Source organism: Callospermophilus lateralis, chromosome 15 (genome assembly GCF_048772815.1).
Source record: "Callospermophilus lateralis isolate mCalLat2 chromosome 15, mCalLat2.hap1, whole genome shotgun sequence".
Taxonomy (NCBI): Eukaryota; Metazoa; Chordata; class Mammalia; order Rodentia; family Sciuridae; genus Callospermophilus; species Callospermophilus lateralis.
In genome coordinates, this window is record NC_135319.1 from 61,284,552 (window position 1) to 61,356,640 (window position 72,089).

Genomic DNA, 72,089 nt, shown 5'->3' on the forward strand with positions numbered 1-72,089 from the left:
CACAGGCTGTTCCTCTCTCGTTGCTTTCATTGGCTCTTCCAGAACTGTCAGCACACACCGCCCCCCTAGGACCCTCTTCCAGTCTTTCTAAAGATGGTCAGGGAACATTGCATACATGCTCCCAAACATCCCACCATGTCCCATATTTTCCTTCTCTTTTGCTCTGGCTGCCTGTTGGGATCATTTGCCAATTCCTCTGATGTCTGAGGGGCTGTCACTGCTTCTTGGGCCTCTAAGGTTGAGCTGCTCCTGGAGATGTCTGAGCCTCAGGCTAGATGAGGACACTTTGTCTCACCTCTCTACAGTGACTACAGGTACCACCACTGTGTTCTGCATAGTCCCCACATGCAACTCAATGGTGCTGCAACCAGAGAGAACCCACCTCTTGTTACAGGGATCCTAAGTTGGTTCCTTTTACTCCCCTCAAACATTATACATGTTCAAGAGCAGTGGGCTGAAAAGAATCTTCATCTTATATTCATAACCACTCTTTCTATCTCCAGTTTTGGACTTTGTCATTGGGCCAAGCATGGGTGCTGTTACTCTCACCTAAAGTGGCAAGTTCTTTCTTTCCCGGGAGGCATCTTGGTTCCTTCATATGGCCAGTCTCTTGATGTTGCCAGTCTGTCATCCTGCCCAGAAGTGCCTACTCCCTAGAGTGAATATAGACACCAGCTAACCTCATTTCTATTTGAGAGTTTTGCTTTCCAAATACCAGGAATCACACGTTCAGAATTCAAGTTGGGCCGGGTGCGGTGGTGCACACCTATAATCCCAGCAGCTCAGGGAGCTGAGGCAGGAGGATCTCGAGTTCAAAGCCAACCTCAGTAAAAGTGAGGTACTAAGCAACTCAATGAGGCCCTGTTTCTAAATAAAATACAAAATAGGGATGGGGATGTTGCTTAGTGGTCAAGTACCCCTGGGTTCAATCTCCAGTACAAAAAAAAAAAAAAGAATTCAAGTTGGAATTGTGAGGATGATCATGGTGGTGATGGTGGTGAACCTCTCCCATGTATCAGACTCCATACTAAGCACTTCAGATATACTATCTTACTTAATTCTTTCAACAACTGTATGTGTAATATACTATTACTATCCTCACTTTGCAGAGGAGAAAATTGTGGCTTAGGAAAATGGAATAGGTCCATGGTCACACGGCTGGCAAAGTGCAGAGCCAGTCCTGGAGCCTGCTCAGCTCCTCCTCTATGGCTTGAACTGGGCATTGAGCCAGCCTAGGCCAGGCCTCCCAACTTCCCTGGGCTTCTTCCAGCGCGGCTTTCATACTGTCTCCACCTCTTTCCCCAGGGCAGCCTCTACAGGTAGGTTGCCAACCTTATCCGAAGGCCTCCAAGTTGATGGAAACCTCTAGGCTTGCACCCTCTGCGCTCTCCCCTGGGCTTCCCGAAGGGGCAGGATGGGAGGTGTTGTCAGCAGTAGATTCTCCTCTAGGAGCCAACCCCAGACCTCCCCAGCCTGTGGTGAAGCAATTGCCGTCCTCACTCTAACCCCTTCCTCACGTTCATTCTGGAGCCTGTTCCCAGGAAGGCCACCAGCATCCTGCCTTACATGGTTAAAATTTTGCCTCATCTTGGTGGGTGTTTTAACTGAATAAAGAATTCAATTCTGGGCTTTAAATGCCATAGAAAAAGAACAAGTTACTGTCTTTTCAGAATGCCCATTGTGATTTGTCCTTAGAGTCCCCCTCCTCCCCAATGATCCTTTTTCCACTTGAACTGACAGACTGAACTGCCAGATAAATACAGCTGCAAAGTGAGTACTGTGGGTATGATTTCTTTTCCTTATTCATTGCCCTCTCAGCTTTACTGAGTCAAAAATGAAAACTGCTTTACTGTGTCTACACCAGCACAAGTCAAGGGCTTCAAATGTATTTGAAAGTGAAACACAAAGAGTGAATGATCCCGTTTGACTCCACCATTTGTATTATTACCAAGCATCTGCCATTGTTTCCTGCAGAATGGTGGATCCGCCATTAAGTATTATGTGCCTCAGTTTCCCCATATGTAATATGCAGGGATTGAATCCAAGGTCTCAGAGGTCCCTGAAAGTTCTTGGGGTCTTTGTTGTATAATTACAAAAACATCATTTTAAATCTGATAATTGAAGGGGTGACAATGTGAATAAAAACACCCCCCCCATAAAATATTCACCATGCAATTACTTTATGGAACAAGTTTCCACTGTGCACTTGCAGCAGGGTTCAATTTACCAAAAAGTCTGATTTGTGGCCAACTTTACACTTTAACTGTTTAAAGTGAGGTTTGCCCATAGGTAATGATGTCTAAAATCACTATCATATATTCTTTCCTCCACAGAACCTTTGACAATGAAAAAGTAGTAGAACCCATTTTTAAATCATGACTTCTTTTGGGATGAGGATTTTCTTCTATTTCTCCATTTAAAAAAAACAAAAAACATGTTTACAACCTCCCACGGGGGGTGGGGGACTGGCTCAGTGATAAAAATCTACTTTTGAAACATATATCAGCTATCAATACCCTTCCTAGAACTCTGCAGAGGCTTCCCATTGCTTGAAGATCATGGGAGGACTTTGCATGTGCCATGTCCACCACCTGAAGTGTTCTCATCACCCCCTTTCATTCCTCCTTAACTGGGAACTTAGTTCAATCATTGCTTCCTTTTTTAAAATTACTTAATTTATTTATTCTAATTGGGTCTATATGACAGCAGAATGCATTTTGAGTCATTGTATACAATTGCAGCACAACTTTTCCTTTCTCTGGTTGTATAATATGTAGCATCGCACCATATGTGCAGTCTTGCATGTTCCTAGGGTAATGATGTCCATCTCATTCCACCATCTTTCCTGCCCTCATGTCTCCTCCTCTTGGCCCAATCACTGTTCCTCCATTTTCCCCATGTCCACCCCCCATTATCCCATTATGGATCAGCATCCACTTATCAGAGAGAACATTTGGGACTGGTTTACTTCACTTAGCATGATATTCTCCAGTCCATCCATTTACCTGCAAATGCCATAATTTCATTCTCTTTTAATACTGAGTAATATTCCATTGTGTATATTTACCACAGTCTCTTTATCCATTCATCTGTTGAGCAAAACAAAAACAAAAACAAAAACAAAAACAAAAAAACAAAAAAACCATCAATGAGGTGAAGAGAGAGCCTACATTTTGGGAGCATATTTTTGCCACATACTCTTCAGATAGAGCACTAATCTCCAAATATATAAAAAACTTAGAAAGTTCAACAAACAAACAAAAAAACAACAACAACCCAATTGATAAATGGGTTAAGGACTGAACAGACACTTCTCAGAAGAAGATATACAATTGATCAACAAATATGTGAAAAAATGTTCAACATCTCTAGTAATTACAGAAATGCTAATCAAAAGTACTCTAAGATTTCATCTCACTCCAGTCAGAATGGCAGTTATCAAGAACACAAACAATAACAAGTGTTGCTGAGGATGTAGGGAGAAGACACACCCATTGCTGGTGGCACTGCAAATTGGTACAACCACTCTGGAAAACAGTATGAAGATTCCTTAGAAAACTTGGAATGGAGCCACCATTTGCCCCAGCTATCCCACTCCTCAGTCTATATCCAAAGGACTTAAAAAACACATACTATAGTAATGCAGCCACATCAATGTTTATAAGCAGCTCAATTTATAAGAGCTAAAGTGTGGATCCAATCATTGCTTCTTTGGGGGATGATCCCCATTTCCTTAACTAGTCAAATCTCTTTATTATAACTCAGAGGTGCAGTTTCAATGGATTTGGAAGAGCAGGTGGTTACCAGGAATAGACTGAGGTGCTATTGTTGCATTCCCAGGCCTGCTGGTCCCCTACTGTCTGTGTGCACAGTTCTCTCCAGGCCCTGGGTTCCCAGCAATGCCTCTACCTTCATGGAGCTTTCAGAACTCTGGGGTAAAGGGATAGTGGTCAGATAGAGAATGAACAGGCCTGCCACTGCCCAGCCCTCAGAGCATATAGAGGGAAAGGAGGGATTGGAAGTGGAGGGGAAGGGTAGAATAGCAAAACTTCATGCTCTGATTAAGGATGAGCTTATTCCATAATCACACATTTTCTAAAACAGTTCTTTTAATATGTTCAGTCTAACAAGCAGGAGGAGAAAGGCAGTGACCTGATGTCTGCCTTCAGCAAGTAAGAGGACCAGGGGACGGTTTTCCTCCTCTTCTAACACCTTAAAGGTCTTCTACCCTCTTAGACTAGACTATCCCACCCTTGGCCAGAGCCTTTTAATTTTTCCTCCTTTAAATGGATTTCCATTTTCAAAGGTGCATCTTTCTTGCCATGATGGACACCAGTAACACAGCCCACCATTTTCATAATAATTATGGGGTGTCTGTCCTACCACCCCCATTTGCAGACAGGGGAATAGATTCAACTGTTTCCTTGTCTGTAAAATCAGCTAAATCCCAGCAGAGCTGGCATCTCTGAGCCAGATCTCCCGGTTCTTAGTCCAGCGTTTCCCCCACGATATCACAGCCTCCTGGGCTGAGCCAGGCCTTTTTCAAGCTCCAGGAAGCCAAAGTTGTCTGCCTCCTGCTGGCAGGGAGTTCCTTCCAGGCCTCTGATGCTCCTGCCAAAGAAGGGAGGGTGCGAGAAGTGAGGAGGGTGGATTATACGCGGAGGCAGGCTATGCTTCTATTTCCCTCTCTCATCGTGGAAAGAGGGAATGGATTACGCCTGGGGGGTGGGGAGGGATTATGAAAATCAATAATTCATGACAGTTGATCCGTGTCAGAAAAGTATTTACCCACCTCCATCCCCATGAAAGTCACATTCTCCATGTGTTCAAATTTGTCTTTCAACAGTGCCACCAACCAGGTGGACTCAGCAAGAAATATCAAGGTTTTAGCTGAATGCAGCGGGAGAGTTTCATTTAACTTCATTTTTCCAGCCAGGGCTGGCTCTGAAGCTAGTTTTTCTTACTAGGTTGTTTGCTACATGAAAAGCCAATTCCCAGAGGTTCCCGAGATTGCCGACATCCTATGCAAGATGACTGCTCCCACCCACCCGCCCACCCACCCACTAATAAGACATAATGCCGTCCTATTTTTGGTAACAATTAAAGGGCCTCCCGGTGAAAGCAGAAAGCTGTTTATTTTCTGTTACATCACTTCGCTTTGCCTTCGAAGGCTGGTCTGTGCTCAGTGTTTGCTGGTGATGCAAGTCGGCTCTCTTCCTCCAGCAGTTGGATCGCTCCCATCTCACAGCACCTCTCAGGTCTCTTCCCCCGAGCAGTGCACTGCTCGAGCCAGGAGCAGCTCACGAATCAGCCGCAGGTCCCTGTTTTGAAAAGCAGAGATACAGAGGCAGAGGAAAAGGGTGGACTCCTATGTGACCTGTTCTTAGAGCAAGACAATCACCAGCTGAATTCCAGAAGCCCTGTTCATGTGTGGGGATATTTTTTCGACTGCATGGAATCAGAAAGAAGCAAAAGGATGGGAAATGCCTGCATTCCCCTGAAAAGAATTGCTTATTGCCTATGTCTCTTATCTGCGCTTTTGCTGACTGAGGGGAAGAAACCAGCGAAGCCAAAATGCCCTGCTGTGTGCACTTGTACCAAAGATAACGCTTTATGTGAGAATGCCAGATCCATTCCACGCACCGTTCCTCCTGATGTTATCTCATTGTAAGGCCCGTAAGCATTTTGATATCTAATTTACGATTTTAAAATTCCAGACAGTATATTTGGGGTTTTGTCTGTATTGGTAGGAGGGCATGGAAAGAGAGGTTCCTCTTGCATGCTTGGCCATTTGACAGTGCTAACATTTTGCTGCATTTCAAATTTTTGATTTTTATTAGCTGCTACTGGACATGCTTAGATCTCCCCCCCCACCTCCCAGCCCTGAACATTAATATGAGAAACCTGTAGCAGATTCATCTCTCTTACTTCAGCTGGGAAGGAACACAATCATACTTCATAAAATAGTGTTAAAATAGTGCCTGTTATGTTAAACTGGATTAACATAAGGTTTGTTCTGTGTGTGTATGTGTGTGTGTGTGTGTGTGTGTGTGTGTGTGTCTTTGTGTGTCTGTTTGTTTTTTGTGTTTTCTTTCAGATCCTTTGTGAGATCTGGTTTTACTGAAATCTCAGAAGGGAGTTTTTTATTCACACCATCGCTGCAGCTCTTGTGAGAAATATTTATATCATGACTATTTTTAATATGGCATATATTTGGATAAGCCTTCTAGTAAAATGAGTTTGATATTAATTTTGTTGCATGTGATGATATTTCTGAAAAGCAAGAGAATATCAGTAAAGTGAGGGGTAGATGGATTTGTTTGCAACTTCACACCAATAGTGCAGGTTGATTCTTGTAATGGTAAATTTGCTAACCTGTAATACTGTGTGCTTTAATGTCTATTTATGAAGTTGCTAGAATGTTGCAACAAGGATCCCAATTCCATTCCACTATTTTACTTTCATTTTTAACTTGGGAACTTTGGTTATTTTGCCCTAGAGTTCTTGCATTTGTCAATACAGAGCCCAGCATACCATATGCGCTCAAGATGTTGTCTCCCGGGGATCTGGGGCAGGCTGCTACTCTGTATGATTTACCATGTGGGGGAAAAAACTTGGTTCCTTCTAGGTAATTCCTTAAAACATCCATTCTTAAGGGACTGCTTTCTAATCTCATCTAATTTATAACTAGTGTCCCTAAAAAGAGGGAAAGAAAATATTAACATAGGATAGTGCAAAAGATTATTCTATGCTATATGTTTTGAGTTGGTCACAAGGGAGCCACATATTCAGCCTATGCCTGAAAATATCCCAAAAAATAATATTTGACTAAGAAATCAGATCTCTTCACAGGCATAATGTAACATGTCTAATTTGTTCTGATGTGTAATATTCGGCAATTGGAGTTCTAGTTCTTAGAGCAGTATCACGAGGGGGTCAAGAGGTCTCCTGGTGCTCAGGTATCAGGCAACAGACTTGAGTTGGTAGCGAGGTGGTTACAAGGGAGAATTAGTCAATTGCCGATCCACTGAGTTTGTGGTCTATTAACTGCATGATTTGGGACCCAAGTTTTTGCTTTTGTATGTGGGGGCGTTCTATTTGTTTTCTTGCCTTACTTGGCTACTTTGGCTGTTTGAGATTAGGTACACACGGGAAAACAGCATGGAATTAAATTGGAAAGCCCTATATTTAAATCTCACCCCACTACTCACAAGAACTTAAACATGTAGTCTTTTGAAAAATCACTGAATCTCACTGAGCCTTAGTCTCTCTATCTGTAAAATGGAGATAATAAAACATACTTTGAAGGGGTGTTAACAGAGATGAATAAGATTCAAGTAGACAGAACTCTTGGCATAGGGTATGGCAAATGTTTACAAGTTTTAAAAATGGTAGAGTTTCAAAATTTTACGTAAAACTTAAGAGCTAAAAGTCACTCGACCTATTATTTTGTCTGAAATCCTCAAACTGGTTTGATCATTTCATCGAATTTACAAACTTGATCAGGTGTTCTTACATTATGTAACAAGGTTGGCTAATGTCCTTCCCCTGGCTAATGTCTTTGAGTGATTAACAATTGAGTAGATTATTCCTTAAGGGTTTATCTGTTTGATTGATGGCCAACTGTGTGCTTAGGGGAAATGTTAACATATCAAACCAATCCAAAAAGATAAGACTCTTTTTAGTACAGAGAGGGACAAAATCTCTAATGCTGAGATCCTTTCCTAAGATAAGAATTCACTGTGCCTGAGAAAGTGATAAATTGTGCTTATGTTGCTCAGTGGTTGAGTAAATACTTGGCTCATTTAAAAAGCCTCTTTTTGATGTACTAAGGCATCTCCCTCGCCTTATTGAGAAGTCTCAGTCCCACAGCTTCTCACATTCTGACATACGGGGTGGACATTAGTGGTGACACAGAAAGCCTGGGTTGATCAGCCTAATCAGCTACCACCTCTCCACTTTGTTTTTGTCGGGAGAGTCCAGTCAACACAAGCACAGATGCTGGACAGTGTTATAGAAATAGTTACCGGCTGCTGCAGGGTAATGTGCTTACACGCATTTAGAATCACAGAGGGAAGCCAAGTCACTGGTTTTAAATAGCCCACACCGAGTGTGTGCCATGCCCCTCTGTCCCATGCTCTGAGTTCCTATGGAACATTCCAGCCCTTATTTCTAAAAGCAGTTCAGGTTTCAGAAATAACAAAAGGGCGAGTAATCTTGCCCTGTACGTCCTCAGTTAACTCACATTGGCTAACATCACCGCCGTAGGCTCGTGCCACACTGATCTTGGGCAGAACTCTCAGGGGTCAAAGTTTGTTTCTGGTAGTGGCCAGTGAGATCTAAGGACGGTGTTCTCCATCCTTCCTGCCCAATGTTCTCTGCTTTGTCCTGCCCTTCAGAGAAGGTTGAAAAGCCCATTTTCACTGAGTAGGAAATAAACGTGAGCTGTACCATGCTCATAACAATTGTGGCGATACATAGATCATAGAAAGTGTCCTTCTGTGGGACAGCACTATCCAGTGCCCTGAAAAATCCCAGGTGGGCTGTCAACCTGCCATTGGAACATGAAGACCAGGGGCCACCAGATCAGGCCTAATGAGTTCTAATGGTTCTTGTGACCATGGATCACCAAAGGGTCCCATCATATCCTGTAAAGAGATTAACTTCAGAATCAATTCTGCTTCATGAATGTTCAAAGGATGTTGATTTCATACTCGTTTGGAAAGGAAAAAGATATGCCCCATTTCTATCACCCACCTTAATAATCTGATCATTTTATTATGGCCCTAAAATGCTTTTTCAGATCTTCTGTAGAAGACATGATGAGAAGTACTTTTTTTGAAATGTCAACCTTGGATATTAAGGAAAACAGACACGATACCTCAAGTTCCACTCAGTGTTTGGGAAAAAATCCTGGTAGGCCATGACTGGCAGTTTGTGTTGGAGAACAAGGAAAAAAAAAAAAAAAAAAAAAAAAAACCCACACTCTGAAAGAAGAAGAGAAAGAATAAAATGATACAATAAAAACTCACCAGATTAACTGTACAAAACTCCTTTTTCAAGATCTCATTTATGGTTTAAAAAACAATTTAAAAAAACTTTCTGAAGCAAATGCAATTTTATTCATATTTTTCATATGGCCAGTTTTGAAACCTCACCAATGAGAATGATTATGCATTCTAGTTTGCTCTTAGAGAAAGAGTGGTACTTTCAGTGAATGCAATTTAGAGAAATGTGTTTTCACACATTAAAGCCCTGTTCCTTCTCAACTACAGATTGAAATCCCCAGTGAAGCAGGCTCACATCAGAAGTAAGATTCAAATTTATGAGGCTAAAATGTGGCCATGTTGCCATTTGTTTATAACATATTTTAATGAAGTAAGCCCCAGAAGCCCCTAAGAGGGTTCTATTTGCATGAAGCGAATTCCAGGATTAGTTTTACTATCACATTTTTTTTAAAAAATCTGTAGGAATTCAATATGGATATGGTCAGAAAGAAGTTCTGGTCTTGTTTGAAACACAGAATTGATCTTTCTAAGGGGAAAATAGTATGGTTTAGAAAATTAATCCACAATGAACACATAAAAATTAAAAACTAATAACAAATAGAAAAGCAAACATCATGAACAAGAGAAATAATAAGTCCATCTTTATTAGGCTTTAATCATTGGATCCTTCAAAATATCCCTTGATTAGAGAAAAATATCCATGACCTCTCTTACCTTTATAGCAACTACTATCTTTTTCTATTCCTCTTGCATTGCAAGTATAAGAAAAATTTGGTAATCTTCAATGACCACTCAAGCCAGGCTTAACACCTACGAGGGTATTAGAGGAATTATTAGCTGGTTTATATATAGATGAGCACATTTGGGTTTGTGCCCAGCTGAGGTCCTCATAACGGTAGATTGCAAAAGAAAATTTCAGTCATGAAGACTGTTTTGTCTACATTTTGCCCAGTGATCCATAGATGTGATTAACTTTTTTTTTTTTTTAAGTATTGGGGATTGAACCCAAGGGTGCTCTATCACTGAGCCACATCCCCAGTCCTTTTTTTAATTTTAATTTTATTTTATATCTTTGAAACAGGGTCTTACTAAATCACCCAGGCTGACCTTGAACTTTCTATCCTCCTGCCTCAGCCTCCTGTGTCTCTGGGATACAGGCATATGCCACCACTCCTGGTTGATTTTTAACTTTTTCATTAACTAATTCATGTAACTGTGTGAACTAGCTGTGTACAAGAATTGTTTTCTCTGATAGAATGTTTCATCCTCCCTGTTATTCAGGCAAAAAAAAAACCTAACCAGTCCCTTCTCCCTCATGATCCACTTCCAACTGAACAAGTCCCCTCCTGAACAGCATGAGAATCTGCCTGCTCCTCTTTGCCCGGGTGCTGTACAGCATTCACAGTGTCCACATCACCCCTGTGCTTTCCGTTCTCACCCCAGCCATCTCCATTAGCACTACCTTCTAATTCATTCATGGCTCTTGTTCTTGGAAGTCTTTAATGGTTCCCTGAGAACAGGGAGAGTCTGAATACAGGAGTTGGTGTTAATAGCATTCAACTCCATCCTATCTGTCCAGAGTTAATCACTCCCAACAGCTACACTAAACCCCACCTGCCATATACACAAGCTCCATCCATTCTTATCAGACGGAATATCTCACTCTGTGACCTGTTTTTTTTTTTCATATTCTGAAGACTTCACTGAGGTCTCTGTACCCTCTGCTATTCATGCCATTCCGTTCCTGCTTCTGTCTTCTGTCTGTCATGGAGGATCCTCAGTAGGTTGTGGCCTAGTGATACAACTAGACATTATAAGCCCGGACATGGTTTCCTATATATTCCTACCTGATTTCACATGGACTGACAGGGTGGAGGTCCTAAAGTGAACTGTGAGCAGTTATTTTCTGGCTTCAAACTTCCTCAGCAGAGAGTTCCAGAACTTCAAAGGCAAAGCATCTCAGTCTTTCCTGAGATCCACTGCTCGAATCTCTTTTTATCTACCCCAACTTCACCTTTAGCCTCCTCTGTTCTAAGTTTGGCCCTGGAGGCTAACTAGCCTCTCTCCTACAAGGGGTGAATGTTCCCTTTTATCTTGCCCAATGGGACATCCAAAGGGAAATATTAATTAAGCCTCAAGATGAAACAAATTTATTAACACAAAGATAACTTCCTTGTTGACTTATTTGCATCAACTCAATTAAAACAAGTATTTATTTACTGGGTAGTTGCAAGTAGTAGCAAAATGAAGGCAGAGCTTCCCACTTTAGCAAACACACTTTGGGGTTCTATTGTGCAACGGGTACAGTGTTGGGCTTTGTGAGGAAGTGACACACTGTCACTCCCCACCCTGGTCCTGCAGCTCCAAGCTGATGGTGATTCCTAAAACAGTACATTATATTTTGCCTTTATTTGATGCCCTGTGTTCAAAATGATATTCAGTTGATTGGCGATAATAGTGGTGCTTAGCAGTTGTTGATGCTGTGGCTAATATGGGCTATGGAGCAACTATAGGGGCTTTCTGACACCAGTATGGCTGTCCCAGGGGGGTTAGCAGTGCGGCAAGTGGCGTAGAACACGTGGGCTTTGTAGTCAGATAGATCTGGGATCCAGTCCCCGCTCTGCTGCTTACTAGTTGTGTGTCTTGGGGCAAGTTTAGTTAAGTTTTAATATCTGTACAAAATGGGGAATAATCATTGTACCATTACACAGAATTATAGTCAGGATCAAAAGAAGACACAGTTCCTGTAACTCAATAAACATTAGTGTTTATTATAGTAGCTGAAAAATCACTTTAATTTGAGCTCCATAACATCAGATTAGTGTCTGCCTGTACAATCTGGGTTTGCCTAAATCCCAGCTTTAAAGTTTTTGGTTCTACACACTGTTCTCTAGCAGAACCTGCTAAAAAAATCTTTCCTTCTAATACTTCTCACAGGAAACCTGAGCTCTTCCCCACCCCCACCCCCACTTTTTTAGTGTAACCCTTTCCTTTCTTCCTCATGAAAAAAATAACTGGCACCACATTTTGTAAAACGTGTCAGATTTTGTTTAAAATAATTAATAATGGTCAGTCTTCAGATGAGTGGTCCTCTGGTAGGATGGAAAGAGGCATGAACTAGAAGTTAGGAGACGTGGATCTAAAATTCATTTTGACAACGAATGGGCTGTGCACATCGGGTAGGTCACAAAATAACCCGGGGCCTCGGGTTTTATATCCATAAAATACCATAGATAGAGTAAATTATGGTTCTCAAACTCAAATGCTAGATAAAGAAGGAAGCAGTTGGATATGAGACAATAAGGAGTGATTGAGATAAACCAAAGAAGATATGTCATAGCTCAAAATGATGTCCTAGGTCCAGCTGATTATTGAGGATGAGAATGTAGTGCCTAGGTACAGGACCATTATCTTCCTACTTTTCAAGGGAAGGGAGAAATTTGGAAGCAGATTTTCAAACAGGATGAAGACCAAACACAACATCAGTTGGCATTTGGGAAGATTCACATTCAATTATATCTAAAGATCTCTTCCTATCTTAAAATTCTATTGCATTATATTTTATTCTACAAACAGGGTTGCTTTAATATAATATAGAAAATGGCCTTGTTAAAGAAATGGACAAAAATATTTTATCAATTCTAGCAAACTATTAAATTAGATTGGTAATTGAAAGAGCCTCTAACACAGAATTGACTGTTATAAAGTTATTGTTAGCTGGCTGGGTGCAGTGGTGCATGCCTATAATCCCAACAACTGGGGAGGCTAAGACACAAGGATCACAAATTCAAAGTCTGCTTCAGCAACTCAGTGAGACCCTGTCTCTAAATAAAACACACACACACACACACACACACACACACACACAAAGGATGAGGATGTGGCTTAGTGGTTAAGTGCCCCTGGGTTAAATCCCTGGTACAAAACAAACCAAAAAAAAAGTTATTGTTAGCTGGGCCTGATGGTGCACACCTGTAATCCCAACAACTCAGGAGGCTGAGGCAGGAGGATTGCAGGTTTGAGGCTAGTCTCAGCAACTTAGATTTTGTTGCAAAATAAAATATAAAGGGCTAGGGTTGTGGCTCAGTGGGAGAGGACCTATGGGCTCAATCCTTAGTACTTCAAAGAAAGAAAATAAGTTATTGTTAAAATAATAATGTTCCCAATTTCATATAGTCCAAAGGAACTCTCTATAATTGCTGATGATAAAACAATTTTTCAGTTTCTGTCTCTTGGGGCTAGGATTGGAAAGGGATGGTTTGGCCCATTTATGTAGCAAGATGACAGGTGTTTGCCAGAATAAATACAATTAAAAAGCAATAAATATCTAAACACTACCACCTAAAATGTATACATACAAGCAACCCTTGACTTAGAGAGAATTCCTTGCGAAGAACCATAGAGTCTCCCCAGCTGTGCTTCCATGGCTAAGATTTCTGGGCCCTTATTTGAGTATCATCTCTGCTTCTAGTTTATAAGCCTTGCAATCAGACCAGGCAAGGTTTGGTCATAGGTATTGGTCAGTTTTGTATTGCCTACTGCTAGGTATTTTATGCATCTCATTTTTAAAATTTCATTATCATGGTAATCTTTTGAGATGTGTATGATTATTCCATTTTACAAATAAAGCACTGAGTCCCGAAAGGATTCCGTTACCTCCTCAATGTCACATCTCTAATAAGTAGCAGAGATGGAGTTGAAACCATGGTCCTCATTTCTAACCACTTCTGTTTATTTCCTCCTGAATGCAAATCAGAGGGCTTGACTTTGCATAGTTTTGTTCTCCAAATCAAATCCCCTCTCAAAGGGTCAACCTCTGCCATTAACAAGGGTATTCAAGGGAATGTGTCCTGATTCCTGGAGACAAAGACTGAAAAGAAGTTTCAAAAGCCCTTTGAAAGAGTGGCAGCGTTTCTGGCTAGAACATCTAGTTTCCCTAGGTTTCAGCTCTCATTTATATGTGTAAGCTCTGGTCTCCTTGCTTAAAAAGAGAGAGACAGACAGACAGAAAAGGAAAGAGCAAAAGAAAAAGAGCTTGTTTACTTTAAAGTTACACCTTAGATCAATGTTCTCTAAACTTGTCCAGGAGAACAGTTGTCCTGAAAGCATAGAGTTCTGTGCTCAAATTAATTAGGGAAACTGCACTTTCAGTCCCTGCATGGCTATTTACAACGTGCTTTGGCATAGAACAATCTCTGTAATTATGTAAAATTATTCCACTTTTCTTAACTTCCATAGATTATTGGTTTTATGGAAGATACTCTGGAAATAGATAATGTGATGTTCATTTTATTTATTAGCTTAATTATTTATACTCACGTTGACCTAGAGAGGCTAGATAGCCAAGCACAGGCAGGTAGAAAGAATCCCATCCTGATGCAGACATTAAACCGCTTGTCTCCGTATAAGGAGCAACTTGAAGCGTTTTGTTAATGTGGATTCATTGATGTGGTACCTGGGAGTTGGGCCTCACCACCACCTTTTTAAGTCCCTTGGCACACACCTCTTCCACAGGGAACTCTCAGTAGATACTCCATCTTTTGGAGGAAGTTTATGATCATTTACAGTTCATTCCAAAGGAAGAATCCTCCAGGCTTAAATGTAGGCTCTTTATCTGAAGGAAGCTTCCTTTGGAAGTGGTAACCCATTGTTTCCCTGGGTATGATCCCTGGGGTGTTTGTTAGTGTACAACTCAATGGCTAAAGGGTCCCATTATCAATAAGATTGGGAACCTGCATATTTAATTCCTCGTGAAAAATCTCAATTTACTCAAAGACACAGAAGACTTGCATACCTAAGAATCCTGATTCACTTCTTTAACATACTCTTCCTAAATGTATCCACCATTTTTTCTGCATGTGAATCTCTCACCCCTTGAAGATCTTGTATTCCAGGGCATATGTTCTGGGAAATATTGGGCAAGGCTTTTCTGGATTTGCAACAGGTAGTGGTCAGAGCTGAGGGGACTACAATGAGGAACATGGCTTCACTCATGGCTACTAACTAGACCTGGTGAGAAAACCTTGTCTGAACCTAGGATCCAGCTCTGCCACTTACAAACTTGAAATTACATGTCTCCCCTTGGTTTTCTTTAGATTATAAAACCTACATTATAGTGTTCCTTTGAGGAATAAAATGAGATGTCAAGCTGCTAAAGACGAGGCCTGGCACAGAACAGGCTTTAGATAAAATATAAGTCCCTTCTACTTGATGTCTCAGGACCAGAGAGAGAGGGTGATTTTTGTAAAGACATGGAGAATGTGAGTATTGGCAAGTTGTACTAACTCCTAGAAAGAAAGAGTTTTGACTGTCTTGAGAATAAGAAATGTTCTATAAAACCAAGAGGTGGGTCCATACCATAGATAATCCTGTAAATTCTAATCATGGCCCACCACTGACAAAAGAAGTGACCTTGATCAAGTCACCTAACCTCTGCTGGCCTTCTGTTTACTCTTCTGTGAAAATAGAATTTAAACTACATCTCTCTGAAGTATCTACCTCTTACATTTATGTAGAGCCAAATTAAGGTTAATTCCAATCAATCCAGATTGAAGTGGTGGCAGTCTGCTTAAGGATCAGCCAAATTATACTGAAAATGTTTGTCAAGGATAAGAGTCAAAAATAACTGTCAAATAATGTCCTTGTATGATGCTTCCCATTTCAATGTTTTCCTGTCTTAGGAGCATATTTAAAAATATTCCAATGTAAATTACTCACATGCCACATGCACTCAGAATATGTGCATTTAACTAAAGTGAATCATCAGCCTATTATTAATTATCTTTCAATCAGGCCTATTCTTCTGGATAAAGGAGAATATTAGTAACAACCAGAGGGTCTGAATCATTTAAGCAAGGCCATTGCTAAACAAGTGAGCCAGCTCCTCCAGGTGTGCCCCATATCCTCCCACAGCTATAACCTGTGCATTTTGTGCTCTTTCACTTATATATACACATACATATACCCAGACCCATGGATCTGGGTGTGTGCACACTAGTGTTTGTGCACATTCATGTTTATACACACTGCCCACGGCAGCCAAATACCCTGGATAATGCACATCAAAGTCTTCTTGATCAAATGATGACATCACTGGGCCTCAGTTTCCTTAGTGATACGACTAAGATCTTTTGCTAGCTCTAACGTCTAAATGTCTCAGGGCTGACATTTTACATCTGTGCTCTTTCCTTGTCTTCACAGAAGCACTGGAGACATACTCATATACATTATCATGCAGACTTCGTAGAATCCTCCAGGAAGTCTTTTTGTAATTATAATTTCCATTTTAATCCCCAATAGAACAGATTCACCTGCTTAATGTGTTCACATAAAATAAGTGGCAGCTACAAGCTTTGATGGTCAGTTCTCTATTCCACATCCAATCAATGCGGTCTGCAAATGACAAGATGTTGACTATTTACTGTTCTCGTCTTCATCCAGAGTAGTTTTCACGGAGTGGAGGTTGAGGGATTAAGGGAGAGTTCCCTGAATCATCTCCCCTCCATAGCCAGGAGAACCTGCTCTAGTGGAAGATGGGGTGCAGGCTTTTCATGGGCCAATGACAATTCTGATGCTAGTCAAGATGTTACAGGTGAATGAAGAGGGTCCGAAGGAGTTGTATTAGAGCCAGAGAACCTGGCACAGGGCTGGATGAGCAGCCTGGTTTGAGACAGTGGGAGATTTTTCTCAGCAGGGATGACACTCTCCTCACCACTCAGCCATCTGCAGAGCAGACTCTTTGACCCGTTGGGAAACGCCATGCCTGCTCTTCCATGAATGAAGCTGGCAATGCTCTAAGCCCAGGCTCACATGTCTTTGGAATGAAAGGGAATTCAGAAATCATCTAGTTTCTCCCCTTCATTTTACAATACAAGGAGGAGAAGTGGCAAGCTCGAGACCACAAGAGGTGAGAAGCCAGGCCAAGAAACCACTTCACGGGCCCATATTAGGCTTGGCACTGACACATGGGCCTGCCCATTGCCTGTGCTCTTGTGGACCCTGTCTTTGGCCTCTCAGCTGCCCCTGGGAAAGCCTTGGCCTTGAGCCCTATAGCCAGATCCTCCTTAGACCCTCTGCTCCCTCATTCACATCTCTGCTGCTGACCCCAGACTTCCTCTGAACTCCACGCAAACCATGCTGCCTGCTTTTCTCTTCCTTTTCAAATAGATTCTTCTGGTCCTGGCTTTCATCTAACCAGGAACCCCTAATACCCTTATGGGCTTGTTACTGAGATGTTGTTATTGATGAAGAGAGGAGAGCCACCCCCACAGGACATGGGATATAGACAGCTGGAAGGAGTAACTGGAGTTGGGGTTAACAGACATTTTACAAGTTGCATCCTCTGTTCACAATGTAATATGAATGATAAAATTAAGAAAGTTTTTTTTAAGAATTCCTATCATCAATAGGAAATTTAAAAAATATTATTCTAGGGCTGTGAAATAGCTTAGTACTAGAGTACTTGCCTAGCATGTATGAGATCCTGGGTTCCTTCCATCCCCAGAACTGGAAAAAAAAAAAATGATAATACTAAATGTTGGTGAGAATGTGATCAGATAGGCATTTCCATACTCAAGAGTTGGGCATGTAATTTAAAAAAAAAAAAAATTGTAGCTGTAGATGGACAGAATGCCTTTATTTTATTTGTTTATTGTTATGTGGTGCTGAGGATGAACCCAGTGCCTCAGGCATGCTAGGCAAGTGGTCTACCACTGAGCCACAGCCATAGCCCCTGGGCATGTAATTTGATAAAGTTAGCAATAAAGAACTGAAGACTTAAAAACATCTCTAATCCAATTGTGTTACTTTTAGAATCTATCTTGGGTTTATCCTAAGGAAATAGAGATAGAAAAAGTATTTTTATATGAGGATGGTTATGGTAGTGTTTATGATAGTGAAGGCTGGAATCAGCAATAAGAAAGTTAAATCATGATGTATTAAAATCCAAAATTACTAAAGCTATATCTGTTAAAACTCCATTATTGAGACATTATTCAATGATAAAATAAGCAAATATAAAGGACACAAAATAATATTTTAAAAATTATCTCAACTTGGACAGGGGACATAGCTTAGTGGAACAGCACTTGCTTAACAGGCATGAGCCCCTGAGTTCCATCCCCAGTATCACACACACAAAAAAAAAACCTCTATAAATATCCCCATGTATGTACTTTATCTGTTTTATGTATATGCGTATAAGTGCCTGTGGATAGTATGATAATGATATTCTTTATTTTACTATTTAAGCCTTTCTGTATTTTCCAGAACTTCCACGACCAGCATTCAAGGTTTTTAAATGTTTTACTTACAAAATACAGATTGATATGATGTGACTTGGGACTTCCATGTGACTTTGGGACTACTCATGTTGATTAATTTCTTTCAAAAAGGAATAATTATTTAATTATATGTCTTGAATATCTATGAGCTGAACAGTGTTGTGGCTATTCACCACACGGAGACATTACGTCATTATGTGACCTGGGCCCTATGCTGAGAGGCCACCCATTATGTGAAGAGGGTACTGAACTAGGGGTCTGGGGCCACTTGACCTTGAGCAAAGCCCTTAGTATGGCCTCCTGTCAAATAGATACCAACACTGGCTCTGCCACTTTCAGAGTTGTTCCAAAGTCCAAGTGAGATCATCCAGGGAGGAGGCTATGAAATGTAGGCTATAGGATGGCACTAACCATCATTTAAAGATGAGCTAGTGCCAGCCTGGCATCGATAGTTGATATATACAGTCTTTCTAAATTTCCCTCCTGTTGAGGAAGCATACATGGTTGCAGAACACAAAAATCCTCCCCACTTCTCCCACGGCCCCTTTTCTTTACTGAATTTAAAAGTGCATAGCCCTTGCCAGAAGATTCAGATAGGTCACAGCACATCCCTGTCTACTTCCACCCTAGGGGGAAATGCCTGGCTTCTTCCCAGAGGAGGAAGTGGCAGAGACTTGACATATTCCCATGGGACCAAGGCAGAGGACAAATTCTACTTGATCTCTGCATAAACATAGGAGATCTCTTGACAAATCTACTGGGTCCAGATCTCTGATCTCTGCATAGGGAACAAGGTCATTCAGAGTATGCATTGGTCCCTACAAGCCCCTCTGTGACTCTGCTGTTGTGAACATAGTTAACCCATCAGACCCGTGTTATTGCAGACTCTTGCTCTGTGTGGTTAGGGAATAAGAAAACCCGCAGCATCTCCATGTCCCACAGCAACGGCTGCAGTCAGACTGTGCAAGGAGCCTACCTCCTCTGCCACCACAGGCAAAGCGGGGGAGGTATTTAAGTGACCTGGAAAGCTTACCATATGCACCCTGGCTGTATATGTCACCTGGGGAGCTTTTAAATAGCCTGGGCCACACTCCAGGTACAGAATTTAACCAGAGTCCTTGCAACTGGGAATCAGGTGTCCAGTATTTTTAAAGCTCTCCAGGTGATTTCAAGTGCAACAGAGAACAAGAAACTCTGGCTTAGGATCTGATCCAGTTCTAGGCATCTCCCTGCCACCAACACATTTCCCTTTGTGAGGTCTCCTCCACATCTGATCACTTTGAAGTGTTCCTGGACCGCACCTCTTCCCTGCTGTGGATCCAACTGAGCCCTAAGGCATCCTTTCTCCTCCAGCTTCTCTGCAGGTTGGCTCCATTTTTAGATTGCCATTCCACATCTCCAAGAAAGGTACCATCTTAGCCCAACTCACTGCAGGCCATGAGATACCGCCTGACCTAGGGATTGGCTACTCAGGTGGAAGAGCTGAGCTCTCTTGCCCTATTGATCCATTGGAAGGGATGGGGGTTGTATCATAAAGAATACAGCCACCTGGGTCTGCCCCAGGTCTGCTGTATGTGAATGTGGGGTGGTACTGGGATAGGGACTAGGAGGGACTCAATAGGAACTACAATGCTTGAACATAGCTGTTTCAATTACAAATCATAATCAAACATATTTCCTGGAATCCATTAAAAAATTAAGGATTAACATTTTATCCTCTTTATAGAACATGACATTATGAGTCTTTTCAAGTATGTGTAGGATAATAAAATGGATAGCTTACTCAATTATATTTGGAATGCCTGTATAATTTTACACATCCTTATCCATAGAAACTACCATTGAATTTAGAATTAAAGAACTATGATTCTCATCTTAGCAGAGGGATTGTTTTTAGCTTTTATAAGGAATTTTTTAAATTAAAGTATAATCTGCATAAAGAAAAGCATATATATATATATATATATATATATCACAAATGTACTTCTCAATGATTTGTAACCAGTACCCAGATCAAGAAACATTATCATTATCCCAAAGACACCAATGATGATCTTCCAGTTACAACTGGCCTCCAAGTTTAATCACTGTCTTGACTTCTACCAGCATAAAATTTAATTTTATAGTTTTTGTTCTATATGTAATTGCAGTCATGAACAATGAACTTCGTTGTCTTCTGGCTTCTTTCCTTTTTTTTTTTTTTTTTTTTTAGCATAAAGTTGTAGTTTAAGCCAGAGGTTTTAGTTTGAAATCTAGGTCAACAAACATTTTTTCAACCAGGAACTGTGCTCCGAGCTAGGGACACAAAAACAAATAAGGGTAAGTCCCCGCTCTAAAGAACATTCAATCTAGTAATCTAGTAATGATCGGAATTTAATGTAAAGTGAAATCCTCTTTGTTCCACAAATATTTGTTCAGTATCTGCCATGGGCAGGCACTATCACAGGTGCCAGGGACAAGCAGTGAACAAGCAGACAAAAATTCTAGTGGAAATCCTCTCTTTTATTTCATTGACATGTGTGGGCAAGCTATGCCCACTAACATCCTTTCCCACTGTCTTTCACCCAATTTAACATAAGGGGAAAGGAGTGATGAAAGCTGTTTATTCTGGCAACTTGGGGCAGGCGATGATGAAATCTTTGGTCAACCACAGGGCCGGCCCTTTGCAAACCCCTGAGTGTGGAAGGCACTTCCCTAGACCTCCTTCTGCTTTGTTCCATTGTCAACATCTCTGGTGCTGCTTATATGGGACACAACAAAGACCTGGATGCTGTGAAAGCCTTGGGATGTTAGCTCACCTTGGAGCAAGGCTGAACATCAGTCATGCTGTTTTTCAGAACCATAAATTGAGAAGAGACAATTACCAAAGTAGTGATGGGTACTAAATGTTTAGATTTGTTTGATAACTATAGGCTGCAATATACATCCAATTGATTCATATTTACTTTTCAGAACCTAGCAAATTATTTGAGCATAAAAGTTGTGACATCAGAAGAAGGGATTAGAAGAGAATTCAACACCACCCCAGGATTGACAGTTTAGGAAGAAATGCAAGTGAGCATTTCATTTTGTTTCCCATCTTTATGGAAAATTTCAAGTTTATGTAGAAGCAGAAGGAGCAGTAAATGCCTTGGATCACCTTTCAGCTTCAAAAATGATAAACATGTGCCCAATTCATTTCTAACTTCCTGCTGTCCTTTTCCTCTGATTATTTTGAAGCAATGCTAGATGCTTAGATAATTTAATGCCTAGATAAATTACTCATGAATGTGCAGAAAGTGAGCTCTCTTAATTCAAACCCCTTTGGTTAACAAACTCAGAGTTGAGGTCACTTAATGAACTAGTGACACTTATTTTTAATCCCTAAATATCCAAAAGTAAATATCACCAGGTTTACTAACAGCGTAATGATTGTACATTGTATTATTGTTATATTGTGCAATGCATAATTCTATTATTTGGCCTAAACATACCTCTTAAAAGCCCTTTGTTCAGAAAACTGAAAACAAACTTTCCAAAATAGCTCAACAGGGGTGGGGTCAGTGGACTGAAGTCCTTCTTCATCAGTGATTTCCAAACCAGATCCCCATGGATTTTAAAATTGCAAATAAATTCATTCAAGTGAAAGTGTTTCTTCCAACTATTTAATCATAAAATGGTCTAACTTTTCTAAGCCTCCCTTTTCCCACCTTCACCCTGTCCTGTTTTCAAATAAGGCTGTTCATCAATTCAGTGTCAGTGGCCTGGCTGCCATGAGATATCACAGCATTGCTGAGCATAGACATTAATTTTTCTAAGTTTCCTATGATTAAAACACCAAACCACCATTGTTTTGAGCCATCAGAAAGTTCCAGAGGTTTACAGAGCAAGTGCAAAAGATTTTCAGTGTCTTTGTGATGGAAATGTGCAAAATGTTGACTTGGCTGCATCTGTTGTCATACCTGCTCTGCTTGTATCTCAATATGTTACCCAGGGCAAGTGACAGTCGTCGTTGTGAGGAGTGGGACACAAAGCACCCCTTCCATGAGCATTTGATGAGGAGACAATTAAGAGTAAGAAAAGCTGTGAAGGTTATCTGAATAAATAAAACTGTAGAAGACAAACATCTAGACGTTTCTCTGTGTACAAACACCACTCATTTCTCTCTGAGAGATAAAAGCAGCAAAGATTGACAATCTGTCAGTTAAACTCTTTTCATTGTGTGCTTTTTCTGGGCAGGCTATTCACATCGAACTCCTTTGATGTGATCAGTGATGATGCTTTTATTGGTCTTCCACATCTAGAGTATTTGTAAGTAAAAAAAATAAAAAAAAAAAATGTTCTCTCACATGATGATGCAGGACAAGAACTCTCAAGTTCCCGTAGCTGTCTGACCAAAAATTTTGTAACCTATTGCAGATTCATAGAAAACAACAACATCAAGTCTATTTCGAGACATACCTTCCGGGGACTAAAATCTTTAATTCACCTGTAAGTATGAATGTTGCTGTTACTTTTTAAGCTTGCTGATGGACAATGCAGTCAATCCCTTGTGGTTGAAGCACCCACTTTATGAGCGTCCATGAAAATTTAAGAACCCAAATGATCTCCCTCTATGCACACTTGCCATCTCTCTGTCATCTGTCAGCAAGTGTTCAGGAAATTGATTACTGTTAATATTTCTAGCCTAAATCGACCATAATTAGAAAAGTGGTTTAATGCAGAGAAATTACATGACTAAAATAACTTTCTGATTATCTACATCATTACTCACTTCACGGATAATTATGGGTTGACTATGTACTTTAATTTGATATTGGCTATTTTTCTTTTTCTGCATAAGCTCTGACTTTATATTCATTTAAACCTAATATAGCCATAGGCAATGTCTACAGAGTACCTGAGCAACTTGTTTACATATGAAGTAGTTATTCCATAGGTCTACAGCAGTCATTCTTAATAGAGAGCAATTTTTTCTCCCAGGGATCATTTAGCAACATCTAGAGATATGCTTGTTGGTCACAAGTAGGGGATGTAATTGAAATCTGATGGATAGAGGGCAGGGCTGGTCCTAAACAATCTACAGTGCAAAGGACAGTCCCCCCAGCCAAGAATTATTGGCCTAAAATGACAGAGTGGGGAGGTTGTGAAACACTGAACAACAAATTATACAACTTGTTTCTTCTAGCTTCTTCCATCTTCTACATTTGTGCACTTCTACACATGTGTGCACACATACACGCACACACGCACAGACACACACAGACATATTTTTAAGGAAACTAGTAGAGCATAGGAGGAAAAGGCATTAACATTTATTGTGTCAGTTAATATGCTTTACAACATTTTTCACTGAGCCCTGTTGATAATCCTGCCAAATAAGCATAATAATCTCCATTTAGAGATGAATGAACTGAGTCTTGAAGGGTGTATATGACTAGTGGACAGTTTAGTTGTACAGTTATAAGAACATTAACTCAACAGTTGAATTGCCCTGGCTATTCATCCCTTCCATGACTGATTCTCAAGTCATTCCAGTATGTGTCTTATCAGTTTTAGGTAAAGATGCAAGAGATACTTGTGTAAATGTCATCCTGTCATCCTTAACCTGTTCCCTCATAGCACCTCAACTCCACTTCTGTTCTAGGCCCTGGGGGTAGCAAGAACAAAGCAGATAAAAATGCCTGCTCTTTGCCTCTACTTTCTAGTTTGTCTGTGTGGTCTTCTTGGTATCAGGAGCCATTCTTTCCTGCAGTTTGGTTTGCAGCAAGAGAGTATTGATGGCCAGATTTTGTTAGTTTGTTTGTTTATTGGTACCTAGAATTGAACTCAGGGTCACTCTGCCTCTGAGCTCCAGCCCTGGCCCTTATTATTTTTTTGTTTTGAGACAGGGTCTTGTTCAGTTACCAAGGCAGGTCTCAAACTCGTGATCCTCCAGCCTCGGTCTCCTGAGGAGCTGGAATTACAGGCGTGCGCCACTGTGCCCAGCCAGATTTATTTTATAAAATCATGTCCATATATAGTGATAACAATAAAAACAGCCTCTGTGATGCTGCTGTTCATGTCAATGATACGATACAAAAATGGCTGGGAAACAGAATGAATGTTATGCAATTGTATCAGAGTTCAACTTTTCCAAACTTCATTTTCAGACAAAAATAAATAAAAAACAAATTTGTGAAAGGAGAAATGGAAATTCATGACTTCAAATTGAGATCCACTTGATTCCCATAAATACTATCCAACACAGCCCATGCCTGTGGTCAACATGGGAGTAGGGGCGCTGCAGGAGAGAAATAAACGCAGTGACCTCTCTAGCAACCTGAGATGAGTTTGCCCAGGTGCATCTCCTCTTCAGCCTAAAGACCTAGACCTTCACTTGGATTTCCTGCACAGAACGGAGAAAATATTCTCCCTCCCTCACCAAGAAGGAAAGAAGAGGAGGGAAGAAGGAGAAAAATCTGTATAACACCATATTGGATACACATTTTACTTGACCGGAAGCTATTGTATCTATCAGATGAGGTGAAAATTTATATTTGGGTGATGATCAAAACGCTTTTATGATGGTATAGAAACTATAAGGGAAATTGGCTGGGCATAGTGGCTCATGCCTGTAAACCCAGCTACTCTGTACACTGAGGCAGGAGGATCACAAGTTCAAGGCCAGCCTGGGCGACTTATTGAGACCCTGTCTCAAAATAAAAAATAAAAAGGGGATATAATTTAGTACCACTAAGCAGCTAAGCTAGTGAGGATTGAACCCAACACCCCTGGTTCAACCCCCATTACCAAAAAAAGAAAAAAGGGCAGTGAATTTACTATCTAGGAACTTTTAAGCTCTAGGGAACACCAAGGGTAGCCTCCCAAGAAAGGGGCATGAATCTCAAGGGTCATGTGAATACAAACAGTGAAATGGAAGTCTTGCTCTAAGCTGGTGCTGCAGGTGGGAAGGAGGTGTGGTAACAGGTCAGGGGGGAATGCTTGACTGAACCAGGATGACCCTCAGGTCTTTATCTAACATGTAGGAGGTTGACTCATGCCATTTCCAGTATTACACTGTCAGGATCTAGAAGAATAGAGTGCCATATGGTTCGTTCTAAACAGTTTTTAGGATGTGACTTATACTTTACAAGGGGTATGAGCCACAAAGAAAAACAAGATCCAGTCCCACCCTAGAGGAGCTCATTCTAACAAGAGAAATTAGACAAAACAAATATTTTCTCAACGAATGCCTTTGTCTCCAAGCTTTCTTCTTCATTTTCTTCTTCTTATATTGTTCTTCAAGGTATATTTTCTTCCTTCCTTTCTTCCTTTTAAGGAGAGATGAGTAGGTAGCATTTGAATTCCAAATGTCCCTCTGCCTGCAAGTTCACTTTCCACTATTTAACTGCTTATAAATAAATCTGGCTTGAGCCTTTTGCTTCCTTTTTAAGATTTTAGGCCTCAAAAATATTCTTTTCTCTACTTTTGGCCAAGTCTTCCCCACTGAAAGGCAAATATTCAAACAGCAAGGATTTAACACCTTGCCCTCCGACCTGAACCTGCTGCAAAGAGTTTGCAAAGCTATTTCATATTCTTGAATCGTTGCAGTCTCCTGATGACCTAATGAGACAGTAACACTACCCTCCCCCTGTGAATGTGAACATGGGGGAATGTGTTCAGTTCAAGCTACTTCCCAGATAGGAGCACCAAAGCCAGAAATTTCCCAAGGTCTTCAGCAAGATATCTTGAGATATCTCTACCACTTCAGGTAGAGCAGTACTAGAAAGTTCTCATTGAACTCACTGTGTCTTTCCATGGGTTATGATTTGAGGAGTCAATATGACAGAAAATAAATCAAACCTGAAGATAAGAGCCCTGCCCTTGAGTCTCCTATAAAGTCCCTATAAAATGTATGAAATCCTAGGACCCTCTCTCAATTCCTTTATTCTGAATCACTGTCCTAATATCATGTTTGTGTATTAGTCAGTTTTTCATTACTATAGTGAAATACCTGAAGTAGGCTAACATTGTAAGAAAAAGAGATTTGTTTAACTCAGTTTTGGAAAGTTCAACTGTGTGCTACTGGCATTGTCTTAGTTCTGGTGTTGGCCTTCTTGCTGGCAGAGTCCTGAGGTGGCACATGGCATCACATGGCAAGACACTGGGAGCATGCATGTCTGTGTCTGGTATCTGTCTCTCTTCCTATAAAGCCATCAGGAATCAATCATGGGGGCTTCACCCTAATGACCTCACCTAAAGGCTCCGCCTCCAAACACCATTGTCTGATTAAGTTTCCATCTTCTTAATACCAATAGCCTATGATTTTGAGAATTAAACTCCTTCATGAGTTCTGGGACAAACCGTAGCAGCATATTTAATTTTAATGTTTTAATAGTTTAATGTTTGAATTAGTTTTTCTGATGACTATGTATTACATTTTTTTTTCAGGGAAAAAAATCAATAAAAACTAGTTTATGGCCAATGATGACAAAATCTCTAAACATTATTATTGATTTCCATTATACTTACCGAGCTTTTTCCCCTTGGGTACCACATAAGTGTCACTGTGGCTAAGGCCCCGTGGAGCCAGGAGTGTTTGCATGAATGCATAATATTTGAAAGAAAATTGCCCTCAATCTTTCCACGTTGTGGGGTAGCAACTATTGCTCACCTCTGTGGCTGCGAAGACCACAGGTAACAGTCCCCAAACTCAGGAGGCCTGTGTATCCCCTGTTAGGGTGGCAGGATGTCTTCATTTTAGCTTTCACATTGACGTGCATGTATAAAGAGGTAGTGGCTGTCAGAGGATTCTCAGTCACCAGACTGCCTGGGTTCAAAGCCTGGGAGACCTTGCCCAGATAATTTAGCCTTACTGTGCCTCAGATTGCTCATGTGTAAAAGGAAAGGTGATCATAATCTGTTAAAATGAAGGTGAGGGATAACAAGGTACTCAGGAGCATCAGGCTCCTAGGGTTGTTTTGAGATTAAATGAGTTAGTATCTACAAAATGCCTAGAGAAGAGCCTGGTGTGCAGTAAGCACCATTGTACAGGAAGAAACTCAAATTCACCGTCTAACCTCTATTAGTCCTACATCAGGATTTCAAGTGCCGCAGTGTACTTATCCCCTTTAAACATTTCCTGTGAAATTAAAATAACTGCACTTGAAGTGCCGCAGGTTCAGTGAGACACAAACCCAAGCTGAGAATCCGCATTGCAGGGGGGCTGGGAGTGCCCAGATGGCTGTGGGCGTTGCTTTCTTAGCAGCACAGCCCCGTGGCACTGAAACAAACGTGCTGTCTGAGCCAGTGTGGTCTGCCTCGGAGAGAAGACTTTCCAGTAGGTTCCATAGTCATCATCAGAGGTTTTCTCAGGTAAACCAGCAAACACCAAAGTGGAATGGTGTTCTGCTTTGTCAGAACTGCTGGAAAGGAGTGGCTGGCTGGCTGCCTTGGAAAGTGCTTGACTCTACTCCGCAGTTTCAAGGCAGCTAGATATTCCATTGGGCGATACCCTGGGTGTTTTATTTAATTTAATTTTTACTTTTATTTATTTATTTTGGGTACTGGGGATTGAATGCAGGGATACTGTAGCACTGATCTATATCCCCAGTCCTTTTTTATATATTGATTTTTTTTGAGATAGGGTCTCACTAAGTAGCTCAGGGTCTCTTAAAGTTGATGAGGCTGGCTTCAAACTTGTATCCTCCTGTCTCAGTCTTCCCAGTTGCTGAGACTACAGGCATGTGCCACCACACCCAGTTTTCCTGGGTGTTTAAAAGATGTTTCTTAGGTAGACTCTGAGTTGAAGTCACCCTTTCAAGAGCCTCCACATGGCTGTGAATTATCGCCACAGTGAGGCTGAGGAGAAGCAGGGCACTCTGTGAGAGCAGGTCCACATGATGGGGTGGGATCTGCCAGGTTGATTGACAGGGCTACGCACTTTCTCCCTAATTCGGTCTCTTGGCACAGGGGCCTGAGAGAAGCACCTGCTGCTCTTTAACGAGATTGGTGCCCTTCCTCTCATCCACTCCAGTCTGCCTTAGTTTTTCATTCAGTTCAAAAGTATCTACTGAGGGCCTACTTTGTGCCAGGCACTGTGCTAGGCACTGGGGATATAGTGGAAAGAAAAAGCATTCTTCCAGTACTTGTGGCAGAATCCTCCTAGAAGGAATTCACAGTAAAATAAAACATTTCCTCAAACCTCTTTCTGCCCTTGTCTTCAATCAGCTCTACCCTGTCCCTGTTGGATATTCCAGTGCGTTCTTTACTCCCAGAGAAACCCGTCATCAACTGTATTGGCTCCTAAAGGATTTCCTGGTGTCATATGATTTACTAAACATGAAGCCATAGCCTCTCACAGTGAAAGTTATAAAGGCATGATTTAAGGACAAGAATAGAACATAGAGATCATTCTGACCAAGTGATCATTTGCTTTATAGAAAAGGAAACACCCAAAGCTCAAACCCACATCTCCCCTTCCTGACCCACGCCATTCCTGTGTCTCCTATGGCTGATTCAGGGAGCCCTAGGGCAAGTCTGATACATGAGGGGTTGCCTTGGGCCCAGCAGCAGCCTGGCTTTCCTTCAGTCATACCATGACCTCTCAGACATCTTGACCTTTCCTCCTTCATCCTTCTAATTTCTCTTCTCTTACTCCTAACAATGAGGAATTCTTATATTTACACCTCCCTCATGGGTACCACATCTTTTTTCTTCCTTCTTTTTTTAGGAGAGGAGTATCAGAGATTGAACGCAGGGTCACTCAATCACTGAGCCACTTCCCTAGCCCTATTTTGTATTTTTTTAAAAGACAGGGTCTCACTGATTGCTTAGCATCTCACCATTTCTGAAACTGGCTTTGAACTTGTGATCCTTTTACCTCAGCCTCCTGAGCTGCTAGAATTACAGGCATGGGCCCCCACACCCAGCTGTGCCATCACATCTTGAGAAGAGAGAAGGATGAGAGACCTGGGGACCGGGAACAGTGACATGGCTCTCCAAAACCACTTTCTCTTGATTGGCTCTGTATTAATGACTGGAAGAAGATGTGGCCAAATCTTAACAGTGGTGGCTTCTACCAGGATGATTGTCATTTTTCTCCTTGAAAAAAGAAAAATAATTTTTGTATTTTCAAATTTTCTTTTTTTTAACTTTTTTTTGAGAGAGAGAGAGAATTTTTTAATATTTATTTTTTAGTTTTTCGGTGGACACAACATCTTTATTTTATTTTTATGTGATGCCGAGGATCGAACCCAGCGCCCCGCACATGCCAGGCAAGCATGCTACCGCTTGAGCCACATCCCCAGCCCCTTCAAATTTTCTTGAAGTAGAGAAATAATAATTATGATTATGTGTGTGCCCATGTAGTAGTAGATATATGTGTATATGTGGCACATGCGTGTGCTAGTAAAAGAGAGGACAGACCAAGGCACAGACTTCTCTCTACTAAATTAAGTGGGTTAAGTGCACTCGCGCTCAAAGCAATGAAGTTCAAGTTGCATCCCTAACAAAGCTGGCAGCTTCACTGCACTTCACCACACGAAGTGATGGAGAAGAGAACAACGACAAGCAGTTTACCAAAGATAGAGCATGGACTTCACACAGAGCTTCTATTGAGGAAAGGGAATAATAATATTGTTTTGCTCTGTGAGGCTGGAAGTAGAGGAGTAGGAGGAGGAAACTAAGAAAATTCATTCCAGATATTTTGCTTTATGGTGGCAAAACTCAAGGCAGAGTTGGAATCTGAAGAATCGAATCATCCAAATACCAAAACTAAAGTAATCCTGATCTTAACCTCAAAGTGCTGTGTCACTGTCTCTAGCCATTGGAGCAACTAGCAGGCACCAGGTCTCCTTATCACCCTTTTGGGAACGCTGAGCAGCCTTCCTGAAGCCTTTTGCTTCCTGGTAACTCTGGCCCTTAGCATCTCTTCCTGTGGAGAATCTTCCCAAAGCCCTCCATGCTCATGATGTATTTGGGAGGCTCCTGGCCTCCCAGACTGCTGGTTTGACCCAGCGCAGGGAATTCATAACAGTGACTGCGAGCCTGAGTTGACAGTAGTCCCAAACCTCCCCAGAGACAGAGAGAGCCTGAAATGTGTGGGAATTTTGGAGGAAACAAGCCAGTTTCATCCTGCAGGAGGTCTCGTGAAAAACATTTGCATGATCTGACCATTCAGGCCCCCAATGCTGACCATCACGGTTATTCCCAGGATAGCTGCAAAGTTTTGGAACCTGATGAATGCAGCTGAGTGACTGATTTAGAAGGACTGAATCCTCACTGGACAGAACACATGCATGCGTGTATGCGCACACACACACACACACACACACACACACACACACAGAGCAATAGGGTCTTTCTCAAAAGTCAACCTCATTCTTTATTTCTTTTGATGATAAAATAATAATACATGCTTTCTAATAAAACTTCTCACAGCCCAGATAGTTACCATAGCAAAGTGAATCCACTCTGTTGTGCGACCTCATTCAACAGTTTTTATATATAAAGATGCAGAGCTTCATGTATCTACAGATGTGTATCTTCTCTCCTCCAGGGGATTGTACTCTACATAATCTTCTCCCTGTCTCCTTTTACCTAGACACCACTTCATGTTAAATCATAGAGTTCTACCTCATTTAAAAAAAAAAAAATCTACAAAATATTCTACTTTAAGTATGAACCATTATTTATTACACAATCTCTCATTAGTGGACACCTAAGTTATTTCCAATTCTTTGCTGCTATAGACAATACTAGAACAAATCACTTTTCCCACGTAGGCACTGGGTGGATAATATTTCCAATGTCTCCTCACTCAGGAACTGTAAGCACTCTGAACTGACTATAGCTAAGATAGAATTCCTTCTCTCTGGGGCCATTTTGCATTTCTCATCTTACCTTTGCAGGTTCTGCTGATCCCCTTCCATATGTTGGAGGTATCCTTCAACCCCCCCCCCCCCAGTCAGCTTGCACTAGAAGGTTGATTTATTTCAGGGCCTTGGTAATTATTATTCTTATTTATTTATTTATTTATTTATTTATTTATTTTTTGCAGAATAATTCCAAGGCTTGGTATTGCTTCCCTAAGTCATTCTCTGCCAAATCCCTCTGCCTGCTTTCCATTTATCCAAATGTGACCTGATGTCACTGGGGCCTCCCTGAGAGTTCCATAAGCTAGCTGACTTCAATTCCCAGGCCTTAGGCATTGGGCAAACCTCCTTTTCATTCCTGGGTCCTTAATTCCTCTTGTTTCTGTTTCTTTATTGAGTCAGATATCCTTCTCAGGCCTGCCATTCATCAAATCTAGACATGAAGGTGCATCCTATCTCCTTTTTTTTTTTTTTAAACACACGTTCTACTTTTTAAAATAATTTTATTTTATTTATTTATTCATTTTTATGTGGTGCTGAGAGCCTTGCACGTGCGAGGCGAGCGCTCTACCACTGAGCCATAACCCCAGCCCCACATCCTATCTCCTTTTTTTTTTTTTTAATTTCATTTGTTCTAATTAGTTACAGATGGTAGCAGAATGATTTTCGATTCACTGTACACAAATGGAGCACAACTTTTCATTTTTCTGGTTGTACACGATGTAGAGTCGCACACATGTGCAGTCATATGGATACCTAGGGTAATGATGTCCATCTCATTCCAACACCTTTCTTATTCCCATGATCCCTCCCCTTCCCTCCTTTAAAAGCAGCCAGATGTGTCAGTTTTTCATTGAAGTAAGTGTTTTTAAAAGAAAGTTGAGAGGTTTGTCAAGGGCTTTGGAGACCAACAGCACAGACTCTTTTATTTTGCTTTCAAGGGGAAAAAAAGAAAAATATACAACATGGCCCGACTAAAAATGCAAAATTCCAATACCTGGTGCCCTTTGATGATCATACAACAGCAGCTCTTTATTATGTCTGTATTTTGGGAATATGTACACATTTCTCTCTCTTTGATACTATTGGGACTTCTTCCTCCTCATTAACCTTGGTTAGAATCATTGTAGTGATTCAGGGAAGAAGAAAGAGAAAGAGAAAGGGAAAACAATTCCCATGATAGGGCAAGCACCCACCAAGATGATTATTTTTTTTTTTTTTAATTCAAAACATTACAAAGATTTCAGAATCACATCGGTTACACATCCACATTTTTACATAATACCATAATAGTAACTCTTGTATTCTGCTACCTTTCCTATCCTCTACTATCCCCCCTCCCCTCCCCTCCCATCTTCTCTCTCTACCCCATCTACTGTAATTCATTTCTCTTCTTATTTTTTTCCCATTCCCCTCACAAACTCTTATATGTAATTTTGCATTATAATGAGGGTCTCCTTTCATTTCCAAGCAATTTCCCTTTTCTCTCCCTTTCCCTCCCACTTCATGACTCTGCTTAATGTTAATCTTTTCCTCCTGCTCTTCCTCCCTGCTCTGTTCTTGGTTGCTCTCATTATATCAAAGAAGACATTTGGCATTTGTTTTTTAGGGATTGGCTAGCTTCACTTAGCATAATCTGCTCTAGTGCCATCCATTTCCCTGCAAATTCCATGATTTTGTCATTTCTTAGTGCTGCGTAGTACTCCATTGTGTATAAATGCCACATTTTTTTTATCCATTCATCTATTGAGGGGCATCGGGGTTGGTTCCACAGTCTAGCTATTGTGAATTGTGCTGCTATGAACATCGATGTGGCAGTATCCCTGTAGTACGCTCTTTTGAGGTCTTCAGGGAATAGTCCGAGAAGGGCAATAGCTGGGTCAAATGGTGGTTCCATTCCCAGCTTTCCCAGGAATCTCCATACTGCTTTCCATATTGGCCTCACCATTTTGCAGTCCCACCAGCAATGTATAAGAGTACCCTTTTCCCCACATCCTCGCCAGCACTTGTTATTGTTCGACTTCATAATGGCTGCCAATCTTACTGGAGTGAGATGGTATCTTAGGGTGGTTTTGATTTGCATTTCTCTGACTGCTAGGGATCCACCAAGATGATTAAAGAAGATGGTTGGATGGGTATTTGTGAGAAAAAAAAATTTTTTTTTTCTGAGATGGAATGTATGAGACTGAAAGATTTTTTTTTTAAATACAGAAAAAGAAGACATATACTCTAGAGAAAAGAAAGGATGTACTGGCCAAGAGACAGAGCTGTTGGTACTGTTGATTGGAAGCTCTGCTGAGCTGCAGAGCAAGTCAGGAGGAGGAGAAAAGAAGAGGAAGCCTAAGCGAGAGGAGAGAGGGCATTGGAGATGGTCACCATCACCAGTTTAGGGAACCATCAGTTGAGATACATCTCCTAGACCAAGCATCTGAGGGTGTGAATCTCCTGCTCTGCTCTGGATGCAATGAGTGGTGCCCTGTTGTTGATTCCTTGTTGTGGTTGCCTTGAAGCAACACAAAGTGTTACCTAAATACTGAGTGGGTTGAAACAAAGAGGTCAGCAATTGAAAATACAACAGCAGGAATCTGAGGAATACCTTAGAAGAAAAAAAAAAGTACTGAAGTGATTTAGTGACTAGACATGACAAAAGGGTCTTATAACCAAGCTGTATCATTAAATGCATTTATGTATCACTACAGTTTATATCACTCTTTTTTTTTTTTCTTTTCCAGGAGCCTTGCAAACAACAATCTTCAGACACTCCCAAAAGATATTTTCAAAGGCCTGGATTCTTTAACAAATGTGTAAGAGGACCTAAGAAGTCAATGATTAATCAATTCATTTGGAGTAATTAAAAGGAAACCAGATATTGGTTACTAAAATTTTTAATTGGCTTTGAAATTAAATGAAAATTATCAGATTTTAATTTTAAACTTATATAGACTAGCAAATGAATCTTCTAAGGTATTTACTATTGGCAATTCTGAATCCACAGTACCCAGGCATTACTTTGACAGCATGTATCTTTCTAAGAAGAGTACTGATAAATGTCTTCGAGTGGGTGGGAAGAAGAGACCCAGATAGAAATTTCAAGATTCCTTTTTTTTTCTTATGAGATCCAGGAAATGCAGCTGCAAAGAAAAAACATAAAGGAGTCTGGGAAACTGACAGAGTAAGATGAAAGGTTACACCCATGGGTTGGTCAGTCAACAAAGAAATGGAGCAGGAAATGGGGGAAGGGAGGAACATTTGCCTTTTCTCTCATTAGACAGAACAACAACTCTAGGCTTAATCCCCAGGAATTTGGCTTAAGCCCCAGGAAGGGAATGAACTTAATTATTTTTGACCCCTTTTCAAACAAAAGAGCTTTCAAACTTTGACTTTTGAGCCTCAGAGTGAAAGATCTTTGCAAGGAATTTGTATATTTTGCTGTAAGCAAAGCGAGTACTATATGTCTAACCCTCTCAAAAGCAATTTCGTTTCATTAAGTGCCTTCCATAACATTAGCAGGGTATTTAAATGTCATAAGGTAAAATATAGGGACAAATGAAAGAATATGTGAAAATAAACGATTTTTTACTGTTCAGGTACTTTGCCATAGAATATATATTCAAAACAACTTTTCTTCAATAACAAAAAAAAATCTGAGTGAAATATTTTCTTCTAAGCCCAGTATTTAACTTCAAGTCAGGAAGCTCATGAAAAACTTTCTTTGTTCCTTGCAGTAGGCCCCAGCCCCTCCTCCACACCATTACCCCAATTCCTGAATGATGGTTTATTTCCAAGAGAGGGACAGAATCAAGTCACTTCCAAGAACGTGCTGGACAGATCAGTTATCTGCTCTGGTTTGCAATAGGTCAGAAGGGTTGACACTCATTATTCTGGGTCAAAATGCTCTTGAGATATGAGGTCAGTTCTGGGAAGGTCTTGAAAGTTGGATGATGCTCCCTGGCAGAATTGAGATGTAGCTCATGTTTGGGGGGCGGGGTCCTCTGTACCATCCATGTGTTACTCTAACACTTGAATTGTCTTAGTCTCTCTAGGGAATTCCATAATGCATTTGGTCTTTTGGACCTAGTCTTATATGTCCAAATCAAGAATTGCCTTAGAAATCCAAGGATCCATGCCAACTTACCTTTTAGTGAATTTCTTGGTTTCTTGAATGTATCCCCTAAAAAGCATTTTTAAAATGCTTGGCATGAAGCATTTATTTATTTATGTTGCATGAAGAGTAGACAGCACCTATCTTGAAATTCTATGTGATCAAAAAAGGAAATGGAATTCCTGAACAGAAGCAGTACAAATAAACAAAGACCTTGGTTAATTAGGGTCACATGTGGAAATTTAAGTGATTACAGGCATGAGCTATTGTATGTCTGCATTAACTCTGCTGTGGCACAGTCATTTCCTATTAAAACTGAATTTATAAACCATGGAATAGGATCAGGATTAATTATGTCTGTGAGAAAGAAGAAATGCAGATAGCTTACTCAATTTAATTCTGCCCTACGTTTTATCCTCTAGACCTGTGCTGTCCAACATGGTGTCTGCTAGACACTTGTGTTACTGAGCACTTAAAATGTGCTGCTAGAGTAATTGAAGAACTGAATTTAAAAATTTTACTTCTTTTTTTTTTTTTTTTTTTTTTTTGGTGTGGAGATTAAAGCCAGGGCTTTGAATATGCTAAGTAGTTCCTCTACCACTGAGGTACTCCACTCCAAGTCCCTTAATTTTTTCAAGTTTAAATTTAAAGACTGTTGGCCAGGGACATAGCTCAGTAGTGTAGTGCTTACTCAGCACAAAATTCTAGGTTTGATTCCCAAAACTGGGGGGGAAAAATGTAAAAGCTATTTCTCAGTTCCAGTATTAGGAAGACTTTTAAGTACATTTGTAACACTTAAGTATGTGAAACTATTTTTTCAACTGCAAATTTTATAAAATCTAAATACAGATCACACGTTTCTAATGAGAATTTAGCATCTGAATTGAGATATATTATAAGCATAAAATACACAGTGGCCTTCCAAAGATTTAGTATAAACAAGACTGCAGGATATCTCAATAATATTTATATTGACTGCATGCCTGAATGATAATATTTTTCAATGTATTGGATTAAATAAAACATACTATTAAAATTGATTACACCTGTTTCTTTTTACTTTTTTAAGTGCGGCTCTAAAAAAAATTAAGCTACGTGTGTGGTTCATATACTAGTTCTATTGACAGCACTGCTGTAGTCTAAGCTACCTTTAAATCCAAAAGAGAGCAAGTGATGAGGTTCCATTGACTGGGGTGGCCTTTAAGGCTGCTCTGTTGTCATTCTCTGAGCCCAAATTGAATGGTCAGGCAAGTTCAAGGCAGATCATGGGGCATATGTCATGCCAAGCAGGGCCTTTGTACTGCAAAAGTAGCAGAGGTTTGTCTTTCAGGGACCTGAGAGGGAATTCATTTAACTGTGACTGTAAACTGAAGTGGCTGGTGGAATGGCTCGGCCACACCAATGCAACTGTGGAAGACATCTACTGCGAAGGCCCCCCAGAATACAAGAAACGCAAAATCAATAGCCTCTCCTCCAAAGATTTTGATTGCATCATTACAGGTAATATATGCAAAATCATTTTGCATCATAAAATTAAAATAAGTGCTGTGGTTTTTTAATGTACAAGAACTCATATTTTTACATCTTAAAAACCACTTGAGCAATTTAGTTTTTAAACTATAAGCCATTAAAACTTCATATGCTTAAAAGCTAAGTAAAAATTGTCATTTTGCTGTTTTTCTAAAATAACAGTATTTCTTATGGATATTTGAGATGTAGCCAAGGAAAGAAGTATTACTATTAAGTTACCGTTACTCATCATCATTTCCTATTTTTGCAGAATTTGCAAAGTCTCAAGACCTGCCTTATCAATCACTGTCCATAGATACTTTTTCTTATATGAATGATGAATATGTGGTGATTGCTCAGCCTTTTACTGGAAAATGCATTTTCCTTGAATGGGACCATGTAGAAAAGACCTTCCGGAATTATGACAATATTACAGGTATGAAAACCCTAATAAAAATTTGAACGGGAAGTTAAACTGCTTTAACCAAGGGTAACAGGAGAAGATGAGAGGTATGAGGACAGGCTCTGAGCAGGGCCAGAGTCATTCAAATCTCAACGCTACCTTTTGTTAGATAACTAAGAATTGTCCTCCAAGACTTAATTCCTTCACTTGTAAACTGAGAATAGTACCTAACACACAGGGTTGTTAATAAGACATGTCTCCTTACCTTTCCCAAAATAACTTTCAGGAGCCTCACTAGAGATGGTATACCTCTTTCACTTTCTCAAGGATTCTTCTTCTTTTCTCTCCTGCAACCAGTGACCTAAAGCTCCAAAAAAGTTACGATTATCATCTCCCTCCTTCCTTGGGGGATTCTAGAGCATGAAGCAGTTTTTCTAGAGCAGGGAGCAGTTCACATTTAAAGCAAACCAATTACAGGTAGAGCTGGGGTTTGACCAAACCATTGCTCTAGGCTTTGTAGAGTAGTTCTGGAACTTTGAGGAATCCTAGCCCAAGTTATAAGTCCTGAAACAGCTAACCTGGCTTCAAATTGAGTTAGGCAGTCACAGTTGGCATAACCTATAATTCCACTGACTTGGAGGGCTGAGTCAGGAGAATTGCAAGTTCAAGGCCAGCCTGAGCAACTTAGTGAGACCCTGTCTCAAAATAAAATAAAAAGGCTGGGGGTGTAGTTCAGTAGTAGAGTACCCCAGGGTTCAATCCCCAATGCCCTCTCCCCCCAAAAAAGTATTTGGGAAATAAACCCTCATTCAGGAGTTGAGGTAATAGGTGTGGGGGAGGGACTGGGAATCTACTGGTGGGACTTGGTTTGAATTCCAACTCTCCCTTGTGGTAGTAGGACTTAGCTACTCTGAGCTCCAGTTTTCTCATCTGGAAAAGGAAGATCAAATTTTTCTTTTAAAGTTGTTAGGAAAATGTAATGATATGATTTGATAAAGCACAGGTAAACTCTCAATAAATGACAGTTTTTAATTAGAATTACTCTGCTTAACTTCTGACATGTCCAGGAAAACAATGTTCTTTTCTGTAAGAGGTAAGAGGACAAAACTCAGACTACGCCTGTGTGCCCTGAACATCTAGAGCAGGCTAGGTGTGACATGACAATTTTGCTGCTGGGAACACAGCTCTATGAGGTGAAAAGGTACAGAATTTCAGAACACTGGGGCCATTGACCTTGGAGATTGGTCTTGCTTAATCAGCCAAGGAAATCTCTTGTTTTAGGCTGATTTTGTTGTATGGCCCCAGCCTGCAGGAGAATTGCAAGTTCAAGGCCAGCCTCAGCAACACGTTCCAAAGAGGATGGCCATACAACTAATCTCTTGCTTGTCTTTTCCCAGGCACATCCACTGTAGTGTGCAAGCCTATAGTCATTGAAACTCAGCTCTATGTTATTGTGGCCCAGCTGTTTGGTGGCTCTCATATCTATAAGCGAGATGGTTTTGCAAACAAATTCATAAAAATCCAGGATATTGAAATTCTCAAAATTCGAAAACCCAATGACATTGAAACATTCAAGATCGAAAACAACTGGTACTTTGTCGTTGCTGACAGCTCAAAAGCTGGTTTTACTACCATTTATAAATGGAATGGAAATGGATTCTACTCCCATCAATCCTTACATGCGTGGTACAGGGACACCGATGTGGAATACCTAGAAATTGCCAGAACACCTCTGACCCTCAGAACGCCTCATCTAATCCTGTCCAGTAGTTCCCAGCGTCCTGTAATTTATCAGTGGAACAAAGCAACACAACTATTCACTAACCAGACTGACATCCCTAACATGGAGGATGTATATGCTGTCAAACACTTCTCAGTGAAAGGTGACGTGTACATCTGCTTGACAAGGTTCATTGGTGACTCCAAAGTCATGAAATGGGGAGGCTCCTCCTTCCAGGATATTCAGAGGATGCCGTCTCGAGGATCCATGGTGTTTCAGCCTCTTCAGATAAATAATTACCAATATGCCATTCTTGGAAGTGATTACTCCTTTACTCAAGTGTATAACTGGGATGCAGAGAAAGCCAAATTTGTGAAATTTCAGGAATTAAATGTTCAGGCACCAAGATCATTCACACACGTGTCCATTAATAAGCGTAATTTTCTTTTTGCTTCCAGTTTTAAGGGAAATACGCAGATTTACAAACATGTCATAGTTGACTTAAGCGCATGAGACACCAAATCCTGTGGCTGCCATCAGAAACTTTCTACAGTACATGATCTGGATGAACGCAATGCATGATGACTCTTATCACTCTCGCAAATGAATGCCTTTCAAACATTGAGACTGCTAGAACCAAGCACTATCAGTATCTCCATCCTTAACTGTCCAGTCCAGTGGTGTGGGAAGTTACCTTTTATAAGACAAAACTTAAATTGTGTAACTGTTCTTTGCAGTGAAGATGTGTAAATAAGCGTTTAATGGTATCTGTTACTCCAAAAAGAAATATTAATATGTACTTTTCCATTTATTTATTCATGTGTTCAGAATCAACTGCCAAATAAAATGTTTACATTTTTCTTTCATATCCCAAAGGTAATTATTTACAGGAGTCGTTTTATTCTTGTTGATGGTATATTGAGGAAGTAGTTTTATACAATAGGATTATATTTGGATGGAGGATTTATGGTATGAATAATGAATGAAGATAAAACATTGAAATTGAATACCCGTAATTTATGAACATGTTTGTCTGCGGCTATATCGGCTGATTCTGAATAGTCAAAGGTGTTTCCAGAGGTCATGGCTTTTAGGGACACTTTGAGGTGAAATGGTGACAAATTAAAAGAAAAATGGAGAAGTGTTACCTGTTATAAGAAAAATAATTTGAAATAAATCCTTTCCTGTCTGTTAGCCCCAGCTAAGAACACTACTCAGACAATTTATAGAGAAATTAAAATTAATATTTAGGATTTAAAAATCCCTATTCAGGGACTTTCTAAATATTTGACTCAGAATCATCTGACTGCTGAAAGAGATTGTAACTTTATAGCACTTGCTTCAAATGTACCTGCTAGGAAGCCCTCTTAATATCAAGGATGCTTTACTTCTAGAAACTAATTTTGATCTTACCGACCTGCTGCACAGTGTCCGGAAGGCTCATATTTGATTTTCTAAATTCCTGCTTTTGGATTACATGAGTTATTAACACCTAGCATAATGCCTGTGTAGGCTCTCAAAAACACTTTTGAAGAAGCATGTGGGTCCTCCTCTTATAATAAACTTTATAAGGCCCTTGGACTTAATCCATCAGCATTTCTTGAGTACTTTTTAAGAATGGAATATGGTTGGTGGGGGCAACTACTAAGGAAGGGTAGGGTACAGTCCTAATCCTCTGGGGCCTGAGAAGACTGCCGAGCAAGCAGTGAGTGCCAAGAAGCATTTGAACATTCCAGATTATAAGTATTATAGGAGCATCAAGGATGTCTTCTGGGAAGATGTACTCCTTGTTTGAAATTAAAGAGAAGATGTGATTTCAAAAGAGGATTGTGGCTGGGCATGGTGTTTTTTTCCTGTGATCCCAGCGATTTGGGAGGCTAAGGCAGGAAGATTGCAAGTTCACGGCCAGCCTCAGCAATTTAGTGAGGCCTTAAGTAACTCAATGAGACCTTATATCAAAAAAAGGAAGGGAGTGCTGGGCATGTAGCTCAATGATAAAGCACCCTTAGGTTCAATCCCTAGTACAAAAAAAAATAATAATAATTGATGAGGGGTGGTCATGGCATAGAAGATACTCCTGGCACAAACTGGTTGTGTGCATGCTGTATTTATGGAGGGCATCAGAACCTGCTTCTGCTCATTGTTCCTCAGACTCTTTAGTCATATTACCAGGTAGGAGCCGGCAGGGAGCATCTCCTCTGCTTTGCACGTATCTTGCAGGCTGAGGCATCAAGGGTCAACAAAATAATTACACAGTCTCTGGAAGCAACACCCTGGAAAGGTACACACAAGACCAGTTTCCTTCATCCATATAGACTGGACATGAGTTCTGATATCAGAGTTATAGAGGGGAATACTTACCCATTCCTGGTCCTGCACATAGGGAGAACTGGCCTTGGAATGTCTTAATTCATTCTGTTCCATGGAGGAACCCTTGATTTGTAAAGAGTGGGTTTAAGTCCAGCTGTGCCATGTTCTGGTTTTGTCCACTAACAAGCTACTTAACCCATCTGAGCCTGTTTCTTTATTTTGAAAGAGGGACAATAATACCTATTTCTGAGGACAAGGGAGAGGTTAAATGAGCAAGTATATGTGCAGTATATTGTATTTTCAAATATGTCTCTCACCCAAGCTCTTGTGAGGATCTTGCGAGGTGGGGCCTAATTCACCTGTTCTCAATCTGGATGGGTTTGAGGTTTGCTTCCAATCTGTACAATGTGCTGGAAATGATGCAGTTTGAATTTTGAGAGTAGGTCATAAAATAATGAAGCGTCTGCCTGGTAAATTGGGACACTTGCTTATGGAGCCCTGAGCAGCTATGTAAGAAGTCCCACTCGCCTGGGGCCACCATTCTTTGTGGAAGCCCAAGCCCCATGGAGAAATCACATGTTGGTGCTTTGGTCTATTGTCCCAGCCGAAGTCTCGGCCAACAGATATCATGGACCATCAGTCCTGAGAGTGGATACCTCCTGATTCCAGCATTCCTTAATCCCAACATCAAGATCCTACTTAGACGTTCCCAACTGAGGCCACAAACATTATGGAACAGAGACAAGCCATCCCCATGGTACCCTGTCCAAATTCCTGACCATAGACTCTATGAGCATAATAAAATGGTTGCTTTAAATGGCTAAGTTTTGTGGTGATTTGTTACACGATAGCAGTAAAAAAGCACATAAAATGTTTACCAGAGAACTGGTACATGTGAGTACTCATCAAGTGATGGTTACTGCTAATTGTCTCCACATCTAGAGTATTGCACTTCTGGGTCACACTGTACCTTATGTTTTAATGTAATTCATTTCATTTTAAAGGGTAACTCCTTATCAATATATCAGTGTTCTTACCCTGTACCAGGCATTGTGCTGAATTTAGGGATCCAGAGATTAAAACGTATATTCTACCCTGTTAAGTTTTCAGAGAAGCATTAACATCGAATTCAGCAAACTGACTCTAATTTACCGAAATCCTGAGGCCCAGAGCTGCTGGTGGAGTTAGGCCTATCATTTAGGCCTTCTGATTCTCAGCCCGATTCTCAGCCCAGTTCTTGCTCCATCACACAGTGGTACCTTTTGAAAAATCATTCTCCAACCCCAACATGGCACTATAGACAAGTAGAGAGAGGAAAAGTGAGGAGACAAACAGAGGAAATAGAGCTAAGGCAGACTGAAGAGGATGGCATGTGGTAGGTCAGCTTTCATACGAATCGGCCACCCTTTTCTAGGAGTTGCCCCCTCTCCCTTTCCTCCATCCGCCCTAAATTATAACTCCATTCCCCACTCCAGCCGCAGATGACTGGAGCTGGAGTGAACTCCTAGTCCAAATATTCAGTCAAGAAGCTGGGCTGCATTAACCTGAACCCCACTAGTTCTCTCTCCTGGATATTTAAAATTAGGCCAGCAGTAGCTGGGTCAATTAGCCAGGTACCAAAATTTGAAAGGTGTTGATCTTAAATCAGCCTCCCTAAAAGCAGAAGGGTTCATTGAGGGAACACTCTCAGGATAGAGCCATTAGGGAGTGAGAACTGAATTGGGCAGGGGAAAATGCTGAACAGTCAGGAAAAGGCTGGTCTTAGACTGATCCTAAGAAGATTTGAGCCTGAATTGGACCACAGAGTGGGTCCCACATTAAGAATGGAGGATGGCCTGGTGTACCCCCTCATTGGACCATCCCTGGCCAAACAAAGGGTGCAGGGCATAACCTCCCAGGCAGCTCCAGGGGAGACAATCCTCCAGAGAAGGGTGCACATGAACTATCATTGACCAATACCCATAATAGCTGCAGGATGAGTACCCAGCCCAGAAAAGGGCATCTGGGTGGGGTGCCAAGAGCATATGCTACCATGATGGTGACCGAGGAGCTGAAGACACCATTTTGAGCAGCCATGGTGGCCATGTGCTGCATAAGCAGAGGAAGCTGGTAGGAAAAGTGAGAAGATTCTTATGTAGAAGCTGAGAAAGAAGCCGAGGTGAGAAACGACATAGTCTAAAGAGAGAGAACAGAAGGAAAGGAAGGAAGGAGTAAGTGGGAATAAGGAACAGGAGAAGCGAGAACACGAAGGAAGGGAGGCAGGCAGGGAGGGACTGTGATAGGAAGACTGGGGGTGTGGTGTTCCAGGTTGGGCTGCTTGAGAACCAGATTCCGAGACGTTAATGTGCAAACATTCATTAGGAAGCATTCTTGAGGTCGACATCTGGGAAGGAGGAGTGGGAAGCAGGACTGGGCAGAGGGAGAAGCTCAGCTGTGACACAATTCCAACTGGAGCCTCAGGAAACCCCGAAAGGAGCTCTGGAACTGGGAGGTCTCTTCCCAGATACCCCAAGTTAGATCAAGGAGACCAGCCCTCATAGATATCTAGCCCCCTTGTTGGTTAGTTATCAGCTGCAACTTGTCCCTGGAAGGAAGCATGGCCTTGTGTGAGGTGGTTGTTAGCCAAGGCAATCCTCAAAGGTGGCAGAACGCCGAGGACCATCTTCTGGCAGCATTCCCAGCAGCTGGGAAGATAACCCTTATTCCTAAATGGGGACCTGGGCAGTGCAACACATCCATCACAGAGGGGCAGAGAGAGAGGGGAGGGGTAAAGGGTTGGAAGATAAAAAAGAGGAGAAGCTATACTTGCCAAAGAATTATCTTCAAGTGGGGAATGGAGTGGGAGTAAAGGAAGATTGGGGGGTAGCAGGAGTGGATATGGGCAAAGTATGTGATATGCATGTACAAATATGCCTCAATGAAAACCATTATGCTCTGTGATTTAAATGCACTCATAAATTAAAAATAAAATAAATAACATTTCCAAAAAAAATTTAAAAACTATCTCCAAGTCAGAAAGTTAAGCCCAATTTATTGTATTATAGATATGACGGTATGTGCTAGCTATTTCAATCTCTTTTTTATGTCTGCAGTTTTTAGACTCCTTCCTATTGCTTCATCTTCAAGTTTACTCTTTTCTCTGTTATCTCAACCTAGAATTTTTTCTAAATATATTATTTCAACCAGAACAGAGCTTCTCAATTAAAAAAAAAACAACTCCAGTGTATTAAAAAAAGTTTTTGAACTATGGAAATTAAAAGATATCTGATATATTTTGGGTTAATGTATTTCCAATTGTGTTATGAACCAATAGTTTTGAAATTAAAATAAGAAGGAATAACTAGGTAAATGATTATATGCTTAGTTGTTGCAACAATGTCTCAAGTTCTGTATCTATCTTGGCACAAGTTGATTCCAAACTCTTCCTGGATTGGCATTGGTCAAGGACCACATCTATGCGTGCAGTGTACTAGCTGATTACAACTCAGTGCACTCAACTCAGCTTTCATATGTCAATCATAATGTAGATTGTAAAGGCATTTTAATATGACTAGTGCCAAAGGCATCGAGGCCTCCAGGGATGCCACATTTTGAAGGGCCGTCTTAAATGGCCCTTCTACTCCAACATCCTCCACTCTGCCCACAGTGTAGTTACCCTTGCAGTTTGCTAGTCCCTGATCATCCAAGAACCTACATGCTCCTAGGCCCAGACTGCTCCACCACCTTTAATGCCCTCCCCCTACTTTTCTACATTTTGAAGTCTGATTCCTCATCCAGCCAATTAGATGTGATTTCTCTTCCAGCTTTCCCAACCTGTTGCTTTTACATTGAGCAAGGCTCATAACTCATTCTGCCTTGTATTGTGGCTGGTTATTGATGTCCATCTCTTTTACTGGGACATACCCTTAAGGGTCAGGACTGTGTCCTAGACATAAATTAATGACTCTTCCGTTCTACAGACTGTAAAGTTTCTGTTTGATCACTTACTTGCTTTATGACCTTGGGCAGTCCTACCTTGTAGAGGGTCCATAGGAATGATGTAAACCAAACAGCTGAAGCCCAGCAGCTTCAACATTCCTGTAGGCATATCTGAGAAGCAGTCACATCCTCTACCAGAAGTTCCTAGCCCTACAAAGAATCCTGGATATGGATTACCTAAGAGTGGAAACTAACTTAATGACTATGTGGAGAGAGCAAAAAGGGCAAGAAATGGGCTGGGGTTGTGGCTCAGTGGTAGAGTGCTCGCCTAGCATGCATGAGGCACTGGATTTGATCCTCAGCACCACATAAAAATAAAAAATAAAGATATTGTGTCCACCTAAAAATAAAAAATAAAAGGGCAAGAAACTTAGCACCAGCACTTTCATAAAGTCTATGCCCTTTGAAATGTTTATCCCCAGAGAAGAATGCAGATCTATCACAGTCAGCACTGCTCAGAGATGCCCCAGGGGGAGCATCCTCCCTGACTGAGGCTTTAAACAATAATTCCCAGCAAAACTGTGTCCCAGAAATCAGTCCTTTTAATAGTAACAGATCCCAGGCACTGGGTCCTATATCTTTCATTCCCTTGATCCTACATATCCATATATATCTAATTAACATTAAATAAAATATCTTTAAGAGGACATACCCTACAATATTTTAAGCATAATAAATGACATTTACTGAGCATTTCTTATAAGCCAATCACTATACTAAGTACTTTCTCTGTATTGTTACCCTTTCCTGTATAATTCTATGACAATAATATTATTTTACAGATGAGAAAGCTAAAATAACTGATCCATAATTGTGTAGCCCGTTAAGAAGCAAAAAAAAAAAAAGATTCATTCAGTGGCACCTGACATTTGTGCCTAAAGACAAATATACTTTAAAAGTTCAAAACTTTGTACACTGCCAGGTAGACAGAAACCCCACTCTGGAGCCTGAAGTGTCTCTAGTAGCATAGGGCGGGTATTTGTACCTATTGACACAAGAAACTCAATTTCATTGAAGATAAAAAAAAAAAAACATGCAAAAAAATGGGCTTTAAAGAGGCAAAGTCTATTCTATAGGGGTATAACATCATGATCCATGATTTTGCCTATAGGTGGATCCTGTTGGTACCCCCAGTATTTCTCTCTGGGGCAGCAGACATAGTAGTGTTATGTGCTTTAGTGTCAGTCTGGCTTTGCCTTTCAGTTTGATCACTTACTTACTTTATGACCTTGGGCAAGTTAATCAAAGTCATTCTGTAAAATGTGAATAATGATAGTCCTAGAGCAGGTTGGTAGAGTAAAACCTAAGCCTCACAACTATCCCAGAAGGTGGTTACTTGAAATACCTCCATTTTACTGATGAGGCTAATTATTTACCCTCATACACACAGTTAAGCCAGTCTGACTGGGAGCCTGCATCCAAGTTCTATGAAGGAGACTGCTGTGTACTGTGCATGCATCTCTATGAGAGCTGAGGATGCCTGTGGACTTCTCAAAGAAGAAGTGGAGCAAAAACTCAGGTGGTTCCATCAGTAGAGAAAGCTACTCCACAAAAAGAGGGGCAGGTAGATGACCAGGATCAAGTGAACAGGCCATTCAGTTGTGTGTCTGTGCTCCAACACAGAAGGAAGACGGCAGGAGTCAGGTGCTACGGAAGGCACACGTTCTTACTGAGAAACATGGAGGGACTTCGGCCTCTAGGAAATCACCTATATTTTAATAAGACTTGCTTTTGTTGAAATGTGGTCAGTGTTTATATCAGAGGAAGGAACAATGTGAAAACCAGGTTCTTCAAATTTCTGTCTGACTTTTGTGTCAATAAAAACCAGATGTTCCTGAATGATAAAATAAAGCAATCCTACCACACAGTATCCATTAGCAAAGTTGTATTAACAAGTGATGTGTACCTTAACTTTTGCAGCAGGGACTGGGGGAGACACACACTGGGGCTCAAACCTGGGACCTTGCACATGCGAGGCAAGTGCTCTACCAATGAGCCACATCCCCATTCCTGTTAACTTTAAAAAAAAAAAAAAATTAATTGAACATTTTTTTTTCTAAAAGAAGACAGAATTGAACTCAGAAGAGGTTTAGTATGTTCTACACATGTGACTTTGGCTGACTTCCCTAGACTAGCTTATGTTATTCTCAACTAGAAGTGTTCCAGTGGGAAAAAACATATTTCCATTTTTTGTTCCCAAGCCCTGTCCACTCTTCATGGGTGTATTATAATTATCAGGATTTTTCCAAATACATATGACCATTTCTCTACCCCAGGTTCTGATCCATGAGGAATCATCGTGGTCAAGGTTCTTTTGGTGGTAAGTTACTAAAACTTAACTGTACTAATTGAAATATATAATGCGTCGACCTTTAGAAGTACTGGCCTGGAGACTCAGACTATATTTCCGTTCTGTCATTCTCTAACTCTTAGCTCTTTCCTCAGTGTTGACTTCCTCCTAGTCAGTCTCCCTTTCCATGGTAGAAAGATGCCCACTAACAGCTCCAACATTAGTCCTACCAGTTAGCCACACCCTGCAGAAAGACTGGAAACTACTCTTTTCCAGTTTTTCCTAGCAAAAGTTCAGGGCTGATGCTTATTGGCCTAGCACCTAGCCCTGCTACAGTTGTTGTGGCTAAGGATAGAAAATTCTGATTGATCACCTTTAGCGCCCCCTGCCTACTTCTGGAACCCATGGATGGGAACCAAATAAGAGAACTGTCTCACTTCAGTAGAGTGAGGTAAGAGTGATTCCCTAAAGTAAAAACTATAGCCCTATTTAAAAAAAAAAAAAAAAAAGAATGCTGAACAAAACAACAGATGTCATCTGCAGGAGTTCTGGTCTCTATTGACAACCTCTATCAGAGAGCTAGAGTTACTCAGGAAGGACCACACCCCTACATGCATCTAAAATCCCTTCACTAAAAGGTTTCAAAGATCCCTTCCAGCTCTTATTTTGCAAAACATGACAAAATGCAATCTCCCGTCTTGGTCTATTATTCATGATGATTCACTGTTACATTTTCTATATACATTTTAAAATTGTATTCTCTCAAATATTCTGTTTTAAAATATTTAAACTGATAGCCTTTGTTTCAAAATGATGTTTTCCCAAGTGAAGTCAAGCTGCCAATTCTAATTTAGTGGTCTTCCATGCCTGGGAGACAAGAGACCCAGTGTTCCTAGATGATTTTCTGTTCTCTTCCTGGATTTGCTTCCATTTCAGATCAATCTCCATCTGGCAATGGTGGCCCAGCTACCCCGCTTTTTGCTCTCATCATCTTGAGGTTGGCTTTGCAGATTAGACTCTTAGAGGCTCCTTAGTGGCTCAGGACTTCTTCTGATTTAGATTGACTGCAGGTGTCTAGGCATTAGCTGTAAATCATGATAGGACAATCTCAGCAGAGAAGAGTACACGTAAAACATTGACTTCTGTTAATATTGGCTCCCCAATCTGGGTGCCTTCCACAATCACCTACAACGCTAACTACATGAACAGATTGTTGGGGTCCCGGAATCTTCAAAGAATGAGACCCAGAAACTTTTATTTTTTAACTTATTCTGGAGTTGATAATCCATCACCAGCCCAATAACTGAGATTTGGGAGTCTCTGGCATAAGCAATTACATTAGACTGACAGGTGATGTGTCAAGGCATCAAGCCTTTGGTTAGAAAAATTTGGCCAAAGGTTCAGGACATACTAGTGTTAACTATTACTGTAGGTAAGACATTTGAATTTCTTTGGGCCCAATTTTCTATAAAACATTGGAAATAGATCAGATTGCCCCAAAGGCCCTTTTCAGCTCTGAAAATCCTGTAGCTCTCTGTTGCAATAAGGGAAAAACTCCAACTTCAAAGTTTGGAGATCTTGACCCTTCTTTATAGTAGATGAGTTCTTTGTTCTCATATATTATAAGGTAGCTCTAAGATAACAATTAAAATTTAAATTACCCCTCAGACTAATCTGTTGAGATGTGCAGGATGAACAAGCTGAGGAAGATCACAATTTCCTGTTGATTTGGGTTTGCTGGGTTGAGGATCTGCACGCAGCATTTGGTATGTTGGTGTTTAATGGATATGACATTTCACTGCACCAAATGGGAAAGGAGTATTTTTAGCACAGAATTCACCAAAGATTTAGGAAAAAGGGACTAACATTCTGAATGATGTGAATAAGCAGAGACACTCTATTAAAAAAACCAAATATCCACTATTACAAGATAGTCATTTGTGCACTCATTCTTACCTCAAGGTCTGAAGAACTAATTTACTTATTTATTTGCTTACACTCTTTCTTTCTTTCAATAGGGTCTCACTATGTTTTCCAGGCTGGGCTCAAACTTGCAATCCCCCATCTCAACTTCCCAGGTAGCTTTTCATTTCTTTTCTTTTCTTTTTTTTTTTTTTTTTTTTTGTCTCCTAAAAAGCAATATTCCAGTTAGTGCAATAACTCTGCTGGCTCTTATATCTTCTTCCTGTCTGTAGATGACTTGAGTTATACTCAATGCTAAAGAAATTGAATTGAAAAAAATTATAATACCATTTTCCGAGTTGAATTTCACTATGTGCAGGACACCTACTGAATATTTTACATGCATTTAATCATTTAATTCTTACAACGATGCTATTATTAGCTATATTTTCCAGAGAAAGAATTGAAGAAGATTCCAGGCCTGAGAATGCAAAGCATAGTAGAGATCAGCATAAAGTACAAATCTTAAAACAAGCGGTTTTTCTAAAACCCTGCATAACAAATAGTGGAATCCCCAGTTCTCTTTTCTAACCTGCTGTTGAGTGATACATTGACATTTTTCAGCTTACAAAATCTCATAAATTTTCTTCCATGAGCCTTTCTCTGGAACACACTATAGGATGTACTCTACCAAAATGAGGGAGTAAGACAAGAAATAGGAAGACATAGGAGTGAGAAAATGGAATTCAACACGGATGAGAAGCAGAGGAATTGTGACTATGGTGTGGAGAGTAGTTCTAAGATGATTACTATGTCTCTAGCAAAGACAGCATGAGGATCACAAGACACAGGCAGATGAAAACTTTCTGGAAGGAGTTCCCAGTAGGGAAAAATAGAGGTGACAGATTACTTGACATGATTTTGTACTGAGAGGCTTTTGGAGAAATTGAGAATTTCTAATAGGTACACAGAAAACTATGCAAGTGAAAAAGTCATGCAGTCATTAAAGGCAGGAAAACAGAAGTTGTACAAGAAGAAAAAGTGAGAATTATCATCAGGGAACATCATTTATGTATTTATGTTAATTTAAACATGGAATTTTGATTTAGCCAAAAATTTCGAATTAAAAGCTAACACTTATGGAGCACTTACTATGTGCCATGGCCTGTCTCACCCAATCATCCTCTCAACCTATGTTCTATTATTGTCAACGTTCTATTTTAAAGATAGGAAACTAAAGAACAGACAGCTTAAGCACTTAGTCCAAGGTCACACAGCTGGAATTCAAACCTAAGCAGTCTGGATCTGGAACACCTGCTGTTTATAATATGCCACCTCACACTCTAGCCCTGTGGGAAGAGAGGAGAAATTGGAGATTCAGGTAGAAGATTTATGGGGAGGGAAAAAAAAAAGCTAAAATGTACTCTGAATCAAAATGCATTCTGCTATCATGTATAACAAATTAGAACAAATAAATAAATAAAAACAGGAAAAAAGCTAAATCCTCATACACCCTAACAATAAATCAACAGATGCATATCTAGAACAGATAAAGCAAGAAATGTTAGCCTGTGCATACTGCTCCATTCAGAATACAGAAATACATGTTATTAGAAATAGTTAAAGTAGCTCAGAGTGTTTGTCCCTGGGAAATGAGACTAGAGAGAGGTGAGGCAAGGGACTACTGTTATTCCTGAAATTCCTTTGTTAACTCTTAAAGATGATTTTTATGTAATACTTGGATAACTTTTTAAAATAGAAATTTCCCCACACTAAAGATTAAAAGGGACTACAATCCCCTCCCCATCCCATGCCAACCATTTCCTGAGGATTTAATGACGAGGGTTTTGCTGTCTCACCCTCCTAAACTGAGGTCAGTAGGCCCTGAAGTCATTATCGATATGAGCCCAGATGTTGATGTTTGTAATATTTACACTTATCTTCTACAGATTACTTGCATCATATTAACCTGCTAAAAGGCTCTTCCAGGGCAAAGAAGAAGTGGACCCTCCAAAAAAGTATACTCTGGACCCCATGCTACCAACCCACATTAGACTCCAAGGAGATGTTCATCATAAAATAAAATTTGGCATGTATAACTGTTGTCTAATAACCTACACATTGGGTATCTAAACCCAGTCTCCTTTACCTTCAGAATGCCCAAATGCACCCCCATCAGCATCTTCCAAATCTTTTCCCATTTATTTCAGCTTAAAGTTCATCTAATTCTGATGTTTGAGATTTCTGCAATTCCCAGCTTCTACTTTAAGGATCCTAGAGCAGGAGATCATGATAATAACAGTTATTGTCAGGCTATAACAAGTGACTTTGTGTTTAGAGGCCCCCAAATAGGCACTACCATAATATGTGGGGATAAGGTCAAGAGATTCTATTAGCTGATAACAGATCAAATGAGAATCAGGGCATAGTTGATGAGCTCAGACATTTTCTGCCCATATTTCTGCCCTTCCCAGAAACAACCCATTATCCCTTATGATAAATGCCAGAATCACTCATCCAGGCGTGTCAGATAAACTCTACCTGGAAGCTGCAGCATGGCTTCGTGCCATGTTTCTTAATAAAATCGAAGGGTTTGGTACCTGTTAAGGAATGATGAAGAAGGAGAGTTACAGGTCAAGAACCACAGCCTTTTGGGGAGGGGGGTTATGACCCAAGGGTTAATAAGCAGAATGAGTTCATTGTATGCAGCAGAGAGCTGCAGAAGAGTCTGCCCCTGCAGGTGGCCACAGTGACCATGTTGTGACCATGCAGCTGCTGTGGATGGCCACGTCTCCCAGAAACTGGGACCACAAAGGGTGGACCCCAGAAAAGATTTGTCTAATATGGGTGAGGAGGTTTAAGGAAAGAGATTTCCTTCCTATGGAGTAGCCAGTGGACCATTCTGGAGACCCCAAGAAGAGTCTTGGGCTCCCACAGTTCAAGAACTAAGAATGAGAGTTGGTTTTGCTGAGTGAGGCTTGCCAACGTGATAAGGAAGGCAGTGGGGGCCGGAGGTAGAACACGAGACTGAACAAAATATTTAAATAGCCAGGTGCTTTGCTATTCTGTCAGCTTTCCTCAATGGGAACATAGCACCCTTATTCAGTCCCTCTTGAAGCTTAGATTCTTCCCTGAAATCCATCACTGGCCTGCCACTTGAGAGACTGGATTTGGATCCAATCTGGATCATACAGAGCTGAAGACTGGAAGAGGCTCCTCGTGACTCAGCCAAGATAGGAACAACTAGTTCAATTCAGCCTGAAACAGCCACCCAGCCTCTCCTGCATGCCACAACCTATGTATTGTGTCATCGTCGGGGTCACCAATGTGCACACTGTCCACGATAAGGGGGGATGATGTAAAACTTTGTCCTCATCTTCCCCACGGGTCTCTGACTTCCATCCTCCTGTTAGGAAAGGGAATGTTCTGGCTCAGGTAATGGTGAGCCTGGGACATGAAACGAGAGAGCCTCTTCATATGTCAACTTAAAATGCCTCCCTTTCTCCTTTGGTTATGGCCGAGATTGAATGTGGTTGAATTTACTGTCCTCAAACACAGCAAGGGTCATCACTAGTTCAGATGACTGTCCCAACTGGCCTAGACAGATGCTCAGTGCTTAAAGAAAACTATGACTAGTTTTGTCACCCAAAATGCAGGTCTAACCAGGCCAAATTGTTGCTGTCAATGTATTCCCAGCCGTTCCAGCGCCCTCTGAGTTAAAGATCTGGCTCTTCCTTCTCAATATCTTCCTCTCTGGGACCCCTCCCAGCAGAGTTCTGTTTAAGGACTTCTGTGGAGCAGAACCAGAAAAGAGGGTGAAGAACAACACAAAGTAAATCACAGGTCAGGCTGGAGGATGGTGTCAGTTGTAGAAGGAGGCTTATAAGGAGAGAGGATGAAAGAGGACATGGGGATTTTAAGACGTGTTTCTGTGGTTTACAGCCCTTTTATGATATTAAGCAAATGTTGCTGGACTGGGCTCATCTCATGCAACTCTTCTTTGAGAATGGACCCTATGAATCATAGTTTCAATTGTGGAAGAGTTTAACATAATTCTGCTGCTTCCTCTGAATGAGTATTTGCATAATTTGAGCAGGTCATCTTATACCTCAACAGAAGCATGGAAAACTACATAACTCACAAATATTAAGTTACCGGAAACCAAATAAACCAAAATCCAAGCGTATCAAGATACTGCCATTTCTGACCTTTGCATCCATGTTATTGCAACAAAAGGTTTCCAGAATCATCTTTGCTGTTTGAAAAATGTTGGAGATTCTTGCTCATCGTCTCTCTGAGAAAGTTCCTTGTCTTGTCATATGGCTCCAAGCTGTCCTCTAACCTCTCACTGTAGCCTGAGCTGACTTGGTAGACAATTTCTATGTTGATGTCTCCCCCTTAGGACAAGACCTGTTCTTAGTTCAATTCATTTTTCTGTCCTAAAAGGAGTCTTTTAACTTCCAGAAAGTACTTAAAAAATAAAATAGTTGCTTAGTATTATGACAGCCACAAAGCCAAGAGGTGTTTACTTAGTGTTACAAGTAGATTTAGGTTCACACCAGATTAAGAGACACAGGGTCAGGAGCAGCTTTTCTTCATAAAGAATGAAAACAAGAAGAGGAAGCCTTAGCTATAGAAAGTCTCCTGGAAACAGAATTTTGACATCTGAGCTACTAGGATGTTCACATTCATATATTCATTCTCTCTCTCTCTCTCTCTCTCTCTCTCTCTCTCTCTCTCTCTCTCTCTCTCTCTCTCTCTCTCTCCTCCCTTTTCCCTCTTCCTCTCTCTGATTTTTTTTCTCCATTGATGGAGGTTAAGGGCAGAGATAACTGAGAAGAGTCGGAATTCACTGGGGAAATTACCTCAGAAGCAGGCTATGGAAGACAGCACCACAGAAACAGGTCCCCACGTAACCATAGTGATGGATTTGCAGGGCGGAGAGGGAGGGAGCAAAGGGTGGTACAGATAGAGAGAGGACAGGGGAGAAACAGGGAGGGGAGGGGACACCGATCAAGGGGATAAACGGCAGGAGTTATGAGTAGTTGAAGCTAAATTCAGGCTTTTAAAGGAAGAAGAATTAATTTATAGCTGCAATTAATAGGAAGGCAGCCTGCATGGCATATTATGGATTCCTTTTCCATTTAAAAGGGAGTTTAAATGTATCTTTAGAGCTTAGCTACTTTAATAAAGCAAGATCATGAATGAGCAGTGGAAAGTTGTGGTTAGAAGTGGGGGTGGGCGGGGAGGTGGGGGGTGATCAGGAGATTTGCAGGAGGAAGGTAGCCAGAGCTCCCCAGAATCATGACCACCCTCATCTCATCGACCATGGCACCGGGCTGCCCCCTTGTGGCAGCTGTCCCCAATTAGCAAGTGAAGATTTCCCTGCTGATGCTGATGCTGCAAAAGCAAAGCCATGGCTGGGGGCATGGGCAGATTTAGCAAATACGCACACAGGGTGCCCTGTGGAATCTGAATAGTAGCTGAACAATGGATACTGATGTTGTGTGTGTTTGTTCCATGACAACCCTAATAAAGTAGCACATACTGGTTAAATTTCTTCTTAGTATCTCATCTGCTGCATATTTTAAAAAGAAAGGAAGGCAGGAAGGAAGGAAAGGAGGGAGGGAAGACCTGAACCGAAAATGGTCATTTTCTCTAATTATCCATCAATTCTCCATTCTTTCCTTCTCTACTCTCTTTCTTCTACCATCATAGGGACTCTGTCTCTTAAACAAACAGCTTGAATCCCCTTCCTGAACTGTAAGTCTCATGAAGGCAAGATCTGTGTCAATCTTCTCATATTTTCTCAGGGTCCCAAGCAGTGCCTGGAACAAACTCAGCAACTTCTCACTAATTGTTGGCTCCCAGCATGCTCTCTGCCAAGGGTCTCCCTGCCCCGTCTCCTGGCTTGCCCTTCTTTCCCCATCTGATCCTGGCTCCTGCCCATTTCCCTGCAGACTGCAGCTTCTTGCCATCTGTCACTTCTAGCCCTGCCTCCTTGCCCTGTATGTCTAAACTGCTGCCATGGTTGCCCTGATGCTGAAACGCCATCTAAGCACAAATAAACCTATAACATAAAAGCTTCCTCTGGCACTTGCGGCCTCTCACTGTGTAGCGTGCCAGCCCGCTCTCTAGAATCATTGAAAACATGCCTAATCTTAAAATTTCATTCTCCTACCAGACAGATTTTTGGCAACATATTTATCTAGATCTTTTCCTATTATCAAAGGGATTCCTACACATTATGAAATTTTGAAAAATAAATAAAATGTAAAGAAAAAAGTAAAAAAAATCACCAAGAGACAACAATTTTTAGCAATTTGGTGAGTTTTTTTAAAAAAATTATACATATTTTTCTTCCATGACTTTTTAAAAAAATCACAGTTGTGTGCAACAACAACAACAACAACAAAATGGCTAAGGGGGCTGGGGATGCGGCTCATTGGTACAGCACTTGCCTAACATGCAAGAAGCCCTGGGTTCAATCCCAAGCGCCAAAATAAAAGCAAAGAACAATTTTCTCCTTCACATTATAATAAGCATTTTTATATTATACATTCTTTGTAAAATATTATTTTATAGCTATATAATATCACACTGTGTGAATATATTTGATAAGTATTTCTATTGTTGGCAAGTGGGAAGTATTTATAATATATTCAAATCTTTATAAGCAAAAATAATACTTCCATGAACATCTTCATTCATGAAGCCTTTTTCCCTTACTTTTCACTTTACTTCCTCAAGTAAGATTTTCAGAGGCAGAATTACCCGATCAAAGGACATGTTTTGAGTTTAAATAGTGTCATCCTTACTTTTTGAAAGACCTGAAAAACCTCAGGATAAAAGTTTCAGAAAAATGATTTCATAATCCTTTTTCCTGCATTCTAAATTTATAGGAATGCGAGGTAGGATATTAAATACACATTTATATGCTTCTTTCAAAATATAATCAGAAAATTTCAGTGGCTCAAAACAGAGCAGAACAATAAGGGCTGGGGCTGTAGCTCAGGGTGCTTGCCTAGCACATGTGAGGCCCTGGGTTTGATTCTCAGCACCACATAAATATAAATAAATAAAATAAAGGTGTTGTACCAAAAGGAACAAATAAAAAATGTTTTTAAAAACTTACGCAATAAGCAAAATGTAAAACCACAGGACAAACAGCCTGGAAATAGGCCAACAGGCTGGAGTGAGGAACCCCTTAGGGAGGAAGGAATGTGTCTCCTGCCAACAGGAGCCATCCTCTGGAGCTCCCTCCTCCACACACCTAGACCCTGGCAGAAATGCTCCCTCTGCTCAGGGTCAGTGTCCAAAGCTGAGTTCTATCCTGGTATTAAGTAGGGAAAACTTTTTTCACCCTCTGACTAGGAGCCTAAAAATTTAAACTTACAAAATACAGATTGGCAAAAGTTTACTTAAGAATGCAGTGGGCAGGTCCAGGAGCGCTCAGTGAGTGATGTGCTTGCTCAAAGGGTGTTAGAATTTGGGGTTTATACACATGGTAAGGGACAGGAAGAGGGAGAAAAGGCTCCAGTGAGAACAGACTTCCTTAGCTTAGGAAGACACAGGGTTTTAGAGATCTAAATGGAGATAAAGAAGTTTGTAATAATGTTTGTTTACACAGGCGCCAGTGGTCTTTCTCCCTTCTTCAAGGCCATGAGAGGGGACTTATGACCTCAAACCCCTATTCACCCTATGACTTAAAAAAAAAAAAAAAAAAAGTTGTCCCTTAGGAACTGTACTTTGCTACACTGACAGAAGAGGGTGATCTTGAACTAGGAATGGTAAATTCTTCTATGAAAATGAAATGCAATGCATTGAAACGAAGCTTATAAATCACACTTTAAAGGAAAAAAGGGAGAAAATCAAAGCATTTTATTTAGTAAAATTCTTCTTGAAAAGTCAAAAGCAAAGACAGATGTGGACAAAGCAACAGGAGATAAACTGATTGATTGATTGATTGAACTCCAAAGTGGGGGACAAAATCTACTTAGGAACGAAGGCTAAATTACAAGTATCCCATGGAGAATAGACCCAAATAAAATTTTAATAAAGAGGAGAGCAGGAAAGTAAACATGAACTAAAGAAAGAAGTTAAAAGGTTCAAAGATAAAGTGGTTAAAATGGAAGATAAGCAAAGAAAATTAAAGATATCAATCACTGAAATCCCTAAGAAGACATCAAGTAATGAAATGAAACTCATATTTAAATCTTATTATCCTACAGTGGAGAACTGCACCATGTTTGTATACTGAAAGACAATATTGTTGAGATGTCAATTCTCCCCAAATTGAACTATAAATTTGACTCATTTCAAGTCAAAAACTCAAAAAAAAATTTACTGTAGAAATAGGTGAGCTATTTCTAAAATTTACATAGAAATACAAAGAGCCTAGAAGAACCAAAACAAATTCATGTTTGTTTCTTTACAAAGGTGAACACGCATTCATCATACAATCCAGCAATCACTCTCTTATGTTTTACTCAAGAAAAATGAAAACATTATATACAAATGTAAAAGACTTAAATACAAATGCTCATAGAACTTTATTCATAATAGTATAAATTTAGAAACAACCCAATATCCATCAAAAGTGAATTGAGGTGGGGCTGGGGCTGGGGCTCAGCGGTAGAGTGCTCTCCTAGCTCGTGGGGGGCCCTGGGTTCGATTCTCAGCACCACATAAATAAAATAAAGGTATTGTGTCCAACTACAACTGAAAAATAAAAAAAGTGAATTGAGGACTGGGGTTGTGGCTCAATGGTACAGCACTTGCCTGACATGTGTGAGGCACTGGGTTTGATCCTCAGCACCACATTTTAAAAAATAAATAAATAAAATAAAGGTTTAAAAAAAGTGAATTAATATACGGGGTAAAAATGGGAGTTCATAACCCACTTGAATCAAAGTGTGAAATATGATATATCAAGAACTATGTAATGTTTTGAACAACCAACAATAAAAAAAAATGGAAAAAAAAAGTGAATTAATAGATTGTGGCATAAAAATATACCAATGACCCTGCAAGGATGAACCTCATAAAGGTTATTCTGAGTCAGAGATGCCAGACCCAAACAAGAGCATACTCTATAATTCATTTATAAGAAATTCTACAAAGGGTAAATCTAATCTACAGCAGCCAGAAGCTTCGCAGGGATTGCTTGGGTACAGGAAATGATAACAAAGGGGCATGAAGGAATATTTTTAGATGATGAACTCTATGTTGATTGTGGTGATGGTATGAGTACACATGTCTGGTAAAGTTTTATTGACCTGTATACTAAAATGGGTAATTTTATTTATGTAAATTGAATATTTTTAAATTGATTTTTTTAAAGAAAATAAGAGGATTTTCCAGAAAAAAAAAGGAAAAAAATATGAATCTACCAACTAAAAGAGATCATGGAGTACTTAGCAAATTGGCACAATTCAACTCAAAATATGGTCTGGGTTAAGGCTATAGCTCAGTAATAGATCACATGCCTAGCATTGTGAGGTCCTGAGTTCAATCCCCAACCCCCCCCCAAAAAAAAATTCAGGTCAGGTTTCTATAAATATGTGATTCTAATGTGCTTTATGTGCCAAAGTAGCACCCACAATTCTCTTTGGGCCATGCCCCCCCTTTCTTTCTATTGAATTAATCAGGGTATATCAGAAAGTATGCAAAAAGGATTCTAAGAAACTCTTTTGTCCAACTGAAGAGCAAAAAACAAGGAACTTTCAGAGTGTCTCATCTGCCTCATGGAGGGTCTCATAAGTCCAAGTAAAAAATTTAGTTTGATTTTGAAAAAAATGACCAGGCTCTGAAAGGTTTTAAGTATTAAATTAGCATAATCAAATCTGTATTCAAGTAGAATCTACTCCCCAGTGCCAAGAGCTTCTGAGAAGGCAAGAAGATCTGCAGGAGGCTATTTAAAAAAAAAAAAAAAAAAAAAACCTAATGAAAGCTGACAAAGAGTTTGGTGATATGTTGACCATGGAGATGAAAGAGATGAGATAGAATGAAGACATGTTAGAATATTTATGGGAAGAAAATTCAGCTTTATAACGTAATTATATATTATGCAATTAATAATATTATGTAGAAACCAGTAAAAAGAATTATGAACTCAAGCTTTTTATTTTATTTTATTTTATTTTAAGAAGTAGGCATTTTGTTTTTCTTCTTTTCCATAAAGGGTCTCTAACACTGTATGTGTCAGAGGATTGACAGAAACAACCATTGGATTTGAGCACATGTGCTCCCCAGAGTTGCCTGCTCAAGGTTCTCAGCATGAATTAGGCTGACTTCAGCTTTCCCTGCTTCGAACACCCAGGTGGCTTTGGTCAACATATTCAAAATGTTGCTTGATTCTTACCTGCTTTGGGTTCGTTTCAAACTCCGTCTATTTTAGTTGTCCCACTAGAAGCAGATGTTAAAAGGAATCAGACTTGTGAGAGAATTACTGAAGGAAGGAGAAGAAGATCAGAAGAATTTCAGACTGAGATGCAGCCCTGACCCCTGAGGAAGGAAACTGGAGAGGAAGGAAGATGGAGGAGGAAGAGCCTCAATGTAGCGCAGCTGGTGGATAGGAAGTCCTTGAGTCGGCCATGCTCCTCTTGAGGGAATGGGCTTGCCCTGGTACCTCTGCCATGCCCAGCACTGGAGAGGGCAGCTCATGGGGAGTGAGCTTCAACACCATGTTGGCAGTGGATGCCGATGAGCAGAGACTGGAGCCAGTCAGGCAATTTTGCTCTTTGCAATAGGAAATCTGAGCGGTACATTTTCCTGGTCATGCCCTGCTGTCACTACTTTCTGTTCCATGCCCTGCTGTCACTACTTTCTGTTCCAGTCTTTGCTCTCTTAGATATCCTTAGTCTCTAAGCCTGTGTTCCTCTTCTGTAAAATCAGAGATAAAATAATTGATTCTTAAGCATTCTTCCAACATTTGGCAAAGATGAGGAACTCCAGCCCTGTAACCCAAGCGCTCCCCTGAAGCTTTATGGCAGGAAAAGATTATTCTCACTATTGCTAGGTCCCTGTCCTTTTCTGTAGTCCTGAATCCTCTAGGATGGTGTTGTGCCCAATCACCCCAAGAATTCTCCACCATTCTGTAATAACAAGATGCTAGAATGCAGAAAATCCCACATTACACCATCAGATAGTGTGTGTATGTGTGTGTGTGTGTGTGTGTGTGTGTTTTCTATCACAATGCTTATTCTCTTAAATGTTTTATGAAACCTTTTTTTTTTTTTCTTAGAAGACTGGTGAATCTGTAATAAACAATTTCCGAGGATCCCTCTGACCTAGATGAGTTGTTAACCTTTGAAGTTGCTATGGAAACCAGTGGTTTTTAATAAATTATTGATGTAGAGGAGAAAGTGGCTGTGATTCCTATCTTAAGGAAAAGTAAAGGAGGCATTGGAAGATATGAAAAGATTTTTTAAAAATCCTAGCCATACTAAGTAATAAGAAAACTTTTTCATTTTCCCTCATATTGTACTAATAGCAAGGTCCCAGAATTCCTGCTACATGGGGGAATAAAAGCCATATTTCTATTGCTTCTGTCAATCAGTACTTGATGGCTGAATGAATGAATGAGCGGAGAATAGGAAACAGGGTAATCCTGAGCCCATGTTGGGCAAACTGACCTGGTCATACTCTAGGATAGGATTCAAAGGCAACCATCACTCCATGATCAGCCAGGGATCCCAGCTTTCCATGAGTCCTATTCCTTAAACCTGGAGTGGCTTTCCTACGAATCATTCATTCACTTCTCAGAATTCTATTTTCTCGGCTCTGGGAGGTGTGAAAGTTGGTATCAACAAAAGTATCACACTGTGAACCAGTTCAAAATAGCCAGCGGCTTCCTGCCAAACCAATATAACCACTACATCCAGGTACTGCACTCTCTCAAGTATAAAATAAGATGGCATAAATTTTTAATGTCTGGAACCCACAGTGGCTTCATTGCTAGATCTCAGATGCTTGTAGTAGACAAAGATGCATTGACTTCAAGCATGAAGGATGCTTCTTCCAGGGATTCCCTTCCAGGAAGGACTTGCCTGGAGCTGGGAGTGCTGTCAACAAAGCACCTTCAGTGGTCACCCTCAAGGTCTGCCTCAGCTGCAGAGCCTGGTGCTTCCCGGGGCAGCTTATACCCAGGGTGAATGGAAGCCATGGTATAGATTCCCAGCCATTTCATTCCAACATGGAACAGCTCTGATGCTGGCCCATGGCTTCCTGTGGGGTTGATTGAGGCTGCTGTGTCTACATTTCAGATTTTTTTCTTTCTCAGCCCAAGCCAACTTCTTTCTTCTCCCTTCCAAATGTGTTCATCTCCTAATAAGCATCTTGCACTTTAACCTCTCAGACTCTGCTTGCTATAAGACCTGACCTGCAACAACTGCTCTCACCTGTGCTACCTGGTGTTGCCAGGTAAGATGTAGAAGGCCAATTAAATTTTAACTTCAGATAACAATTTTAATTTAAGTATGGCTCAAATATTTTTATGGATCTGATCTCTGTGCCTTGTAGGATGTTTGGCTTAAGTAAATGTTTACTAGATGAGTGAGAATTTGAGGAACCCATCTTAACATAGAGCCCTCTTTACAAGGAAAAAGGCAGAGGTGAACAGCAGTCCCTCATGCTCCATGATGCAAAAGGTTCTCAAAACATCCACCGATCAGCAACATCCCCACTACCTGAAGGTTCTTGTTACAGATTCCTAAGACTCACTAGATTTAGTCAACAAGAACCTCTGGGGCTGATCCTCAGAGATCTGCATTTATGGTAAGCATCCCGGGTAACTTTGCCACCTCCAATGTGACAACCTTCCAGATGGTGAACAGAGACCTTGAACCAGACAGACTAGCTTCATCCAAATTTAGAGAGCTCTCTGAAGTCACCAAAGAAAAGGCAGCAGAGGACCCATCCTGTCTAACCACTGACCTACTCTACTTTGCTTTCCTCTCTAATCTTCCTTGGGTGGAAGAAAGTACCTGGATCAAGCTGATTATCATCACCTCTGGGAGAGGAGTTCTGTAAGAAATGCGGATCTACCACATCAGAGACTCAGAGTAACATGCTGAGCACAGCAGGATCTGTGAGGAGCCAGAGTCTCCGGGAAAGGCTTTAGGGCAGAAATGGCTTTGAATGATCAGCAATATTTGCAAACAGATAAGAAAGGCCTGGGCATTCTAGAATAATAGAATCTAAGGCTTGGAGGCAGGAGAAGCACTGTTTACTCTTATAAACAATGACAAGGCCAGTGTGGTTTCCAGAACCACGCTGGTGATGGACTCAGGAGCATTCCTCCCTTGTCCCAACACATAGTTTCAAGTTTCTGCTGCCACATGTCCCCCTGGAAACAACCAGAGGCCTCTCCCTAAAGGGTTTAATTAGATCTCAAAGGTAGCAATACAATACACCAAATGACCATTTGTCAGAAGGGCACTATTGGCCCCCACTCAGCGGGGCACTCAAGTCCAGCAGCTCATGTTCATGGTTGATGCCTTTGGTGACGTCTTAATACAACACTGCACATATTTTCCACAGGATAAAGGTATGTGAAAATGTGTTGTGGTTTCCCCAGATGTCAAACGATGCCATAAACTCCCCCCCCACCCCACCCCGCTCCTTCTGCCCTATTATTGTTCTTCCTTTGTGGGGAAGAAGGCCCTGCCCATTGGAGGTTTATGAAGGGTGACTTGGGGACTATGAAGAATATACCATTTTTAGCCAGGCATGGTGGCATATGTCTTTAATCCCAGTTATTTAGGAGGCTGAAGGAGGAGGAGCAAGTTCAAGGCCAGCCTATGCAGCTTGGTGAGACCCTGTCTCATAAGAAACATAGAATGAGCTAGGGGTTTAGTCAGGACAGAGTGCTTGCCTACCAAGTGAGAGGCCTTGGGGCTCAAGTTCCAGTACTGGAAAAAAAAAATGTGTGAATGTGTGTATGTGTGTGTTTGTGTATCATATATCATCTTCATGGGAGGGTGAGGTGAGGATTGTCAACTCTTGGCACATACCTGGCTGGAGTGAAAGGTATATGTAGGGAGGAATTAAAAAGTTTGGGTGATTGACAGCAGTTTGTCCAGCACAGAATGTTGACAGCTTCCCTTCAACTTTTAGCCCATCTTTCTAGACAAATTTTATCTTGTCATTCAGGTCTTCATCCACAGATCCTCAGAGAGGCCATCCCTAAGTGCTCAACCTAAAATCACTTCCTCTCTACCCTGTTACTTTTTAATTTTGTTAGAGTACTACTCACCTATTTAAAATTATGTTGCTCATTAATTTATCTGTTTGTTATCTTTCTGTTCACTATACGGGTAATTCCATAAGAGCAGGTCCACGTCAGCTTTGTTTACAGGTGTAATCCCTCTCCTAGCACTATGCCTGGCATTTGGTAAGTACTTGACACAGTACCTGTTGAATGAATGAATTTTTTTTCTTTTCATTAAACACCTTTAACGTTTGTTAATTCATCCCAGAAACATAAGCCTAAAGACTTTGGCAAAAGAAGTATCAATGTTACAGGAGCTCACAGGTTGCACCACCCCCCAAAATCCATGTGGATCATTTCATAGATCCTGAATTTTGAAAAGCTACTAACAGCTATGCATGGTGGTGCAACCTGGAATCCCAGTGACTTGGGAAGCTGAGGTAGGAAGACTGTCTGTAGGTTTGAGGCCAGCCTGGGTAACTTAGCGAGACTCTACTGACCTATATAAGTTCAGGGCAGAAAAACACAAAAGTCAAGCATTTACATTTTGATCAAATTGTAGTATAATACCTTCTGATTTGACATACAAAGAAAACAGCAAGGCTGGTCTGTTGGGTCCCCTGGTGCCAAGTTTTTGGCTAGGACTCTGGGATTTCATGAATTTCAAAGACAAAGCAAAAGACAGGGGTCTTGCTATTGGGAATTAACGTTTTACATATAAAAATAGCAACTCAGAATATAATGGGAACATGAAAACACTGCACTCTAAGCTAGCGTCCTATTTCTGGCAGGTGCCAGACTTATCTTTTCTGTGAACTTTTCTCCAGTCTTATCTATTGGTCAAACCCAAGCAGCATGTTATTCTTGGGACAAACTACACCACAAGGGACTTGATGCTCTTTAGCCTTTGCATGGGATGTGCACTCCTGACCTTTAACTTCCTACTCACTCTCACAAGATACAAGTCAAAACTTCACTTTCACCACTGAATTCTAACACTTATAATTGGTGCACAGCTCTGCTGGTGAATATACTTCAAAAAGTAAAAGTTGAATAAAAACGACTTTATTTCCTCTGAGAGTCCTTCCTTGATCCACCTCCCACACCCACCCAACCTGAGCAGGGTTTACCATCAAGCTTGGCAATTCCAGAATCTGGGGGAGACCTTCCTCGTAAGCCAGAGGAGCCAAAGCAAGCGAGGTTAGGCATCTGGTAATGATGCAGATGGCTTGCTGCCATGACTGTCCATTTCTTTTCCCCCTGGGCTTCTGTTCACTAATACTATCTATCAGCAACTAAAAATAAATTTTAAAATTTCTCCCCCCCAGCCCCGTTCCTTTCTGCAAACACTAATTCTAACGTTGCACGTAATTCTGACATGTCTTGCCATCCATCTACTGACCCATCCATCATCTTCTTATAGTGGTTAATAGCACAGGCTCTGAACCCCACTGCCTAGGTTGAAACGGTGGCTTCTTTTTTTTAATTTTTAAAATTTGTTTTAATTAGTTACACATGACAGTAGGATGCATTTATGCACTTTGGTATATCATACATAAATGGGATATGATTTCTGATTTTTATGGTTATACATGTTGTAGAATCACATGGGTCATGTAGTCCTATCCGTACAGATGGTAATAACATCTGTTTCATTTTATAATCCTTCCCTATCCCCATAGAAATCGTGGCTTCTTTTTTTTTAATTTTTTTTTTTTTTTAGTTGTAGATGAACACAATACCTTTATTTTATTTATTTATTTTTTTTATGTGGTGCTGAGGATCGAACCCAGTGCCTCACATGTGCTAGGCAAGCACTCCACCACTGAGCTACAGCCACAGCCCAGAAACTGTGGCTTCTTAACAAACAACCTTGGACAAGTTGTCTAACCTCTCTGAACCTCAAGTTACTCATTGTGGGTGGTGGGTAATAAGCAGTAGTCCTTATTTCTGAGTATTTCTGGGAGAATGAAGTGGGTTAATGAATTTAAAATGCATAGATAGCATATAGTAAGCACTCAATATATGTTACTGTTGTTGACTATTCATTAGTCATTCATTGCAGTAAGTCTGACACAATGGAAGAGAAAAAAAACAAAGCAAAACAATAAATAAGACAGAGACCCTAATCTCCAGGAGCTAGGCTTCTGAGGGAAGGTCAACAGACAAGCACATTAGACTGGTGTTATGAAAAGGCAAGTCTAAAGTCCCATCAGAGCCTAGAGAGTGTTCTGCTCTATGGAAGGCCCTTCGGCGAAAGTCTCCCAGAGGTAGAGTAGCTGAACCAAGTCCCTCCTCTGGCCTCTGCCGTTTGTTCCCTTAATTTTGCCATCACACGGACATCCTTGTTTCTGACCCATCTGACTGCTGCCCTGGAGTTACATTTAGACCTTGGTACTCTTATTCCTGTTTGGTGTCCAGGGTCCCTTAATGACTGAAAGAACCAGTCCTCTTCCCCCAAGAGTAGGCAAAGAAGACTTAGAGTAATGTGATAATAACCAATGTTATAGTCCCCACTCATTCAGAGGAAAAGCAAAAGCCCTTACAAAGGTCTCAGACCCTTCATCATCTGGCTACTATTTCTTCTCTGACCTCTTATCATTCTCCCCATCCTTACTTAGTTCCACAACTTTTTTGCTATTCCTCGAACACATCAGGCACACTCCCACTTCAGGACCTTTGCACTGGCTCCTCCCTCTGTTCAAAACATCCTGCCTCAGATATCTGCAAGGCTCACTCTCACCTGTGCTCACTCTCACCTGACTTCTCCCTTGACTTCCTCATTTTAAATACACCTGGGGACATAGTTCAGTGGAAAAGTGCTTGCCTAGTCCCTGTGGGGCCCTGGGTTTGATCACCAGCACTGAAGGAAAAAAATAAATAAATAGTTACCAATGGGTAGTAAGTTACAGTGAGAGAGGAGTTAAGAAATCCTGGTGTCCTATTGCACAGAACGGGGACTATAGACAACAATAATGTGCTGTGTATTTCAAAAAGCTAGAAGAAAGGAATGTGAATGTTTTCACACATATAAATGATAGCTGTCTCAGGACATAGACATGTTTAACCTGATTTAAATATTATTCAATATATTCATGTATCAAAATGTCACATGGGATACCATTAATATATATAATCTTATGTTTTCAGGTATCAATTAAAGATCAATTTGATTCAAACAAATTAATAAATGAAATGCATGCCTCACCCCACCTACTCAGCACTTCTTGAATAGTCCACAAAGGCCAATAGTCAAAGGTTTGGTCATTAGCCTATGGTGCTGTTGGGAGATAGTGGAGCCTTAGGACATAGGGCCTAGGGAAAGAAGTTAAATAATTGCAGATACACCCCTGAAGGGGATATTGGGAATCCTGACCCTCTTCTACTTCTTTCTTTGCTTCTGGATCACAAGGAGGTGAACAGACGTCCTGCCAGGTTGTACTATGCTGTCACAAGCCCAAAGTGGCAGGACCACAAGAGCATGGACTGAAGGGTCTGAAACTTTCTTCCTTATAAGTTGATTCTTCTTATCAACAAAGGTATTTATTGCAGTACTGGAAAGCTACCACAACTTCTAAGCTTCCTTTGCTCTTTTTTTTTTTCTAAATCCCATATTAGTTTCTATTATTCTCTATAATGTTTATTATCTCCTTACTCTACTAGACTGGAAGTTTCAGAGGGTGGGCCATTATCTATTTTAGTCACTAAATGGCCCATATCAGTGCTAGTACATTGTGAATACTCAATAAATCTGTATAAAATGAGAAGGTCTTGGCATTAGGAACCCCAGGGAAACTTTATCTGAGGCCCCACATGTTAGAAAGCACAAAACCATCTCTCTGCCTTTTAATTATTAAGCTGCACAAGTGTAAAAACTCATTTTCATTTTCTACTTCAGTCAACAGAGCACTAAAGGTCCTTGAACTTGCTTAATGAGTCCATGAGAATGATGTCTAATTAACACGAAGCAGTTAATGTAAAGCTCTGCCAGTTGGTGGCTTGGGTTACCTGACAACTCAGAAGTGGAGCAGGCCTCTCAGGCTCTCTGCACATCTTCCCACCTCTGTCCAAGCCCCAGGGGATATCTAAGGTCCTTGGAGGAAAGCAGAGCCAGTTTATGCCCAGGGGTTTATGCCAGCTCCAGTTGATTTCCTTGCCTACAAGAGGCAGGGAGCTCCCATTTTATTAGTCCAAAGAGAAGCCCTTGTCCTGGGTCCTGGTTTGTTGGATTTCTCAAATACTCCTCTTCCTATAACTGAAAACTCGGTCCCTGTCCCCAGTGCCAATCAATGCCAATTTAATAATGAGGACACGGTTTTGAGAAAAGGGAAAAAGAAGTTTTATTGCTTTGCTAGCGAAAGAGAAATTCAGGGGACTCCTGTCCCAAAGGCGGTGACTCTCCCCATCAGAAGGCACTGGGAGGTTTTAAAGGAACTCTTCAAGGATTACTCTTCAGTAGGGGGTCCCTACTGAAACTTGGGAAACTTTCAGATCCTAGAAGCCATCTCCTTCCTGTAGTGGGTGTGTTCAAGGGCAATTAACTAGGGGAAGAAAAGATAACACTGTCTCCCTAATCTTGTTAGGGAGGAGTAGAGGGGAAAAGAGAGAGAAAAAGAAAAAAAAAAAAAACTTAGAGCAATGAGGGCTACATTCAGAAGGTGAAGGGACCACTGTCACATTCCCAGAGCTATTTAATTGGAACTCAACTCCTGTGATTCCGTCCAGGCTCACAGAATAACTCAGTTAAGATCTTACACTCCAAAGTCTTCCCTTTGTCTGACTTTTCCTGGATGAACATCCAATCTTTTCTACAGAAATGGATGTTCTGGCCACAAATCTAGAACAGACTGCACCAGCTACTCTGGGTGAGAATCCAGCTGAGCCACTGATTGACCTTGGGTAAGTTGCTCAGTCTTTTGACCATATTAAATTTTACTTGAGCCTGAGAAAACAGTAAGGGTCAAGAAGTCCCTCTACCTTTTGTATTCTGGGAAACAATCTTGTCAAGAACCACCCTCCCCTAGCATATTCCTTGCTAAAACCTGTCTCCACCCTTCCTCCGGACCCTTGTAAGATTCATTCCCTCCTTTACCTGCTTCTAGAAACTTCAGCCTCCCTATCCTTTCTTTGAGATATTCCTCATAAGTGAATGTTCTTCCCATTGTAATACCCAAAGACACCTATTCCCTTCTTGTCCAGAGTACTTTTTCTTTCATACTTTTAAACCTCAGCCTTATCATCTATAAAATGGGATAATCATAACTACTCCATAGGACCCGCTGTGAACATTAAATAAAACAATGCATGTGATGCATAGTTAGTGATCAACAAATATTTTGATGGAATTTTTATTCCTGCTTTTAATTCCCTCCAGCAAAATTCCACCAGGTCTTGATCTTTATGGTATTCTATGCTAATTACATCCGATGCAAGTTCTTAGTAAGTTAACATTTCCTATCACTACACATTTTCTGTTATTGACAGCATTGCTCTAGAAGTTTTCACAGGGGTTTTGTCATGTCATTCCTCTGGGTGTAGGACCAGGGGTGTTCTGTGAAATCTCCCTAGATGTTTCTGTATGCAGCCAAAGCTCAGAACCCTTGCTGTAGACTCTTGTATTGTTGGATCAAACATCCCCTGACATAATTTGTTTGTCTGCCTTTCCTGTTAGACTGAGGTTCTTAGTCTGAAATCCATGGGCCACCCATGGGGATAAGCAGAAATCCGCAACCAGAAAATATTAAGAATCATTGATCCCTGTCTAGGAGCTCCTTGGGTACCAGGCTTGTGGGTTGTCCACTGTAGTAATCTCTGTGCTAATCCTTATGCTAAAGAGACATATTTTGGGTTGGCATGTCCTCAGCCCTGTAGCAACTTATTAGAACATATATAACATACCTTTGTTCCTCTCCCATCAGGCCATTCCCTAGCCCTGTGAAGAAGCCAATGCAGAAAAGCTCTTTACCTCCCCGTCAATGGCCTAAAACAAAGTGTAAGTTTCCCCTTTTGTAAAGGAAATTTAAATTTATAAGGAAAATTTTCACTAGTGAATACAACCATACTAGGAAGACAGCTAGTCTAAGATATTTGCTCCCTGAGAGTTTTTCACCTGCATAGGAAAGCAACCTCTGTTCACCACACACTCCCTCTCTCTCCTTCCCACAATTTGTCTGCAGCACCCCAGGAGCACCAAGCCCCTATTCCCTTCTGTAGATCAGGATGATATGTAAGTCTCAACCATCTGATTCTTTCTTGAGTCTCCTATTTCTGTGGGACTCCTGTGCATACATGTGTAGTTAAAATTGGTTTTTTTCCTATTAGCCTGTCTCATGTCAATTTAATCTGTAGACCAACCAAAGAATCTAGAAAGGTAGAAGAAAGCATTTTCCCTCCCTTACACCTGAAAACTGCCCTTCTTTCCATCACCCATCCCAGTAGCTGAAATTCTCCAACTGACCCCTTCTCTGCCACTCTTCCCCTTAACCTCCAAGAGACTCCTCCTCTTAACTCTTCAGTCAGCCTCATGGTCTCCCCTATCTCCAGGCCCATTTGGGGTTCCCCAATACCTCAAGGCTTAGCTTTCAGAGAAGCTTAGTTATCAGGCCCTGCACTTGAGCTTTAAGGGTGTGAAAAGAAGGGAAGAGATGCTTTTCCTTCAGCTGGGGCCCTGCAGCTATGACCAACAGGGAAAAGATGAGAAATAGGACCACAAACAGAGGTTTACTGACACATGTATCATACATAGACCTGGGGGAGAAAGTCAGGGATGAGGAGCTCAAAGGGGCTTATCTAGCATCTTAACAAAAGAACAGCAAATTTGTAGAGACCAGATGAGACCAAGGAAAAAGAGGTTGAGACTTTCAGAGGCAGCGAACCTGAGAAGGTAAATAGATGGGGAACAAACGAAAGGGAAGTGCTAGTTAATAAGGTGTGTTTGTGTAGAGCTTTCTCTCCAGGTGCCATCTCTGTGGTAAGGCTGTCATCTGCTTCCTAGTGCTGGTTGGGAAGGGACAACAACATGGGGGGGCTTTTAGGCAGATAAGGGGGGAGATAGAGCTCAGATGTGGGTCTGAGAAGATCTTTCCAGAGGTGGAGATCTCTACTCAAACCTTTCAGTTTCTTTCATGTCCCAGGAAAGAATTTGAGTGACAAAGGAAGCAATACTTCCTTTGGAGAGAAGGGGCTTCATCTACAAGTCAATTCTAAGTTAACTCAGATACAGGGGTCAATGACCAGGCTGACTTCATTTTTTTTTTTTTAAGAGAGAGTGAGAGAGGAGGGAGAGAGAGAGAGAGAGAGAGAGAGAGAGAGAGAGAGAGAGAGAGAGAGAGAATTTTTTTAATATTTATTTTTTAGTTCTCGGTAGACACAACATCTTTGTTGGTATGTGGTGGTGAGAATCCTAATTTTATAATGACCTCAGTAGACCCTGCCAGGAGTTAACCCCATTGATCCTTTTTTTTTTCCTTGAGGTATTTCTTAATTCAATTCATTCCCTTTGTTTCCACGTGTGTATTCTCAAGGTTAACACACCTATTGTGGTTCTACAAGTTAGTTGATCATTCATTAAGGACAATTTCAAAGACACCCCTATGACCCTGCTATGTTATTGATTCATATTTCACTGCTCATTACTATCTACAACCTAACAAGACCAGAGGGTCACGGTCCAATGAGCCCTTAGCCTCACTGGGGTTAATGATCCTAGGAAGATCTTGTTCCTGTTTTACTCTATTCCAGAGAATTTACAGGGAACTGGAAAGTTACAAAGTAATTTATGGCCTGCTTCGTGCATCCTTACATTCTGGCCCTTTTCTGTCTCCTTAGTGCATCCTTACATTCTGGCCCTTTTCTGTCTCCTTAGTCGTCTTTGTCCTGTTCACCAGTCGTTTCCAAGTTGTTTGTTCTTTATTTTAACAGTGATATTTTTTTTCCTTCAGAGACTGAGCGTTCTCTCTGTATCTCTAAATTTCTATCTAATTCCTGTGTCTGCTTTTTCTCAATTGCCTTCAGTTCAAAAGAATCCCCATGCCAGAGTAACACATTCTGGGGTGGCATACTCAGAACCTCTTCAGGAACTTGAGCTGCTTTGAGGATTACAATGTAGTGGGTTAAAGTAGAACCCGGCTGAGATTTAAATAAGCAAATTTCTAGAAGAAAGCCCATTATGGATTCCAGACAAGTGACATTAAGGAACCTTCAGAGATGTCTGTCTCTTCTATTTAGTGGCAGAGGGGTTCCATGGAGAGAAAACTGCACAAGGCAACTGGTGTTTTGGTCCCAGTTTCCACTCATCCAGAGATTCAAATAATTTGTCAATAAAATGGGCATAGTGCCTTTAATACACATTTTCCTTGTCAGAAGTTAAGATCCTGAACCAGATCATCTCCTGCAATTCTAACAATGATACAAAATTAAAGCAGAGCTGCACAAGGCTTACCTCCTACCCTGAAGAATTCCTGCTTTGAATGATTTATGAAGAGTTTTGGATGCAGGGGTAGTTTGATATTGACTTAAAGGATCCTCCCTCCCTGAGGA

The 72,089-nt window shown here is 40.8% G+C and overlaps 1 protein-coding gene across 4 annotated transcripts; it reads left to right on the plus strand.

Annotated features, from left to right (window-relative positions):
- The first annotated feature begins 5,358 nt into the window (after positions 1-5,358).
- Lgi1 (leucine rich glioma inactivated 1) lies at positions 5,359-39,372 on the plus strand. 4 transcript variants are annotated; one of them, XM_076834874.1, is made up of 8 exons: positions 5,359-5,667; positions 6,098-6,169; positions 22,508-22,579; positions 22,688-22,759; positions 33,858-33,929; positions 36,558-36,727; positions 37,008-37,172; positions 38,537-39,372. In XM_076834874.1, the coding sequence occupies exons 1-8, from the start codon at positions 5,453-5,455 to the stop codon at positions 39,370-39,372; spliced, it is 1,674 nt and encodes a 557-aa protein (XP_076690989.1). In that variant the 5' UTR covers positions 5,359-5,452. The 4 variants fall into 4 exon arrangements, with proteins under 4 accessions (XP_076690989.1, XP_076690992.1, XP_076690990.1 ...); XM_076834877.1 differs by having other exon boundaries at positions 39,318-39,355; XM_076834875.1 differs by lacking the exon at positions 6,098-6,169.
- Positions 39,373-72,089: the final 32,717 nt, after the last annotated feature.

Coding starts and splice junctions, on each gene's coding strand:
- Lgi1 (XM_076834874.1), top strand. CDS start 5,453: ATGGAATCAGAAAGAAGCAAAAGGATGGGAAATGCCTGCATTCCCCTG. Junction 36,728..37,007: donor TTTTGATTGCATCATTACAG/GTAATATATGCA, acceptor CTATTTTTGCAG/AATTTGCAAAGTCTCAAGAC. Junction 37,173..38,536: donor GAATTATGACAATATTACAG/GTATGAAAACCC, acceptor GTCTTTTCCCAG/GCACATCCACTGTAGTGTGC.